This window comes from Dermacentor silvarum, chromosome 4 (genome assembly GCF_013339745.2).
Source record: "Dermacentor silvarum isolate Dsil-2018 chromosome 4, BIME_Dsil_1.4, whole genome shotgun sequence".
NCBI classification, from domain to species: Eukaryota; Metazoa; Arthropoda; class Arachnida; order Ixodida; family Ixodidae; genus Dermacentor; species Dermacentor silvarum.
Genome location: NC_051157.2, coordinates 7,242,960 through 7,298,075, shown reverse-complemented (window position 1 = coordinate 7,298,075; position 55,116 = coordinate 7,242,960). Strand labels below are relative to the sequence as shown.

The window sequence follows — 55,116 nt, the reverse complement described above, 5'->3', positions numbered from 1 at the left end:
GTCCTTTATAATCTGCATCACCACCCTGTAAACCACTGACGTCACTGTTATGGGACGGTAGTTGTTTATGTCGGCTTTGTCCCCCTTTCCCTTATATATCATGCTCATCCTGCTCAGTCTCCACCCGTCGGGGGCTTTACCGTCCATTATCATTTTGCTCACTGCCTCTCTTAATGCTTTCTTAGATTTTGGGCCCAATGTCTTTATCAACATAATTGGGATGCCATCAGGACCTGTCGACGTGCTACTAGGAACCCTCTTCTCTGCCCTTTCCCACTCGCTTTGTGCCAGTGGAGCCACTGCACTGACTAGTCCATCCTCACCTGATTGAGCACATGCTATGTTTCGTTCTTTAAATTTTTCTGTCATCATTGTTCTTATATGTTCCATTGCCTCATCTCCCTCTAGTCGAACACCTTGAGCTGTAACTATAAACCTCTGCTCTAGGCTAGTCTTATTACTCAAGGAGTTGAGATGTTGCCAAAATTTCTTCGCTGCTTTTCTATCCTTTTTGTTTACTTCTGACAACCATTGGCTCCCCTTTCTTCTGATCTTCTCATTGATCAAATTGGATGCTTCCCTTCTACAGCTTAAGAAGTTGTTCCATTTTCTGCCTACATCAGCTTCTGGTTCACCCCTCTGCTTTGAATATCTGTGTTCCCTGGATGCTTCCTGGCGTTTCTCTATGGCCTTCTTAACCTCCTTCGTACCACGGGCCCGGTACGGCAGCGCCGCGGCGCGGGAGTTCACACAAAAAGGTCCTCGCTCCTCCCATGTATTCGCGCGGCGCTTTGGACACTCTCCCATATTCTAGGTCACTCTACTACAGTGCAAGGCAACAGGGCTGATTTTTTCAAAGCATTGGGGTTTAGGGAGAGTGAAGGCAAAATAGACTTTAAGCGGGTAGAAATAACCAAACAGAGGTTATCTGATTGGTGGATAAAATCAAGGCAGGGGTGAAATTTCACCCACCACAAAGTACAAAATATGTTAATAGTCATGGCTAGGTGGCGTATGCCACCGCCCGGTTTAAAGGGTTCAGCCACATCCATCCATCCATCCAGGCGGACCGTCGCACGTACTCGGCGCCATGCTCGGCGCAGCAGAACAGCGGCTGTTCTAGAATAGGATTGCAGTGGCGTCAGCGCCGAAATATTGCTTCGGTAGACGGCCAGATCAACTGTTACGCGATTGTAATTTTAAACCGCATCGGCCTGGCCATACAAAGTTGGAAATGGACGACCTTCCAACAGATCATGATGTAATCGTCGTTGGAACAGGTGCGTGTGTTCTTTTTAAGACCCGAAACCACACAGAGTCTTGTTTTGCATGATCTTGATGTATTTACAAGAAGTCTCTGAGGGTATGTTTTATTTTATTAGACGATTAGTTGTAGGAAAGTTATCGGTTGCACATTGCATTAATAAGCCACATAGTCCTGCTGTTGCGAGGCAAAGCTGAAACAAAAATTTGACAAGCGCGTCTTCTGCTATAGATCTTCATTTCATTGAAATGTAATTCTTGCGGACATTTGCAAAGAATGCTCTTGATAACCAGCAAAGTTCTGCAGACCACTGCGCAGCGAAAGCGACATTTGAGAAACTTGCAATATTTCCTTTGTTACAAGTGTGTTCCTTAATTTGACTCTGCTAGCGTTTGTGATTCATTGCAGGTATGCCAGAATCCATTGTAGCCGCCGCAGTATCGAGAATTGGACAGAGGGTTCTACATTTGGATAAGTAAGCACGTAGATCTCTCTGTTCAGTATTATCTTCTTGTATCATATTGTGGCATCAGCTCATGCGAAAAACAATATAGTGCATGTGTGTGTTTCTTCTTTCATTTAAAACTACCTTTCCTCATTTAAGACACCTTGGCTGCATCTGGAAACGATAGCAAATTTTTTAGCTTGTGCTCCTCGACAACGCCATCGTTCCTGAGACGTGGCATCCTGCACTGGTCACACCTCTGCACAAGGGTTGTGGGAGGCCAGTTGATCATCCAAAACACCATCGCCCAATATCAAACACCACGATTGTTTGCCGCACATTTGAGCGGGTATTGAAAAGCCAGCTCCTTAACTTCTGCGAAGAGTCCAACTACCTCACCGAGAGTCAACATGATTTTCACTCCGGCTGCAGCAGCGAAACAGCATTAGCGACCATCACACACTTCTTGAGCAGCCTTATGGACAACCACACCCCGCTGGATCTGATTCAGCTTGATTTCAGCAATGCATTTGACGTGCTGGACATAGACCTGCTCACAAAAATGGAGCTTGGGGGACTGCTGCCCACCTGTGTATCCCGTTTCCTGCAGTACCGGAGCCAGTGGGTCTTTTATCGCGGTGCCTGCTCCACCTGGTTTGCTGTTTCATCAGGAGTCCTTCAGGGCTCGGTGCTCGGCCAAACATTATTTCCCATCTATGTCAATGGCATGTCAAACTCCCAATATTGCCTATTTGTGCAGTATGCGGACAACACAACAAATCTGGCTCCCCTGACTTCACCATCCGACAGTGCGAACCTACTGCTGTACATTGACGACATTCAGCGCTGGGCCCTGGCAAATCGTCTCACGCTAAACACTTCAAAAAATAGTGCTGCCCGCTTCACCACAAGCGAGTCGCGCACGAGCGATATCTTCAAGATAGCCAAGTCATAATTGACAGCCACCGGCAACGTCACCATCTTGGGTGTCACGCTCTCGTACAACTTGGACTTCTCATTGCACATTGCTGGCGTTGCCACTAAATCTTGGCGAACCTTTGGCTTCATATCTAATGCCGCAAAGCACTACGACGCTACAAGTCCTCTAAACCGCATTGGTCCTTCCCCTGCTTTAATACTGCTGCGCTCTCTGGTCCCCTCACCAACGCCATCTATCACTGACCGACTTGAGGGCATCCAGCGATGAGCTTTGCAAATTATCTGTGTTTGGGCTCACGGACAAGGCAGGAAGGCCACACCCTGCACCGCTGGCATTGTTGGGCTGGCAGCCACTGGATTAGTGTAGAAGGACATTCGGAGTTCGCATTCTCTGCAGACTCCTAGCTGGCTACCTCCGCGACTGCCAGCTGTCTACCTTAGTGCACGATGGCAAGAGATCCGGACAACCTGAGCTACTTCATAGCAGGGCAATCAGGCAACGCAAATCTCTGCTCTCTGCTTCATTAAATCTATCCCTGTTGCCCGCCACAACTGCAAAATCGTGGGAGCTTTCCAAGTCATTCACTCGTTTTTGTGTTTCACGACTGGTCATAACATTGCGCTTCACCTCCCCCCATCCTACTCCAGTCGTCTTTTCCTACGACTACGTCACGGCATCGCCGTTTCTTCTTGTGACTTCCAACCATTGTCATCTTCATCACATCTCGCTTCTGTACTTCCTTACATCATCCTTCTTTCTTTGCATTCCACTGTACTTCCATCTCATCCCATACTCGCCCACTCTTGTCATTATGTATTCATTTGTTCATTTGTTTATTTTTTCCCTGCATAATTATCGCAGGCCAATGGTTCATTTTTAAATGACAGGCTTTCTAAGCAAGCACAATCATTTAACGCTTGTGGTACCAGCCATAACTTTTCAAAATATTGACCTAGGATAACATTACTAATTGGCCTAATGGTCCATAGTTGAGATCTTTGCGCAACAACTGCGGCTCTTCTACAGAATAATTTGGAACAGTCCTCACTTGCTTTGATCCCTCGAGGCTTCTAAGGTTTGCTAAATCCCTTATGTTCAAATGGAACCATATATTCGACAATTTTGAATTGCAACTTCTCATATTGGATACAAATTGAACAGAAAAAACTGTTTTAATCATATTCAAAATTTTGAATATCTGCACCTATAATACTGTGGTAAAATTTACTCTTTAAATTAGATTTAAATGTCGCCAGTGCTTCAGGAGTCAATTCTCTTGTGCTGTGTCTCACCTTAAATTGATTTGTTTTATTTTACATTCCAGAGAAGCTCATTATGGCAGCCTTTGGGCTAGCTACAACTTGAGCAGCTTGCGGGAATGGATGTTCGCACAGGTGAGTCAGTGTGCTGGCCTTCTTGCCATGCAAAGCAGTGGAACTATCTCTGCAAAGCAGTGGAACTATCTCATTTTGCTTACATGGACTACACAAATTAAGTCGTGGAACAGTAATGTTTTGCAACTTATTTAAATTGAGATATGGCAAGGAAGGACAATATCCTGACAGGACCATATAAAGCCAACAGGAAATTAAGCCAAGGAAAGCATAAGGGTAATTAGCTGTTGTTTAAATTTATATGTAGAAAATAATTAGAAAAGAGAAATGAAAGTGGACGAAACAATAACTTGTCGCTGATGGAAACCAAACACACAACCCTCGCATTACGCGTGCAATGCGCTACCAATTGTGCTACAGCGACGGCCATCATTCTGTCCGGTAGCTTGGGTATTTATGTGTACTAGATTGAGCCTTGGGAGTGTTTTCCAGTGCCACTCTGAGCCATGGCGGGTGGATGTGGAACACCCTTTTTTTACCCGATGGCGTCGCATAACCCGTGAACTTCGTAGAGCAGGCATGTGGCTAATAAACTCTCATATGCTACCTAAGAGCATCAAGGCTACCAGAATTGAGACCCTCACTATTCGTCCACTTTCATTTATGTTTTCTTCATTATTTTGTACATTTAATTTTCAACCACAGATAATTACCCCTATGCTTTGCTTGACTTCATTGTCTGTTGGCTTTATATGGTCGTGATTAACAAAAATCGAGCCCCTCTGTTTCCCTTCTTGAATATTCTGACATGAGTTTAGGTGTGTCTGTTCATGATAGCATTTGCCATTTTCATTTGGCAAACACGTGCATTCACAGCTGTCTGCTTTCTATATTTGCAGAATGAATCACTGTCACCAGAGTCGCTGGCCCAGACTCCACTGGGGCCTGGTGAAAGATTAATGTTGACTGCTCAGAACCACCCTTCAGTTTTCAATGCAAAAGAGATTGTGAATGTGTAAGTCATTATTAAATACTCTATGTAGCATTCTTCAAACTGAGGACAATCTGTACACTGGTCAAACTGAGGATAATGGGAATGGGGTGGCAAGAACGCTAGTATTAAACTGCGTAATAGCTTCTACTACTCATTGTGTGGCCTGATTATAATATGAAAGTGACAAAGCATCTCGGGAGTTGAGCATGTGCTCTGCATCGAAGCAAGTGGAGGAAGAGTCATTGCTGGAGCAAATATGAGATGGTTTAGTGCAGATTTGGAAGGCTGAGCCATTAGCAAAAAGGAGGAGCACTGGTGGAGTGTCACTGTACTCAGAAGCATGCTTGGTGCAGAGGTTGAAAGCTTTCTCTTCATAATAGTGGTACAGGTGTGCTGTTGCTTGAGCCATACTGTAAGTCTTGAAAAAATGGAAGAGCTGCCTCATTGGCACATTTTCCATCCTTCGATATTGTTGGCAAAAGCTTGCATTCTTGCATTGTACTGGACATCTAAAGTGGTACTTATAATTAAGCAGCAAAGCTAATATAATGTGGAAGATGCCTGATTGTAATATGCACTTTCAGCGGCGCTGCATTTCAGAGATCATGAGCAGATAATAGGCCAAGAAGTCTGCTAAGCCTTTTCACTTTTAAATTTCACATTCAGGGAAGCACAGGTAATGCGACCATTATTTGGAGTCTGCTAAACCTTTTCACTTTTAAATTTCACATTCAGGGAAGCACAGGTAATGTGACCATTATTTGGAGTGGTAGTGTCAACAGAACCACTGTTTTTGCATAGGCCTGAAAAGCTTGCGGACTGCCCTCCACCTGGACCAGCGTTGGTGCAGTTGCAGACCAGCTCTGGAGAAAACTCTGCTGAAGAACCAGTGCACTCAGCATCGGCTGAGAGCGCCACAGATGATCTGGCTGCCAGCTGTCCATGCCCTTACTCTGCAGATAGCACAGAGCATTCCAGTGTAGCTGCTGATGTAGTGAATTCACATGGTAGTGACGAGCCTGTGGAGAGTGAGGATGTCAGTGCTGCCTACCACAGTGCAGGAAGCTCTGTTGATGCTACTTATGGCAGTGTGACACAGCACACGGAAAGCATATTGGATGGCCTGAATGAAGATGCTGGAGCAAGTGGAAACATCTCTGGGAGTGTGAGGGAGCCCGACAAGGTCAAGGAGTTATGGTCCATGGAGAAGCTGCTGAACGTCTCACGGAAATTTAACCTAGACCTGGCTCCCAAGGTGAGTTTCTCATTTCGATTTCTTGAAGTAGGATCTCTTCATAGACTGGGCCAAAGTACTGGGAAGTTTCTACGCACACAGTTGGTTTCATCTCCCATCGAAGCACCCAGTTCTTCTAACCTAGTGCATGACAGCAGAGACAGCCAGTGTAAGATATTTGGTGGCCGTCATTGGTGTCCAGCTTGGTACATGTCAGCATATAACATATAACATCACCCTATGTGTTCCATGAACAGTTCATTCTAAAACAGGAGGTTTGTATTTGTTTAGAAAATGTTTAAGGGGGCTGTGCTTACTTTTCATTAAATTGATACCTGTGAACACATGAGAAGTCCTTAACCCTTTAACCCCCAAATTAATTCCAGAAAAACATACAAAATTTCTCAAATTTTTTATGTAGTCATACTTTTTTCTGTCATTCTGATTCTGAGAATATATTACTTGATTGGTTTCTGGTCATAATTAAAACACAAAATTTGAAAAGAAAAAGAAAAGCTGCCGTAGAGGGCAGCTTTCCCTCAATGCCGACTGTAGCTCGTCTTTGGCAGTGGGAACAGCACAACATTGGGCAAAATGAGGTATCGTGACGCACTGCCTAGGTGTCTGTGCTTAGAAGGCTGTGTGTCCACCAGCTCAAGTCTAGTTTCGAACATCAGGTCCAGCGGCTTTTAAATGCCGGATTCCCTCATTTGGTTATAACCTCGGTGGTATAAACCTTGCTGCAGAAGCTCAAACAAAGCAATGGTCCTAAGGTGGGCGAGGGAGGTGAGCAGGATTTCTGAAGAAAGGCACAGGTGGTACCTTATTCAGGGGTGGGACTCCTGCGCCAATTGTGCATTTTTCACTACTATTCCTGCGCCAAACGCAGAAACTTGACCGAAATTGTGCCACGCTGCGCCAGAACGGCTTCGGCAGTGGCCGTGAACAGCGAGCGGATTCGTTCTTTGAAAAAGAGTGCAGTCATTCGCATTACGCACACCGCGTCACGGCACCTCCTGCAGAATTTCTCATAATTTTTGCGCTTATAACACTGACTTCTCAGCGCTTCCGGCAAGTGGCAGGCGCGACCGCAGCCACTGCCGGCTGTTCTCGCTGCTGTCGGAAAGGCTAGGGCGGCTGTGTTTAGCATAGAGTTACTATAACCAACTCTAGAGGAAAAGCTGCCCAAAGCGCCCATGTATTGAAAGCGGGGACCACAAGGGCGCTGCCATGTTGCTACCCTGTGCAGCCGCAGACAGCGAATGCGATTCAGACGAGGCATGCGATCAAGGCGTCCCCGAGGCTCCATCAGTATGGTAGCGCCATCTAGTTAAAGTGCCTGCAAATGCAACCTTTCGGACTCCTTAAATTTGACATCCAAATTTTCTAAATAGCCATCTGATCTTTCTGAAAAATGTACGGAATGAACTTCAAGCATTGTCCGTGCCTACTGGCTACGTGTAAGTGCTTGATTTTGCATAATATGTTGAATATTTTTAGTGCTACAAAAATGGAGTCGTAGCAACATGGCGCGGCCTTATGTGGTTCCCACTTTTTTCGACCAGCTTTTCTTCTAGAGTTAGTATACTAACTCTATGGTGTTTAAAGTGTACTAGAATACGGTTTACTGAGCCGAGCAACGCAGTACTCCCTAGCTGAGGTGCAAAGCAACAAAAAGTAGGCTGAGAGCGCTGTGAGCGAACTAGATATTTCGGAGGCACGCGCTGCAGCGGGAGAAGCGGGCGGGCATCTGTTTACCCAAGGCCGCTATAACACAAAACTATTCAATCTGTTTTTATGCCCATATGGGCGAGGCGCGAGCCATTTTGACCTATCACGAAGGGCTAATGGCGGATTTGGAATAAAGTGTCGCAGTATCGCCCGAAAGGCGAAGCATCGATTGCGATAGCAAATTAGTAGACGGCTATAAGAAGCAAGAATAGTAGTTTTATCGCCTGTATAAACTTGTAAACATGTGTTCACTCACTGAATTAACAAGCATGGTGTCACGCGTTCACAAGCAAACATGTACACATCTCACTCGATTACCCCAGAAACTCGCTGGGAAAACGCTGGAGTGAGCAAGCGCGGTGGCAGCAGCGAGCGAATTCACCTTTGTGCTGCCTCGCTTCAACGCAAATTAAGCGGCGAAAAACAGCACACGCGAAGCTATCAGCACTCGCATTATGTCCCTATCACAAATCGCTTTCAAGATAGGGCGCGCGTGGCCGTGCCATATGCAGCGGCTGCCGTAAACAACCCCTCTCCCCGGTGCCTTGCGCGCGATGGGAGACGGCGCGCTTCGTCCCCGCTTTCCTCTCTCGCGCGCTTGAGACTGAGCTGCCCTCGGTGGCTCATCCTCACGCTTTCACTCGCACATACAGTACATAGCGTGTGGCGATGATGTTATGGCTCCTGGACTTTGTATGGAACATCATGGCGATGCCAGAAATGTGCCTGGAGTGTCCGTATAATTGCTATCGCAACAAAAACAGATTTGAATAGTTTTACATTATACCAGCCCAGGGTTGATTGAGGCTCTTTTGGTCTGTGATGACATAAGGTGACACAAAAATTATGTTACAGCGTTGATCGGACCGCATAATTTGAGAACATTTTCCGCTATCGTCATGAGTGTAGGCACAGAAATATATAGGTTGATCGTTGTGCAACCGATGTTTCCGGCTTTACAGGAAAGCATGCGCTGAGCCGCCGCTCAACCCACTCTTCCATATTCTAGTACGCTATAGCTCCAAAGTGCGCTTCCACTACGAGCTTCGTGTTAATTTATTCTGCGTTTCATCGTGGTTTATAAGTGCGCTGCCGTATTCCATTATTCCACCAAAATTCAGATTTGCCTGCTCCAAACTACTTCAAATTGAAATTTTATCTGCTCCAAAATGAAATTTAGTCTGCTCCAAGCTGCTCTAAAACGCTATTTTGTCTGCTCCAAACTGCTCCAAAATGCATTTTGACCTGCTCCAGAAATTGTGCCAAAATGACTTTGGACAGTCCCACCCCTGCTTATTTCTGCAAGGTGAGCCACAAAGTCAAGAAGGTGGCGAACAGGTATGTGCTACCTGTTGTGTTTTCCGCCCCAAACAAACTGGCTCGCTTATGCCCCCGGAACATGGGATGGGCTCTGCAAATGTGCAAAGTCAAGCACGCAAAACACCACATGCAGTGTTCCACTGGAGTGGTCTACCAGGTACTGCTAAGTTGGGGAAAAACCTACGTCGGGGCAGACCAGCCGTAGTGTGAACTACCGAATGAGGGAACACGCCAACAATTAAAAAAATGATATGAGTGCACATCTTTCTGCGCATTGCAGATCATGCTGCTGTGAGCCACGTTTTCTGAGGTGAGGATCCTGAGTAGGAGTGGAGATAAAACCGCGCAGGAACTGCTAAAGGCTTATCTTATTCATGCTAGTGGTCAAGCTTGTGTTAGTCAAACACCTGTTTCGTTATATGATGCGGAAATGAAATTGCTAGGTTTGTCGCATACAAGATGACTTGTTTGCTTTTTGCCACCCCCTGGTGTGGAGAGTGTGTGCGCAATGTATGTGCAGCAAGCTTTGTGTTTAATGAACAGTTGCGAGTGTCTTTCTGCTGCTGTTGCTGTTAATCTTTCCAGTACTTTTGTGATACAATATCATGTCGTTCAGCAAACAGCCCTATATTTGCAGGAAATCTTCGTAAGTTCTGGATCGACTGGCAGTCCTTGCAGCTACACCAAAATGCTCTAACTGTATTTTGTGTCCATTAGGTGAAGAGCTACAATAGTGAGCGTGCCTTGTGGAAGAAGTGCCTAAACTAAGCAGAGGTAAAACATCAGACTGATTGTACAGGAAAAGCAAAAAAAATGGAGAGCAATTGCATGCATAATTTATTGTGAAAGCTGCAATTAAAGCTCGTACTCTGAACTTTGCCTACGCATTACTCATAATGTGCTCCTTAGTTTCGCTAAATGTAAACAATGTCCATTGTTTAGTTCATCGGTAACAGTGAAGCAACCAACTAGAAACCTCCATGATGCATGAAAATAGGGGGAAAACGAACATTCAGTAATTATTTGTTAAATTTATAAGTAAGCCAGGATAGTGGAAGTATTTTACACGTTGAACATAACAGTCCAGTTATGTTCATTGATTTTGAAGCTGGTATCTTGTACCGTTGTTTTAGAACTCTGAGAAATATTGCGAATAACGGCAGTATGACAGTTGCAAACACTTCATTAAGAACTTTATTGCAAAGGCAGTATTTGATCCACATGCACTTAAGTGCGCACAGGGCTTTTCCAGAGATTTCTCCTAATCCTTGCAAATTTAATCCTGGTGGCATTTGCAATTATGCCAGGGCTGCATGCTACATTTCACACTGCTTGGAAAACTGAATTACATATGCTTAGGAGCAATTTAATACATAATTTATTGCACAGGCCATAATTACCCCCCAAAACCTTGAGTTTTGCCTTCACCATAACATACCCATTATTTTTTACATATATGAACATTGTGTAATGTACTGTTCCCTTGGACCACTGAAAAACAAAGCAGCATTAAACAGCCAAACGATGCTTTCGAGCACTTGCTATGGAAAGCTTTACAAAGGCTATGTTCACTTCACATGAATTTAACTTTGCACACAAATTTGCCATCGCATTCTTCTCGTGCAAACTTTTTAAGCATTTCTTATAACGCCTCTAAACAGGCTGAGGAATTGTAATCATTTAGACTAGAGTTTTTCACTATTGCCAGTTCCAAAACTTAGCTTTGAACACTCTGAGCGTGCTTCAAATATCAGTATCCTGGGGGCATTTGACTGACGTGCCACCAGTGAGTGATCGCACTTGTTGCCTGCTAATAGGTGTTCAAGATGGCAACTCTGACTGAAGAGTTGGTGCCAATTGTAAGTGCTCTTAGATCTACTTTTTTTTTTCTTGTTGTAGTGATGGGGAATATCCTGTTTTATAGCTTTTTCTTCCAAAGTGATGCAACCAATAGCAAGCCCCTGCAGTTTTCGCCAGTCACTCTATCTGCATTGAGAAGTTTCACAACAGGTATGGTTGAAGAGCTCTGGTCCTGACAGCCAAAAAGTGGCTGATGGTGCATGCTTGTGGTGACATTGATTTTAGAATCTGCACAGGCATTCATGGGTCTGAATGTAGCTACATCAGGTAGCCTGTGTCTGGTTCACCTTGTTGTTGTTCATCTATCTGCACCTGACCTCATTGTGCATTCCAGCTTCTGTTCAGCCGTGGCCCACTTGTGGAGCTGCTCATCTCGTCAAACATCGCCCGCTATGCTGAGTTCAAGGCACTGACACGCATTCTGACCATGCACAATGGAAACCTGCAGCAGGTACCCTGCTCACGTGCTGACGTGTTCAGCTGCAAAAATGTGACGGTGGTGGAGAAGCGCATGCTTATGAAGTTTCTCACCTTCTGCAAGGAATTTGAGCAGCATCCCGACGAGTACAGAGGTGAGTTCCATACCATTTTTTGCTGAACAAAAGTCAACTTCAATGCTCCTGCCTTTCTTTAGTTGAAAAAAGAAAAAAACAAATGTCCTGCATTCATTGCCATTCACTGTGTTGCTTCTCATATTTCTTATTGCTTCAGAATACCCCTGCTGCATTGCATTCGAGTATTGTTCGCTTGCCTAAACAGACGTATTGGTTTAGTGAACTCAGTATCAATGGAAATATGAGCAGCCGAGCGCTTGGCTTTCTTGTGCAGCTTAGCGAAAAGCAATAGGCAAAAGGATGCACAACTGACTTTGACATATCACAAGTCACGTTCATGACACGTTGGAGCTAGTTGCGAGTCTCAGTGCCCATTGTCTTTTCTTAGGCTGCACAAAAACCACACACTTTGGTGTTAGCATTTCAATTTCTTACGATAGTACAACTAAAGATGTGTGGTATGAACATGTGTGCAATTCGGCATATGGTTATCTGTACCAATAACCACACAAATTTGCCAAGTCCAAGCAGGTTTCAATGGTTGAAGCAATCATCTTTCTGAACGCCACGTTTTTCCTGCTTATTTCCCGAGATACCTTGGATTATATATTTTGTTATCTTCTCGTTTTTCTTCCCCCCTCTCAAGGTTTTCTTGCTATATTTTTTAGTTTGGCTATTGCACTGATCAAAAGTGTTTTAATGCATCAGTGTTGTACATATCACACAACAAATCCAAAATTCAAGCTGTCAAGATGTTTTGAGATGAAACCTTTCCAGAGGCAGTGTCAGATAAGTGGGTCAGCCCATCCTGATACCAGTGTACAATGCAAGCCCTCACAAGGGTTTTAGTGCAAGCATTTTAGACAGATTAAAACTTTGCATTTTGAAACTTTGCATTTGGTGATGTATGTCGTCTGTGGAGCCTTCAGCAAGTTGAGAGCAGCAGAGCAGGGAAAGAAGAGCAGTGGAGTGATGTGATGTATAGAAGCTTGTGACAGCAGAAGTAGTGGTGGTTGCACAGGTGTGAAGTGCTCACAGGTGTGAAGTGCTTTCCTCCACATTGCTCTGTATGTAGGTGGTTCTAATAAAGCAGCATCAATGGATACTACTCGAATTACACAATGCCATAATGATAATACTTTACAGTTGCTCAAGTGTGGCATGAGGACCTGTGAGCGGGCGGTGCAGTTGGTGGTTAGAGGATTGTACAATACTATTGCTAGATTGCATCAGCTGACCCCGTGAGCATAAAGTTGTGGTGGTGCGATGGAAAAGTCATAGAAAGAAGCAGGAGTACCATCATCAAAACTGGAACCTCCCTATAATTCAGTGAATGTATGTATGTTGACTGATAGGGAGGCGCCAATGCTATCATGTTCCATTTGCTGAATTGTAGCATGAGGAGCTGTCTTTCTATAGTACGCTTGTTAGTCTTTGCAGAATCAAGCTACCATATAGACTTAGTAGGTTGGGTTTTGATAACAGCGGCAAGCACAAAATTCACTGACATACAGCTATGGTGGTGACAGGACATGCTAAGTGTGTGAGCGCTCATGCTCGTATTTTCATGCTATACCTGTCTTAGTAGTGGCTATCAAGGTGTCAACTATGTGGGGACAGCAAGGCTAGAGGCTCCCACCACACCAACCAGAGAAGATACTTTTTCTTTCACTTTTCTCTCCCAGGACTGAAAGAAAACGCTTTGCTGCATGAGCCAGCTCGATCGTGTCTGGTTGTGAAAAAAGCAATTATTTGTTATTGTTGGAGAAAAAAAAGAAAAAAAGAGGATTCTGCTGGCCACAACAGTGGCACCTGAACAACAGCCAAAAAAGAGGGCACAGTAGAGACTATTAGCGATATTAGAGTGCACTAGAATAAGGCTAAAAGTGGGCCAGATGGCGCTCTCCCGCTGAGGTGCTGTGGGACGAAAAATCGTGCCAGGGCACTGCGAGCGCACTGGATCGTATAGCATACCTGATTAATTCGGGCAGGCTAGGTGACTATATGGCACCGCCCTGTTTCAAAGGGGATGCCAATAAATTATTATTATCATCATCATTGGGGCGGAGATGTACTTCATGGCATATTCACCATACTTTCGCTGTGGGTGCCGAGACTGATTGCACATGTACACTCTGAGAATGGTGCTTTATTTCAACTGCAAACTTGTACTTCTAACGCTTTGCCGTGTATATATATTTGAGGCATCGATTATACAATGCGACATCTTCCATTTTGCTGTCATTGTGAAGTGCATCATCTGCTAGTGAGTGGGCATTCGTTGCGTGGACGCCCAGTTTTTGTTGTAGAAAGCTTGTACAGTATATTTTTTTAATTACTTTATTTGCTTTGGAGCGCTCTTGACTCTTGTTGGCCGGTACCAAGTGTAATTTTAGCCTGGTGAACTGCTGTCTTCAACATTGTTTTCTAAAAGTAGCACATATATTTATCACAGCAGCCACCTATCTGCAACATGAAGCTACATTAAATTATATTGGTATTGTGGTGTATTTCATGCCTGCTTCTTGTTGGTAGAATATTAAAGAGCGGCAACAATAATTGAAGAAAACATTATAGTGAAATAAACCAGCTTTTAACTGTGTGGTGCAAAGAGGAGAAGCGGATGATTAATTACTTCTTGATAAATCAAAGGGTACATAGACATTCACGACATATATATAATAGAAAAATGATCAGATACTTTAAATGCACTAATTTAAAAAGTGTAAGCTCTCGACCGGAATAAGCGTCTTTGCAGTAACAAACACAGCACCATTATACCTTTCGGCATGGTGGTGCCATGAAATCTGCCGCATCTACCGGAAAGCATAGAGGTTCCCGCAACTTTGCTGCTAGGTGCGCATCGATCGCTCTTTTGGAGGAGGTTTTTAACCGGAAACATGGTGTACGGTTTAAATCGTAGACATTGTACTGCTAGTACTGCTATAAGCTATCCGACACAGGTGCGCCTCAAAGCAGGCAAGGTTTAACTGTGACAGTAAGAAAGTAGGAGTGTGCAAACATTTGGGATTTCAAATAAAACAGCTTGCAGCTCACTGCTTCTTAAGAATAAGCACGTGTGGTAATTGAACCTGTACCTAAATATAAGTACATCAGTGTTTTTGCATTTCGCCTCCATCAAATTTTGCAGCCTGGATTGAACCCACGACTTCGAATTTAGCAGCGCAACACCATAGCCACTATAGCAAATAATTAAGCTACATGGTGGCTTTCCTTTTTTTTTTTTTAAAGACTGGAAAAAAATAGAATATGGGTTACGGGCCAGAGATTAGTATATGGAATGGGGGAAATAAAACTGCCTTCGGCGTCCGAGGTCTACCACAATAAAAGACCATGTACCAATTGCTCCATATTCTGTTATGCGAAGAAGGCTCAAACATAAACGGAATGTTGTGCTGCATTTTTTTCCTTCTGTAAGAGTGCTTCACGTAAATCTAAGAACAAGGTACGGGATGGTGCAGACATGTTTTATTTGTTTAAAGCAGCAACTGGCTAGGTTATGTATGTTTCTCCTCCTGTGTTTCACAAGACCTACTGATTGAAAACTACACGTGTGTATTTTATTGAAAAATGCACATGTGAAACACATGCTGTTCGGAAAATAAACAATATACTTGTTCTCAAAGGGAGCTACAATAGCATAGTAGAATGTAAGCCGACAGTGCGGCCGCAATGCACGTGCAATCACCACGCGGCATAAAAAAAAAGGCATTTATTTTTAAGACATAAATACACGTAATATGTAATTAGAAACACAATTTGAGCGGTTTGATCGCAAATACTAGCACTGCGAAGTACAGTATAGACCACTTATAACGTAACCGCTTATAGTGCAGGACCGGATATAGTGCGGTTCTTTCAGACTCCCATGAATTTCCCCATAGCACTCCATGTATACACGTATCGCTTATAGTGCAGTTGCGGGAAACGAAATACCGGTTACAGTGCGGCTGCCTGGGAGTACGGAAGTCAGCGGAGATGGCAAACGCTCCCCTCAAACGGGCGCCCCAAGGAGTGCTCGAGGAAGAAAGAGAGACAAAGTGGAGGAGAAGGGCACGTGGTGCGAACGAACAGCCAGTGAGGCTGAAACTAGATCTTGAGTGCGAGTCGTGAAATATCACAGCGCGCATAGCGAGTGAGCGCCACGAAACTGCCAACGCCAGCCAATGCTCGCTTCACGATAACGGCAGTAAACGAAACTTCAGGGAGCACGCGACGCCGCCACGGCACAGTGAAGGGCGCACGCGGAGACTGTGGAATGTGAGGGAGGAGGGCTGCAGGGAAGCGGATTTCGCCTCGGCAACACCACCGCTTCGGTGGCTCCCCTCGCCCTCCCTCGTAGCTCCCTCACTTTCGACTGTCACCATGCGCGCCTGCCACGGTGCAGGCGCCGCCGCTCCAGCCGGCCCGGCGCCAGCTCCCCGAAGTTTCGGAAGCGGGCGTTTGCCGGCGTGGGCAATTTCGTTGGGCGGCCTGGGACAGCGCCGCTGCTTCCCTCTGCGCCATAGCCGCAGCATGCAAGGTCAACACGTGACTAGAAAGTAGAGGAAGCATAAAAGAGAATGAAGGGTTCGCTGCCATTTTCTACACGTGGCTGAGACGTCGGCACGTACACGCATGTTCCGGCGGAACGCAGAATCGGCGACCTTGCCATTTGAGAGAGGGTGAAATTTCCGCCGCATTTTTTTTTCTTTCTTTATTTTTTTTTGTTTTGTTCGCGCGCGACATTGAGGGGTCTCTCCTAAGCTTTTACTCTATGGCGGTGCCGGAGCAATGCCGGTCGGAGGCGCCGCCACGTGATTTGGTTCGAATTAACGAGATTCGAGTGTAAATTGAATGCAAACGTTCTAGCCGCATTCCTCGACTGTCGCATACGCGTGGCGGCTCGGTGCACATGTTTTGCATATGTGCGGGCCTTGAAAATTGTTGCTTTGGTTATAGTGCGGTACCGCTTATAGTGCGGATATTCGCGACTCCAGCGACTTACGTTAAAAGCGGTCTACACTGTAGTATGACCGACCCCGCCGAGCAGTATCACCAGCGGTTTTTAACGGTGCAACCTTGATGCAGCCCAATTCAGTTTGATCACAGTGCTGCCACAGTATTTTTGTTGTCTGGCACTTCACTACAAAGCATGAGCCGTACTGGCCACTCATCCCACTCAATCTTATTCTAGTACACTCTAGCGATATTTACTCCTCCGCTCCGGACATTTGCAAGATACACCATGAGTGCATGCCAGCTAGCTGGTAGGATAGGTTATTGTGCCCATGGGCTATTATGGATAGTGAGATGTGCATGGTCCCAATCTTTTTTCATGGGCCAGTGTGGAGGCATTTCAAGGGAACACACAACTTGCCCCCACCTCCCCCAACCTCCCAGGGACGTATGCCAATATCTGGCATGTTAGGCATGTACAAATCTTGGCACTACTCACACGTCTGTTGTTTTGCCAGCTAAATGGGCATATTCCGAAAGACAAGCCCAGATCAAGGCGAATTCGTGGGCATGCGTGTGTGCAAGCCCAACCTCTCCGCTTCAGTTGCTCTAGCTGCATCTCGCTTTTTTCGGCAGCTTCTTTCTTTGCTCCCACATGGGACCAAGAAAATAGTGCCCCTCTTTTCCCCACCGAACATCTCTCTCTCTTCAATTCACGTGAAGTGATCAAGAGTAGTCTCTTGATGTCTCTCGAGCCAACATTTTGACAGTGGAACTTGTCTTCGGCCGCTCGCACAGCCGTCAAACTGCTTTCCTTCTTGCAACTTCTTCCACAACCACAATTGCAAAATCCAATAAGTTGGTGCATAGCATAGGATGATGGAAATGAAAAGTGTTCAAAAATGAGGGTGTTTAGTTGTAATAGCAAGGGAAGTGGGTTTGGGGTCCTTTAAATTTTTTGAAGGGTTAGCAAAAATGGAAATTAAGCTTTACATCTAAGCACATGTTGTCAATGCTGAGGACCTCATTTTCATAGAAAAAAAAATGTAAGGAAAGATAAGGTTTGGACAGCTTAAAAATGAAAGTTGCATCAATAGGCATTTATCATTTAGGCGTGTATTTGAACTACTTGCTTTCATTTCACCTTTTTACTGCTTATTTAATCTGTCACGATGGCTCAGTGTGGCTTAGCACAAGGCCACTGGTTTAAGGCGAAATGGAAAAACGCTTGTGTGTCATCCTTTTGGGTGCTGTTAAAATCTCCAGGTGGTCAAATTGAATCCGAAGTCTCCCACTACGGTGTGCCTTGTAATCAGATTGTGGTTTTAACACTTCAAACCCCTAAATTAAGTCATTTATAATTCAATATATTCTCTTTTGAATACCGGATCCTTGCGAAGCTTTGAGAAGATTGACGTTTTTGTATGTGCATCGTCTTCTAACATGTAGGGTGTATGCACCAAAGCTCGGCTACGATGTGGCACTTCAGTGCCTCGGCGCTGGTCATGATATTTGTGGTTGCCCCACAGTAGACGTGTTCTGCCTTGGTGTTGCTGTGCAAAGGTCTCTTGTTTTACAATTGCATATGGTTCCGTGTCTGCAAGAACACCAGTGTTAAATGTTTCACTCAGTGGGCTGCACGAATGTGCAATACAGTTAGCTCGGTGGTGTAGGTGTGAGCTTTGCCTAAACATGTCACTCGATCTCCGAGTATGCACTTCTGTGTCAGGACGTGCTCGCAGGTGAAGAAACAAGCACAACGATGTCAGCATTCGAGGGTGGGTTTTTAAGGATTGTCGATGTAGCTGAATATGTGAACTAAAGCCCCTCCGTACTACTACTACTGCTGCGTAAGCTGATGAAGGGACTTTAGTGTAAACGAGCATCTGCGATTGGGGGCTGTGCAGGTACTGTATGCTTACATTGAACTCCGTCGGGATTCAGCAACAGCCTGTTTGCCTCACAAAATCACGAAGGTACTCTTTACAGCAGGAGATGAACAGCTTATCTCTGCAGCATTCTACAGGCTGTTGTAAAAGCCTGCACACTTCAGCGATTTTGCTGCCGATTATGGTGATGTGCCAGTCTCAAACTGCACTTACTGCTATATGTTGCTTTGTCAGTCGCTCGATTCTAGCCAACTAGAAAAGGTTACTTGTAAAATGGTGTGCTAGTTGGGCTGACTAGACAGGGAGCTAAAACTTTTTTTCATTCACAGTAAAGGCTACCCTCATGCATTTACGAAGAAGTTGCTGTAGGCACACGGGCTGTTGCTGAAGCCCGACGTAGTTCAATGTAAGCGCATAGTAGCTGCACAGCTGGAATCACAGATGTTGTTCACAACATGCTGCTCAATCAAAATGTGCATTCTGCATTTTGAACGAACAGCTGTGGTTCACACATTCAGATACGTAGGCACGTTATAGAAACCCGCCCTCGAATGTTAACATCGTTGCGCTTATTTCTTGACCTGAACAAGCACTTGAACGACAACACCATGCACTGCTAATGCTTTCCAACTTGCAAGTGCATACTCGGAGATCAATTGACATATTTAGGCGAAGCTCACATTTACGCTACCAAGCTCACTATATTGCACATTCGCACAGCACATTCAGCAAAACATTTAACACCAGTTTTCTTGCAAAAACGGGACTATGTGCCATAAACAAGAGATAATTGCACAGCAAAACTGGGCCAAGCGTGTTGTCGTCTGCTACGGAGCAACCACATATATGACAACCAGCGCCGAGGCAGCACAGCGTTGCAGCTGAGTTTCAGTGCATACTCCCTACATATATGGCTGTGTGTGTGTTCGAGCGAGAGAGAAAAAAAAGAGGGGAGGAAAAGCTCGCTCGGCCCCCTCTTCCTCTCTGTGATGCCCGCATATATAGCAGCATAGCAGGTTTGAATACTGGGAACTGAGTCACCACATTAGGTTTGGGTGGCCGTAGAGGTTCACACAGCTACTCTGGTCACACAGGCCTTGTGAAGGGAAGCAGTTTCATTACTTACAAGTTGCGTCTAATATCCTCATGCATAGAAAGCCTGACTGTTGACTCTGCCACCTAAAGCTGCCTGGCAATGGCCTTCATTGGCTTTCTCGGGGTTGTCGCTCATGAAGGCTTCCACCTGCTGGAAAAACTCAGCCACCTGAATGATGTCGAATTACTGGCGGCTCTTCTTTCTCTTTGTCACAGATGACAATTGGCCATGTGCTCTTATCTCACCTCAAAAACAAAGAATTTTGCCACAGTGAAGAAGGTGGCAAATCTTCAAGTTGCTGTGGCCAATGTGTAAGGCGAATAACTATGATTACATGCAGTTTCATCTCCTGTGTCAAGACTCGAAGCTGCTCCCAATGATAAATGTGCTAGATAGATAACAAGGGGATTGGTAAAGATGAAATTAAGCATTTCGACAGGTATAACGAAAACATTTGTCTATGGTGATCTGAAGCTGTGTTTTCAAATACCTTGCATACACGTTGCATGAGCAAGGTGTAAAAAAAAAAAACACACACACACACACACACACACACACACACACACACACACACACACTTCCCCCTCTCCCCTTTGTTTGTTTACTTTCTTCATTGAAAGTTGGTGAAATGTCTGTAACACAAATCTACACAACAAACAAGCCTTATTTTGTAGTTCTTACGCTGCTGCTTGTATGCATTAATAGAGATTTCGTCCTGTACTTGGTATGCGCTGCGATGTGTTAGAAAGAGAGGTAAGCAAGCACTGCTCAGGTCATCGTGGCATGACTCCTGCTTGGAACATCCAACAAAATTGCAATACAGCATTATGGGATGTTGCAAGTCTTACTGCCATTTCTCAAGCTTGATTCAGAGTTGCATTGATGCATTCTTCCCCGAGCTTAAGTAATGCCCTGCACTAATGGTTATGGGAGTGTATGTTGCTTTCAATTAGAAGAATGCATTAATGCTATTGTGTCAAGGGCTGGTGTTTTGTAGCTACTACAAGCAAGAAAATGAAATGAGAGAGCCAGTTAGGGCACACAGAAATCAATGTGATAAAGATATTGAAATGCTTTTGGTAGCTTGCTGATTTGCAGTTACTTTAATTATTCTTTGTTGATGAGATGAAAATATGGAGGGGGGGTGGGGGACTCTACCAGGTTTTGAAGGTAGGCCCTTCCTGGAGTTTCTCGAGTCAAGGCAGCTGAGCAAGAATGTTGAGCACTATGTGCTGCATGCCATTGCCATGGTGGATGGAACAACACCAACACTGCAGGTAAGTTTCTGGCATGCAGTGTACTTGGTGCAACTGGCCAATCTGCAGCAGCATGTGATATGCAGCTACTTGACCAGCCTTCTTTTGCCAAGTTCTCTAATGCATGTAAGCCTGCTTCAATTCGATAAGGTTATCCAGCCTTACCACAAACATTCCAGTACAGTGGACTCTCTTTAAACGAAACCTCAAGGGACCAGGGGAATTTTTTTCGTTTATCAGGAGTTCCATTTACTAAAAGACAAAGCTTGAGCATTGCATGAATACAGAACCAACCAACCATGAGGCTGGTGTTCTATTTAGGCGGCAGTTCCGTTTAAGCGATTTCTGTTTACCGAGATTCCACTGTATCTCAAGTGTATTGTGTTCTCCTATGTTGAAAGAAAGCACAAACAGATACCTTAAGGCACCAAAGTGGTACTAAGAACTACAATATGTAATTATCTTTGTTTCTTCACTATGAAACCGAACACTGCATGGCTTGGCTGATTCGTTATTATGTCACAAATAGCTTACTTGGCATTATGTACTTGCCAGTAGCTGCCTACACTTTTATCACATAAGGCTGCCTACACTCACAGTAATCAATGGCATTAGTGCAAAGGAGTTAATGTGGTGCAAAAGCCAGTGTGCAAGCTTCTAAAAAGTTCAACCACAAGACAGGTTAGCAGCGCAGCAGGCCATGGTGCGAGTGTTCTGCCAAAGTTGTGGTTTCACTTACTAGCTGCTGCTCTATTTTGGTTGAATAAAGTGTTGAGAAATTAATTTGCACTGAACGGTTTCTTACATCACAGCTGTAGCTTGTTGAGACGCTAAGCTCCCTAGCATTCCCCGACATTTCTATACCCTGCATGACGTTTGCCTGCTTGCAAGAACCACTTCGTCATAGTTGTGGCAGCTACTCCAGAAGATGGCACTCTACTGGTGCTACTACAGGAAGGCATAGGCAATGTCTGTGTACAGATTTCGAGAGGTATACATTGAAAATACAGTTTGCGTTGAATGGGAAGGGATGAGGGGCGAGGAGCAAGTTGATATCAACAAGGGACTGATACAGGGGTACCTTCTATCCCCGCTGCTGTTTGTGATGTACATGGTAAGGATGGAAAGGGCGCTAGAGGGAAGCAATAACGGGTTTAATCGCTCACACAAACAAGCGGGTAGAGCAGCAGCTTCCAGGGGCACGATCGGAAATTTTTGTTAAACGGGAGGGAGAGAGCAGCCAATCAGCAAGCGGTGAACTCCCCGGACGTTGATTTCGTACTTTTTGGTGACGTCGAAATGACGACATGCTCCTGTCAATCATTTCGATTACGAGCACGTTGTCAGCTAGGAGCAGAACGAGACGAGAGATGTGAAGTTCGAACGATCATCCGCTCACTACGAGACCGGCTTCGCATGGCACGTCTGGTGGTTTAGATTGCATCCAAATGGCAGCAGTGGCTACGGAATGGTTCACCGCTTGCCGCCAATAGGCTGCTCTCTCCCTCCCATTCTAAATAAAATTTTGCATACTGCTACTTTGTGATGTTACAGCAACTGAACAGAACGTGTTTCGAACAAAGATCTCCGATCGCGCCCCAGGCTAGTTTTATGCGGACGACATTGTGTTGCTACCTAACAACCAAAGTGATATGCAACACCTGGCTAATATCTGTGGACAGGAAGGCAAGAATTTAGGTCTGAAATTTAGCATTAAAAAAATCAGGTGTTATGGTATTCAATGAAAACAGTGAACAGACAGTGTCCATACAGGGCCAGGAAATACCTCGGGTAAAAGAATATAAATACCTTCGTATATGGATAAAGGAAGGGAATAGATATATGGAAACACAGGAAAAGCAATAACAGCAAAGGGGAAGAGAAATGTGGCCATAATGACACACAGAGCGCTATAGGGATACAATATGTACGAGGTTCTCCGGGGTATGTGGAAAGGTGTAATAGTTCCAGGACTTACATTTGGAAATGCGGTTGTTTGCTTCAGTCAGGGGCACAATCAGGACTCGATGACAACCAAAGGTCAGTGGGACACCTTGCATTGGGCATTCACGAGAAGACTACAAATGAAGGTGTGCAGGGTGACATGGGCTGGACTTGTTTTTGAAGAAGTGAGGGAAGCGCAGAGTAAAATTGATTATGAACAACGGCTGTGGAATATGGAGGAAAGTGAATGGGCTGGGAGAATGTTCACATATTTGTACAGTAAGAACATTGATTCACAGTGTAGAAAAGAACTAGGGAGCTTACCAGCAAGTACGCGACCGGTATAGTAAGTAACATGGCAACAAAGAATGTCAAGCGCAAAGTCAGAGAGGCTGAGACAATCTCATGGGTGGCGGCAGTGGAAAAGAAACCTTCTATGAGTAACTACTCAACAGAAAGAAATGAAACCAGGAAAGAAACAATTTACGATAACCATAACTCAAAGGGAAGCTCTTTACTTTTCGAAGCGAGATCAGGATGCCTTAGAACGCGCACTTATAAAGTGAGGTGCAATAAAGAAAAAGAAGCATGTGCTTGCTGCATTAAAGCTAGGGAAACGACGGGGCATGTTCTTTTAGAATGTGAAGATATCTGCCCAGCGGTTGATTTAGGCACCTCTGGCCTCCTTGAAGCCCTTGGGTTCAGCGAGAGCAGGGGGAAAGTAAACATGTCCACAATAGAGATCAGTAAGAGTCGATTGGAAGTTAGGTGGAAGAAAAGTAGGGAAACGACAGACAACGTACCAAAACAAAGTTCCCAATAGAGGTTCAGAAAGTTTGGTGTTCAAAATTCTTCGTGTTTCCATCCATCCATATGTGGCACTGGTAGTGGTGCACTATCTCCTGCCTTTGTTGCCATAGCTCTGATGTAGCTCACTGGATGTACCAAGTTCCTCGTGGCACTGGCATTGTGCTGCACCATCAGGAAGGTGCTTCCTGCTCTTTGGGTTTTGGGACCTTGGTACGCATGGACGGTGCACGCCTCTCGTTGGTAAACTTCACTATCCCAGAGGAGATTTCGCACTTAGCTTTTTAAAGCATGACGTTGACATGGGCAGACACAATTGCTTTTATCCTCTTCAGTTTGTGGGACTGCACCTACACACAACTTAGGCCTCAGCCAACATTTGCTCAGAATCATTAGGTCGGCAAGTTGAACATCTTGAGTTCCTTAGCACAGTCTCTAGAGATTGCTAGCATTTTTCCACTGGCATTTTTTATATGAAAAACCGTAAACACCCTTTTTGTTCGCTCTAGTATTATCATGTCCATTGTTTCCTCAAGCACACAGCCCTCATGGGTGGCTCGTGCCCTAAGAGCACATACAGTCACGCAATAAAGGTTAACAATGTAAGACCACAGTTATGCATCATGCTCATAGTTTTCAAATCCACACAATGCTTGGGTCATAAAGCACAATCGCTCTACAATTCTGTATTTTTTTTTTTGGCATATACAAATCGAAGACGCTCAATGTTGTCTGCTCAGTCTGATCGCTCTAGTCCCATAAATCCACTGGCTGGATTTCTAATAACCTGATTGGCACAATGAGTGGTTGTGTACCATCAAATCACATTTGCCTTGGGCAAGGTAAACTAGCTGTACATCATAAAACAGCAAACCATTTCCATCAATGTTGGCATCTTTTAGTCTCGACGCTCATTAACGAACCATGATGATGCCACACGAGAGGAACACAAACAAATCTATTTCACTTGCACAACAGTTATGAAACCAAACAAAGCATGCTGTCAGTAAAATTCAGAGAAAAGCCTGAAAAAATGAGACAAGATGGTAGGTCTGATAGCTGCTGTGACAGGAGGCTAGGATGAGCACTGGAGCTCTTCTGAAAATGGCAGCGAGTGATGCACAGTACTTTGATGTCCAGCTTCTACCCAATTGAGAAGGCCACCCATCAGATTGAAGAACTAAGCGCCAGCATAAGAGAGATACCATGCAGCTGTTCTTGGACTGCTCGACACAACTGCTCAGGCAAATCAAATATGATGCAGTGCCTTGGGGAGTCCAGGTTGACAAATCGAAGATGCCTTTGAATGATTCTTAAGCTAAATTTTCACAATGAGGTGTTTTCAGTACCTTTACTCAAAAGACACTGGAGAGGAGAGGTGCTTCCCACCCATATTCTAATTGGTGGCTTTGGTGGAGTTGAGTAAAAGACCTTCACAAGGCACTTGTTTGTGATAGGAAAACTGCTTATTAAAATTTGTACTTTTCTTACATTTGTCCTGGAGCAGGCATTAAAATCTGTTCAGAAGTTTCTTGATTCACTGGGAAGATATGGCAACAGCCCATTCCTGGCTTCACTGTACGGAAGTGGAGAACTGCCCCAATGTTTCTGCAGGTAAGCCATTTCCCTGCAATAGTAGTAATAGAACTGAAAGCATGTTTATTCTGTGAGGCTTCCTTCAGGTTGAAGACTGAGGTTCGTGTAAATATAGCCGAAAAAAAAGAGTCATCATCTGCTCTATGCAAAAGAAACACAAGCATAATGCCTCCGAGAGGCCAGCAATGGGTCTCCTGTGATGGCCTATTGGCAGCTTAATGTGCGATACATGGAAAGGAAATGACCGTAAATAACATGCACTTTGCACTGTGGCTTGCTTATATGCAACTGTGCAATCAGTGTGATCACACGGGATTCACACGTTGCCTTGCCAGCTGTGATCCAGCGAAGCCAAGCTGCTGGCCAAAAATACTGCTGCTACAGCCGTCAGTCTAGTCCATAGGTGTGATCTTGCCAATTTCGCAGATAAGGACTATGGGTATAAATGTGTTGACAGCGAGATTACTTTTTGCCTGCTTGTCGCCAGCCACTACGCCTGTTGTAGAAAAATTTACATCACAGCTGTACTTTCTAGCCTAACCAGTGCCTCTTTGTTGGAAGTTGGCAAAGTTGCGGTTTGGTGTTGGGTCAATGTCACGGCATCTTTGTTTGCGGCTGCCTTGTTTGCAACAGTGCACATGCAGATCATGTCCAAAAAAATTGAGTGGTGCACCATCTGGGCATCTGAAATTGCAGGTGCCGTTATATTACATTGGTTCTAGGGGTAGTTGGCAGTGCCCCTAATAAATATGGATAATTGTATAGATCCAAAAAGCAAAGCAACTGAAAAAATTGGTCGACGGCTGTATGTGGCATTTTTACTACCAGAAAACATACTGAGTAATGAGCAAACAAAGAATTTGCATCGCTATAGCAGTGTCTGATCTTGCATTCTTGGTCTCATTATAGCAGGGGAACACTTCATTAAAATAAAACACGACCACATAAGATTAAAATAAAATGTGACCATTCAAATAAAACATGACTTTCTTATTAACTAGTTAACTGATTTCTCGTGCAATTAACGTCCACCTCTGAGTAATCCAGCTCAATGACAAGAATTATGCTATCTGCCACAGGCGATATTTAAAAATCGTGTGTGGTTAAAAAAAAAAGAATGCTCGGTATTTATGCTCTTAAATTTAGGTTTGACTGAACTGTGCTTTAAGATGAAAGAAATAGCAATAACGTGCAGAAGAGTATAGGGTAAGCTACTTATACGGGAGATTGAAATTCCAAGACAATGAGCAAAACGAGAACAAGAGCCAATGTTTACACAAGTGGACTTGTCTTTTTCAAGGCAAGTTCGCCTTGAAAAAGACACGTACACTTGTGTAAACGTTGGCTCCTGCTTTCATTTTGTTCTCATTTTGCTCATATGCAGCATGGTCACTCATCTCTGCTCTGGTTGTTGCATGCAACACAAGGTTTCATTACAGTTGCAATTTTAAAATACCAACAATTAGTTGCTAATTGCTGCTAATTATTGTATCGTCTAGATGCATGTCTAGTGTACCAGTCAGGCAGTATTTTGGCACCGGATTAGGTACAGTGGAATCTCGATGATACGAATCTCACGGGGTCACAAAAAATATTCGTATTAGCCGAAATTCGTATCATCGAAACACAATTAAAACTAGCTAAATTAAAGAGTCAGAGGTGAACTCACTCAGGCCCACATACGTAAAAAGCATTTACAGTATAGATCACTTATAACGTAACCGTTTATAGTGCAGAATTGGCTACAAGGCGGCCTTTACCGACTCCCGTTTACCCTCCCATAGAACTCCATGTATACACATACCGCTTACAGTGCAGCCGCGTGAGACGAAATACCGGTTATAATGCGGCTTCCACGGGAAAATCTCGCCAACAAGGGCGGTAGCAAGCACGCTTCTCAACGAGGTGCGCCCACCGATGGGAGAGGAGATCAACGAGGGCGATGCGGAGGAGGAGCATGAGACGTGGAGCATGAGTCTAAGGGTGATAAAATCGTCGCCGCGCGGGAGACGTGCGCCTTTGCGGAGAGCGAACGCACAGCGAACAGCAAACGCGACTACTGTCGCGCGAGAGGCCGTGGGGGTATGGAAGGGAGGGAGGGAGGGAGGGAGGGGTGGGGGGGGGGGCGACGCTGTGCTGCGGCACCAAATGCGTATCTTGCAACTGGGGGTAAGGGTAACTGGCGACGCAATCTCCCCACGCGAAAGGAGCAAAGCGGGAAGGCAGGGCGGGATGGAGGGAGGGCGGCTTTTACTCTGCCAACAAATGTGTTCTTGTACTTTGCGCCTGTGCCGGCTGTCGGTGTTGTCGCGCGCACCGTATCTTGAAAGCAATCTCCACACGGCACGGCTCTGACCTTTGTATGCGCTGTGCTTATGCCACTCAGTTTCCATTGAAGCGATAGACCGCACGAACCTTCGCTTGCTGCGGTGGGGAAAAGCACAAGCGCCTGCGTGGGGAAAAGCACAAAAGCGTCACCGCTTCAAACTCTTGGCGCCCAGACGCGGCCTCCGCGCTGGCCGGCGCCGCGTCTGCACCTCCGCGCCAAAAGAGAAAGGGAGAAAGCGCGTGACTGCGTGCTGTTTTCTTCCATGGCCGTCAGTGGGGCGGAGTTTATTTGTATCAACCGACGCGGGCTGGAAATCGATTCGTAACAACCGTTCTCTAGTACGTTGCAAAGTAATGGGACTCGGCCGGGACCACAGAAAAATTTGTATCATCCGGAAATTCGTATTAGCAGTGATCGTATCATCGAGATTCCACTGTAGTCACTATGTCCCAGTTAAACACACTACATGGGCTTTCACTGCTTTGTAGAGAAAGACCATCGCAGGGATTGTCAACATCCCTAGTCCCTATGCACTGTTCCTTCATTTATGGTCTTTCCCAGTACTAACCCAGTGTAGTGATGCTTGGCATGAAGCAGCCATCCTATTTATCACATATAAGTGCTGATGAGCTCGTGCGTCAGTTACTAGGAATCGGTGGGTTGCAAAGTTCGATTCCCAGAAATGTGGCAGCATTTTTTTGTTCGTTTGTTTGCACTGCTACCCAGGACTGGTCAGAGTAGTATTTGGTGAGGTGGTTTTATGAGATAGAGGCGAGGCTTTGCCTTATCTGTAAGAGTATACAAGATTGATGAGGAAAGTGACATAGAAAAAACTGCAGGGTTGATCTAAGAGTGTGGCCACTATCTACGGTGCATGCATGAATATTTTTGAGCATTCAGAGTTGTACTGTGAAGCCCCATAATTTATGGCCTTTCTTTCTCGAGGACTCGGGTTTACCTGACTGGTTGTTTTTTGTGGTTGAAGAGCAGAAAAAAAGCTTTTTTTTTTAAGGAAATGAAAATTTAAATAATGCATCTACTCAAAAGTATCACAGATGAATGGTTGAAAAGGTGACAATGTGAATTGTAAAATCATTATCGGCATAACCATTGCCTTTGATAGAGGTAGTGTATGTGTGGATATTGCCTATAGACAAGCAGCATGTCTATAAGCAAACAATCAGAGTACAGGAAAAAAAAAAAAAACAGATGATTATAGTGATGCTTTTCTTCTTTGCTGTTTGCCACTTCAAACAGTCCTTGCAGATTAACTTTTGAAAACTTGGTCACACATATTGATTTTGCTCACTTAGAGAATTCATGGCATTAAATTAGTCGAAAAACATTTTTTTTTTTCCCTGCACATAAAGTGATGGTAGCACTGTTGAATCTTTGCTGTGTCATGCTTTTCTGCTTAGTTATAGTAGTACAGTGTTATGTTAGTGTCTTGGAATATTGTGCTACCAAGTACCTCACATACGTAGATCCTTTACATCCTTAACCTGTGTAACTGAGCAAGAAAAATAAAGCACGTAACTCCATCTTCCAAAATTCCTTGCTCAAAGCTTTTGTGTGCCATTTTATTTTATAAAATCCTATGCATGGCCAAATAACAGGTTTTTCACAGCATTAACACAGTGACCTCAATCTCCCTATTTTTGAAACACTGTTGGCCACATTTATTAGTGTCATTGGATGTGAGCATTTGCATTAGGCCAGTCTGAGCATAGCACACTGACTTGTGTGTTGCAGGCTGTGTGCGGTCTATGGAGGCATCTATCACCTGCAGAGGGGGCCCAGTGCTCTCCTGGTCAGTGAAAACGGTACTTGCATAGGAATTGTGTCCAATGGCAGGCGGTTCAATTGCAGGTAAGTCTGTCATTAATGTATTGTGTTTATAAAATAAGGCATTCAGCCAGCATTAGCAGTAGCTTTTTTATTTATTGCAATATATCTTGTTATGGAATCAGTATTAAAAAAATGAGTATACTTTGTTTTGTGCGATCTTATATTTGACGGAGAAATACTGTATAACCTTGTGTAAGGGCCATGCCCCTAGATTTGGGAGTAAATAATTTGGGTAAACATTTCCCTTTTTTTCCACGTCAACTGTAGCCACACTACTGTATCTCAGCATGGTATTGTTGGATTGCATACATGCATGTTGGGGTCTCCTCTGGGGGAAGAAGCTCGTCGACTTAACTGCTGGCAACATCATGAAATTTGTTCGCACCTGTTGCTTGTGCCGTCACATTTTCTGTGCATGCGAGACTTGCAATGCTTCGTGTGTACGTCATTGCTCCTATGCGACCCAAAAGGTATGCAGGTGTTTGACATTTCTCCACACAGCCTTACGCATCGCACATTGTTCGAGGATAGCTTCACCTTTGAAAAGCACGCTATTGGTGTGGTGCATAGAGACATATCACATGGTGTCAGTCATCGACTAAGTGCCAGCAAAATTGTATGCTTGTGCTGTAGCACCGTGTGTTCGAGAAATGTGTGTGGCATCGCCCATAGGCTTCATGCGTACTGTATGCGTTTAAACAGTGAGATTTTGTCGCTGCTGCACCAGCTGGAACATACATAGACATTATCAATTGTAACTTTTTGTTAACATTTTGCATGAAAGTTCCGGCAGTTTTTTTTTTCATCATGCGACCTTAGATGCGGTGCAACATCCGAGGATGGCTTCACCTTGTAACAGCACACTGTCAGTGATCTAGATTATGACTAATGGGGCTGCAAACAAAGCTAAAATGAAGGCTTTGCAAGGTCATTTCACATGGCAGCAAGCGTGTTAGTTCTTTAAAGGAGATACAAATTTATTTACTTTTTACTTGTGTATGGGCCTTGTCCAAAAATTCGGGCCCAATTCAGACCCTTACACAAGAATAAATGGTATCTCATCATTACTGAACAGTTTTAACATATCTTAAAGGGACAGACAACCGCTTAAAACGTGAATCGAGATAACCCTGCTGATGGAAAGATTGCCTATCGTACTGGCTAAAGCAAGCCATGTTTTTCTCAAATGAATTTATATTTTTATTCTTTGCTAAAAGTTGCGAAAAATGACCTTAGGAGCCCCACACGGCTAAAACGAGAAGATGCATGAGAGGTCTACCACGTGACCTATTAATGTATGAAGTTCCTGGTGTTTTTATTAGTGCAGTAGATCGTCGCTGATACGTTTTTCAAGGGACCGTTAAAAAAAAAAAAAAAAAAAACGTAACAGCCAGGAATTGCAAGAGCCGGGAAACAGGAAACATTGAGAAATGGGAGTAGTGTTGAACTGCACACAATATTGTTTTAATTCTTACATGTGAAAAAAAGTCGTAGTTTCGCCCGACATCTGAAGTATCGATTGCGATAGCAAATTAGTAGACAGTTATACAAAGTAAGAATAGTAGTTTTATGGTCCGTATAAACTTGTAAACATTCGCTTATTAACTACAGTTAAACCTGCTTATAACAAACCTCCATATAACGAATTCCTCGATGTAACGAAGTTTTTCTATTCCCCGCCGTTACTCCATAGAAGCACAGTTATTTGAGACCTCTATGTAATGAAGTGGCAGCGGGAGACCCCCTCTAAATAACGAATTTTTCCTGCCAACAACCTAGAGATTTCGCCCCAAATTTTGTCATTTTTGCACGAGCAGCAACCGGAAGCACCTTCTCCGCCGCGACGGAATGTGAAGCGGCGGCGTTGCATTTGGCGCGCTCGAATTCACGGCGACTGCGAGGTGAGAGTGAGCGCACGTGTGCGTGCGTGCGAGTGTGCGCGAGGCGGGCCTGCATCCCTCGATCTGGCGATCTTGCCCCCATGGGCGTGACCTTTCTTTCCCCTCCCGTCATTCAAACCTGATCCCGCTGCTTGCTGCAGCTGGCCTAGCCCGCCAAGCTGGCACTCTCCTTTTCCAGCTGATGTTGCCAGAGAAAAAAAAAAAACATTCTTTTTTTTTTTTTCTCAGCGAGCGCACGCGCGCACTACGTCAGGTTGGCGAAAACGACCCCCTCTATAGTCGAGCGCACCGGCGCAGCCAACGTAACCGGCGGCTTCCAACGCGCCCCGATGGGCCCGGCGCCGAATTGGCTCCTGACCCATTCGCACGTTGGTCGCGCCGACTGCGCCGACCCAGAATGCCATTTCACGCGAAGAAATAAAGGCGCCCCCGCTGCTTCGACGATGGTCGCAGACAGCCGTTCAAAGCGGTGCGCGGGCTTGGGATCGTTCTGCGCATGCTCTGAAGATAACAGCCGTCGGAGTATAGAGGAGACGGCGTTTCGGCTGGCGCAGCACAACCAGTGTAGCGTGACTGGCCGCAAATGACGCTGGCCCGCGCGCCGATAACGTCGGACTATAAATGGGCCTTACACGATGCTACGACGCGATCAGTAAGCGGTAAGAATCGAGTAGATACGGTAAGCGTTTCTTTTTCGAATTTCGTGCTGAACCTGCATATAACGAAATCCTCTTTATGAATCCAACTAAGTTTCTCGGGAATTTGTCAATTTCGTTATATCCAGGTTTAACTGTATATTAACAAGCATGGTGTCAGCGCCCACAGGCAAACATGAACACATCACACTCGATGAGCGCGGACACGCGCTGTCAAATGCTGGCGTGAGGAATTTAAGCGCCACTGCAGAAGCGAGCGAAGTGACCTTCGTGCTGTTGTCTATCACTTCAACGCAAACTGAGCGCCGAGAACACACAGCACGTACGCACCTACACTGCGTAGACTCTGCCCCCAATGTAGATCGCTTTCAAGATACGGCTCGCGCGACCGCACGCCGCCCGCGCAGTACGCAATTGATGCCAGAGCACGACTGTGATTTTGTAGCAATGCCTTATGACTAGTCTTATCACCCACTGCTCACGGCCGGCTGATCCCGTTGATAACGCGAGCGGACCATCGCTCTGACCACTGACAAAGCGCGATAAGCGCGAAAAGGCATTATTACCGGAAAGGCATCGATACAAACTACCAGCCCACAACGCTGCCCGCTATCCCTCCCCCCTAGCTTTCTCGCCAGTGTCTTGAGCGCAACGGAAGAAGGCGCGCTCCCTCTCTGCTTTTCTTTCTTTCGCGCGCGAGATTTAGATGCGGTCGTCGGCTCCCCTCGCACATACAGCATACGGCGCGTGGCGACGGCGTTATCGCCCTTGGACTTTATACGGAACATCTATGAGCCAAAACCAATCTTAGGGCCACATCGTGTCATAGACACCATCTTTAGATAGCAAATACGGATCTCAAGGGCCATACTTTTGCTGGCAGAAACCGAAAATACGTCATAAGTGTCGCCCCCGGCACTTTGGGCGGCCAATGCCATCGTCAAGCAACCAAGCCAAGCGACATGAAAAGTCAAAATGGCCGCTCGGGCCGGCGCGGGGTTGCAGTTCGCAACGTATGATGCGGGAACGGTCCCACAGTTGCGAAGTAACAGAGGGGTTACCAATGCATTGAGTTCTATGGGAGCTGTGCTGGGACCGGCCGAAAACGACGTAACAGCCGGGAAAACGCAGCGCCCAAGAACGTAACAGTGGGGTTCTACTGTATTGAAATACAGTACACTTTTCTCTGTTATAAGTTTTTTCTAACTTACAATGTGCAGATAGGCCTTTGTTTATAGCCAGTAGAAAAGTGGTGCTGCCTTGATGAGTTGGCTTGGCTTGTCTATCAACAGAAAAAATGTCACAGTTTCGCCCTAAGGGCGAAGCAATGAATGCGATAGCAACACAGCAATGTCATACGAAGTAAGGTGAGCGGCTTTGGTAGCAATATTAGCAATATGAATTGTATAGTAAACATGAGCTGATTAAGTAAGCAGGTGTGCTGCGGCGTAAGTAGACCGACATGAAGAGAGACTCGATGACCACGAGAAGGCGCGTGTGAAACGGTGGTGTTGATGAGAAGCGCTTCCCGTGGGCAGCGCGTGCGAAGGGACACACCTGTAGCTCTGCACTGCCGACCCGGGCAGCATTGCATGTGTAGCGTGCGTTGGAAAATGTGGCCCGACTATTACTAACTGATTGAACAAGCGTGGTGTGAGCGCGCACAAACAAACATGAATAGATCACACTGAATGACTGCAGACAACGACTGTCAAAACGCTGGCAGCAAGCGTATACGACGCAGCAACGGGCGAAGGTACGTGCGGTCTATCGCTTCAACGGAAACTGCGCGGCGAATGCACGGCGCATAAAGGTCAGAGCCGTGTGGAGATAAGCGACGGTGCGAGTGAGCGACGAGCGCGGTTGTTGGCAGAGTAGAAGTGCCCCCCCCCCCCCGCTCCCTCCGGCGCTGGCTTCCCGCTTCCTTGCTTGCGCGTGGGAGATTGAGTGCGTTCGCTCTCCGTGATAGTGCGCGTCCCCGCACGCTTCTGCTCGGGCATACGGCGCGCGGCGAAGATTTTATCTATAGGGAACCTCACGCCGACGGCAGAAATCCGGTTGAAGTGTCCATATAATTGCTATCGCAATAATAGCGATGATGGGGGCCAGCCAGCCATGGCGTAGGTGTGTACTTGTGGAAAAACGCGGCACAAGTCTGTGAGGCAACGCAGACTTATTGTACCAGCTTTTTATTTTCAAGAGTGGTTGAAAAGGTCAAAATGCAGGTGGTTAACCACAGTTGCACTCACGTCTGTGAAAGCAGAACGATGGGCAGTTTTCACAATTTGTGAGGCAAGCTATCGACATTGCTCTCACTTCTCAGCGTTGCTGGAGGAGGGACTCATTTTTAGAGGCTGCTCAGGTTGAAAAATTCTGCTTACAAAATATCCTCGTGCTTTTTGAAGTAACCGCTGCAGGTGTAAACACTACCGAGGGTGAGCTTTTCGTTGCGCCATAAAAAACTAGGTCCTTAGAAATCTGTTGTCGGTCCCTTTAAACAGTAAACATTGCAGCGTTCTTTTGTTTGCTGGCATTGTTTCCAATGTGTCCAGTTTGCCTGTTTACTATGTGCATGTTCACACGTTCAGTGAAGTCATGCTGTGCTGCCTAGTCAGCTTTCCTTGATACTCTTGCTTCTTTGTCTTTACTTGAGCACCATGGATCTTCATGTAGACCTTATAAGCACCATATGTGTGCATATTGTATTACGTGTCTTGTGGTGTGCAGATGGGTTGTCATGGGAGCAAGCTATGCCCCACCTGAAATTTCATCGAGGGATACACGAAGGTAATTCCTCTGGCATGACAAAATGACACACGTATCTTTACATGCAACTCCCATTGCTTGCAGAGTTTCGCGAGCCATCGTTATCTCTGATGAGTCACTGCTCCCAGCAGAAAGAGAGCAGGTAAATATGACTCGATTGTCATGTTGACTGGTGTCAGATTGCCTTAAAGGTACAGAGTCTTAATCTTTAGCTCGACCCTGTGCTGCAACAAAAGAAAAAAAGAAAGGCATACTGTTTCGAGGGAAAAGTTTGGCTGTTTTCTTATTGCATCACCTAAACAAAATGTTAATAATCGTACACGTATAAAATGGGAAACTAGCCATAGAAATTACCTTTCTCACCACGTACCATTCCACTCCAAATGTATTTGCAGCGGTTCTTTCTCTTTGGGAATGCTAATTCCTGTTCTCAAGTACCTTGTGCACCCAGTGGGTAGTTGACATTGTGTGCATATCTAGATTCCACTTAAAAAATGAGATAATGTTGCATAAACGACTCTTATTACATTCATCAGCAATTCATTTTTACAGATTGCTGATAAATGTTAACTCAAATATTAATTAATTTTGCCACAGAATCTGAGGACATGTTTCTCGAAACTTGTGAAGTAGAGAATTTTTGCTAAATGAATATGCTTTAATTGCTGCTCAGCTTCAACGGTGCAATTTGGACATATACTCTAAGTAAATAATTGCAGCATTAATAAGTATAACTTGTAATTAGCTAACATTACCCAGCAGTTTGTAATGCAAGGAAATGTCTGCCTATTGTAATACAGCTGATGTGACAGAATTGGGCGCTATCTGCCACAGTTACCACCAAGTTTTTAGACACGCATGTCATTTGTGTGTGTAGAGAGGTATTCTTCTTGAATTTTGTGCTTCAAAAATATAGAATGAGCTAAGCCGCAATACTGTGTTGAATAGCAAACTTCACGATGGCGGAAGTCGCAAATTTGTGCAAGACCACCTGCACGTCATGATAACAGGTCACCCATTGCAGCATGTTAAGAGGCTCTTTGTCAAGCCCATGAATATGGCTGCATTACATGTGTATTGCATTAATGTTATAACATTCACTTTTTGGTCACTTTCTGAGTTCATGCAAACACAGTATCCTAATTGAAAACACTTTATTACCTTGTAGTAATTGGTGCTGGGAAATCAGTACATCTCTCACTGTAGCAACAAAACTGGGAGTGTATTTTTGATCAATCACTTTTGGTATCGTGAAATCGAGTGACAAGCATTCATCAACATCATGACATGCCCATAGGTGATCTGCTCAATGCACACTAAACTATATTTATTGAAATAAAATGTATCCAAATATATTGACATCTTGCATGGGTGTGCGAATATTTGAAATTTCGAGTATTGGTTCAATAGAAATAATATTCAGTTTCCAGATTCAAAACTGTTGAATATTCACTTTCGTTTGATCAGAATAACAACACTGACTGAATTTATAAAAAGAAAGACTGGGGGGGGGGGGGGGGGGGGGGAAGTGATGACTGCTACGAATAATTCTGTTGTTGGAAAGGCGCAGTTGCAGGGATGCATCACTTCTTAAGTTGTACAATAATTTCCTAGTCATTCAATAAGGATGCTTCACCTTTATGCAGCTTACGAATTTGTTGTCTGGATTTAGATTTATTATTTAGTCATTCTGACCACGTTTGCATTCCTTTAATACAGTATAGTGATGAAGTGTTACACTTAGCACCTTCAACAAACATACACAATGTGAATCTGGTGGCATACTTTTCTTTTGTATCATTACTGCCATTGTCATAGTGCACCAAGTTTGATCACTTTTCACTTGTTTCTTGTTTACAAGCTCCTTAGTATACTGGATGTCCAATTGTGAATGGCATTGCATACATTAAGTACCGTATTTTCCGGCGTATAAGTTGCTGTTTTTTTTTCCGAATTTTTCGATGATGCATCTTATAGAACGGTGCGACTTATATACGTTTTCTTTCAAAGTTGGATTGGATGCTATGGGCACACGAAGCGCACTGGGTTGACCTCCTCTGGCAGTTGCTACAGGTTGTGTGCGGGCTATGGAGGTACTGGGTTCTTGTGATCGAGTTGCCGAGCGCCGTGCGAGAAGGATGGAGCACCAATGCAAATGGTGGCAGGCCGACTGCGAGTCAACAGACCCCGAAGTTGTCGCATCTGCAGATTGCTTTCAAGATGCATCACACACCACTGTCCAAACTACGCAGTTGCTACCAAAGTACAAGTCACCCCCCCTCTCTCTCGCACTGCCTTCCCGCTTTCTTCCCTTGTGCACAATTCGGCTCGCCATCGCACATTTTCACTCGCACATACAGCATATGGTGCGCGGGGACAATGTTATTGACCACGACGGCAGAAATAGACCTGGAGTGTCCATATCATTGCTATCGCAATTATATAGGAATGGCACCCATATGCGTGCACGTGACCTGCATTCACGAATTGAAACGTCACTCTAATTTTTTAAATCACTTACTGAATGAACAGGTGCGTCTTATACACCGGTGTGACTTATATAGTACATTTCTTTTTTTAAAGAACTGCCATTCTGAGGGGGGTGCAACTTATAGACTGGAAAATACGGTAATGTGAATGGTTGGCTTTTTTTTTGTAAACCAAACGGACAAGATGTAACTTTCGCATTTCACTTTGTTTGGAAATAACAAAATATTCTGTTTGATTTGATATTTTATGGTTGATTTTCTCGAATATTCATATTCGATTTGGAAATACGCCCCTAGTATCTACTCAAAATGATGCTGCCAAAATGATTGATCAAAAATATGGCTCTGGATGGTAAAAGATGTTGTATGGATATGAAGTTGACAGTCAGTGTTGCAGCGTTCCTAAAGTGATCTCTCCAACTGCTTGCCTTGGCAGATCACACTACTCAGACTTCAACGAAGTGACCAGCTACCACATTCAGTTATGGTACAAGAGCAGGGGCCTGGCATGATGGTCTGTCCACCTGGACTTTGTGAGTGCTCAAGCTGTTATCAGAATGAGGGGAAAAGGCAACCATGCCGAGGCAGCGGCGGCACCTTTAGGCCTAGCTACCTAGTTAAGTAGGCTGCCCTGCCATTGTCCCTGAAACATCTTCAGACTTCTTTAAATATGTGTGCCAGCAGAAAGGTCCACCACCGTGAATCACCAAAGGTGATGAATTATACCGATGAAGGCATGAAAATATTCCAGTAAAGTTTGCATTAAAAATTATGTGACTATACACAAGTTTGCAAATCACATAGAACTTTTGAACTAACCGATATTGAATGATGGAGTGCATACTGGAACATGTTTCTGCAAGGCAGCAAACATCAAGTGCATGACATTGATGTCATCAGAAGAAATAGCTGTTGCATTCATGTTCTTTTAATATTTCACTCTGGGCACACTAATATTTGCGATAAAACAAAAAGCTGTGCCCCTCTTCCATCTTGTTACCCTTGTCTCTGTGCATGTTTGTTTACATACCAGAGGGAAAAAATGGCACTTCAGTGTTCTTTGAGTAAACGTAACTCTAGAAAATGGGAGAAGTGGCCAGTATAACGCAAATATTCTTGTTTCATTCTGTTTTTTTCTTATTGCCTAGTGGTCCTCGTGACAACATGTATTTTTTTTGTCTGCTGGAAAGAATTTTAGTGCAGGTGGACAGGGACAAGAACGAACATATTGACACCATGAACTTCAACAGATATTCTCTTGAAATTGACATGCCTGGGGGTGTAGGATCAAACCCCGGCTGTGGCAGCCACATATCAATGGGGTGAAATGCAAAAATGCCAGTGTACCATGCATTTAGTGCACATTAAAGAACCCTAGGCGGTCAAAACTAATCAGGAGCCCTCCACTACAGCGTGCCTCAAAATCGTATTGTGTTTTTGCTACATAAAACTCCGGAATTAAAAAAAAAAATTCACACACTTCTCTACTTGTGCTAAAATGCTTTCCAAGAGTGTTTATAAACATTCCCAACAAAAAGCTGTACTCTTGTCTCTAGTCACAAAATGGAGGAATGCAAATATTTTAACATCTAGACCTCCACCTGCAAGTAGTGAAGGTGAAAACATCGAGGCTATAAGTTGGCACTAGTCTTTCACTTTGCCAGTCCTAATGTTACAAATTGTCTAGCTTTTCTGTAATGCTTATGGACCGACACTTTGATACTGCTGGTTCATTGTTTCACATGCATAGAAACAGTTAAAGGGACAGTGCAACACATGTGCCTGCCTTAGTGTCTTGTGGTGACATTTTTACGCGTTGAATAACCCTTATATCTGTAGTGACTAATATGTAAACCATAACATTGAAGCTAAAATTGGAAACGGAAATAAAATAGTTTAGCCCAGCCCCAGTTTGCTGTTGACAACACGGTGTTTGGGGCAGAACCCCGCACCTTTAGTGAAGTCACACCTGAGTGACATTCATTCGCACAAGCTTGTGTTGTGAAAAGTTATGGAAAACACATTGCTTGCATTTCAATTTCTTTTGTTGCAGATATCGTTCACTTGACCTGCCCCAGTGTTCAGCAAACTGCCGAACAAGACTTGGAGCCCGCTGTGAAAATGCTTTTTGACACCACACAGTCACCTGAAGGTACGGGCCACCGATTCAGGCTGAAGGCACAATTGCAGAATTTCTTTGGCACTGCCCCCCCCCTCTGTTGTCCTATGGCATCTTTGGAGTACAGAAGTATTCTGGGTCCAGCACTGCACTTAGGTGGTTCCACGTTACAGTCCCCGCCAATGTCGGAGTAATGGACACTAGTTGGCCTTTGCATTGAAAGGATGAATGAACGAATGGTTCTGTGTTAGTGCCATGCCTTGCTCTTGGCATTAAAACAAGCTGGGAAGTGATATGCCAGCATTATATTGATACTAATATACTTGATAAATATACTTTGTAAATAGTCCCTAGTGCTTAATCCTTTGTTCGCGTAACAATATCTTTAATAAGGCAAAATTCTGAATGTACTACATCAGGTCTCTGCTTTTACAACAGTGCCATGATCTCGAAGCTGCGCTTTTAGCGCACTGTGATGCCACAGCTGAACCTCAGACAAGTGGAATGCAGTGTGCACAATCCTGAATGAGAGCTAGTCTTTTGTTCTACTGAATTGAATTTAGAGTGTCAAAGGCATGGATAGCAAAAGCCAACTGCAAAACACCTATTGTATTATCCTACGAAGGCAAGGGCAATGAAATGTCACATTTGTTTTGGATGCCACCTATACTTACGTGCACAGTATGTACTTTTAACATTACATCCTGTGTTTAAATAAAGGCTGGCAGTACTCCGTACAGCCTGTATGAATGCGGTATAGAAACCTCTCTTTGGTTGTACAGGTGAGGACAAGTCTAAGCCAAAGGCATTGTACATACTGTACTTCAATGTTGAAGACACAACGCAAGCACCCCTGAATGAAAACTGTCCACCTGGGCTGATACTTGTCTCATCTCCAGGCCCTCACTTGGACTATGAGCACCCAGTCAATGAGGTAGGCACCACATGCTGTTGTTTCATACCATTGTCAGCTAAATTTGTTTCCTCTTCAATTGGCAAGTTGTGCCTTTCATTGCTCACTTCTTAGCGTGCTTGCTATTACCATTGTGCACAGCACAGATTGCATCTGACAGATAAGTGGAGTGCTGACTCTGAAGAGTTTTGTCATCCTCTGTACCTTTTTGCGCATGAAGTGCCTGTGCCAACAGGATTTCAGCTATGCTGCCACAAGAGCCCTGCAAAGTTTATCCAAATATTTCTCATTGTCAGTCATCACACAGTAAAACAAAGCAAACTCCACAGCACTTGTGGGAATCAAACTTCTTCCCTCGACCTCCCAAGATTAGCTATGGGAGAACAGTTAACTGGGCAAGTTGGTAACAGCTTATAATTATGATAGCGGCAAAAAAAAAAAGTAGGCAAGAAAGAGAGAGGTGTGATAGGACTAGGTAATTAGTGACTAGCAATTGACATTTCTCCAAAGGAAATCTTTATGTACAACAGTATGCTTGTTCTTTTTGTAATGCCAGCGAAGAGCATGCAGAGTAAAGCATATTTTTAACTGTTTGCTTACTACGCCTATTGGAATTGATCAATTTGATTGATAGTTTTTCTACGTGCTGTTAAACATTTCTGTTGGAATTCTTCTACTGGAAATGTCATGCACTGTATGAAATGACTGCACTTTAATTATTTGTCAGATTTGACCATTTGTAGCAAATTGGAGAGTCCGGAAAAATAAAACTTCAACTAGAGGTATCGTTAAAGCTAGCCTCCAGTGCTCCTAGAACTTCCTCAGTAAAATGACGCAAAATTGGCACTTCGTCTGTAGCGGCGGCGCTCGGCGTCAGCTCCGCGAAGTTTCGTTTTCTGCCGTTATCGGGAAGCCGCGTTTGCCGGTGTGGGTAGTTTCGTTGGCCGGCCTGGGACAGCGCAGCTGCTTCCCTCTGCGCCATAGCCGCAGCGTGCAAGGTCAACACGTGACTAAAAAGTAGAGGAAGCATAAAGGAGAAGGAAGGGTTCACTGCCTTTTTCTACGCGTGGCTATGGTTGCGTGGCTGAGACGTCGGCGCGTACACGCATGTTCCGGCGGAACGCAGAATCGGCGACCTTGCCATTTGAGAGAGGGTGAAATTTCCGCCGCGTTTTTTCTTTCTTTCTTCTTTTTTTTTTTTGTTCGCGCGCGACATTGAGGGGTCTCTCCTAAGCTTTTACTCTATGGCGGTGCTGGAGCAATGCCGGTCGGAGGCGCCGCCGCGTGATTTGGTTCGAATTAACGAGATTCGACTGTAAATTGAATGCAAATGTTCTAGCCGCATTCCTCGACTGTCACATACGCGTGGCGGCTCGGTGCACATGTTTTGCATATGTGCGGGCCTTGAAAATTGTTGCTTTGGTTATAGTGCGGTACCGCTTATAATGCGGATATTCGCGACTCCGGCGACTTACGTTATAAGCGGTCTACACTGTATATCCGGTCCTGCACTATAAGCGGTCTATACTGTATGTCATATGTCCACTTTAGCCTATTTAACAGATGCCATTCATAGAGTTTTGATACTCATCCTGCACTATAAGCGGTCTATACTGTATGTCATATGTCCACTTTAGCCTATTTAACAGATGCCATTCATAGAGTTTTGATACTCATTTTTGGCGCAGAGTTAAACAGTTTGAGAGCTTGAGCTTAATTTTTTTTTCAGTGGTCACATATTTTCAGTTATTTCTTGTAAAATATTTTGGGTCTTCGATAAAAAATTCCACTTCGAACAGTTGATAAAATTTAGCCACCTGTTGCTACATGCCAGCCCTGCTGCTTTTCCTTTCAGGCCAGGGAAGTCTTTCACTGTATGTATCCGAATGAGGAGTTCCTTCCACGGGCACCCGATCCGGAGGAGATCCTCCTTGAGCATGAAAATAATCCCGGAGACCATGGGCCACCTACTGAGGAAAGGGATGGTGAACCGACTGCAACCAAGACTGAACTGGGCAAAGAGCAAATGGAGAAGAAGGGAGACGAGCCAGAAAGTGGTAAAGGCGATGACGTCAATGCCTCCAAACGTGTTCTGGCCACATCCAATCCTGGTGGCGCCACTTCATCTGGGGATTCATGAAGTTTGACATACTTCATCTGTGCTTACAGAGTTCCTCCTGTACATGTAAATGTGTTCTTTGAATTAAAATGGTGCTTAGTCTTTCTAAGCTGTTGGCCGCATTGTGGTTGGCATTATTAAATTAAGCAGTTAGCAAGTTTGGTTGAATGCATGAAGCCCAGGGCTCCACTGCATCTGGAAAAAGCAACTGGTAAGAATAATTACACGGGTATTTGAACTTCGCCTCTGGCAGTATTAAAAAAAAACAAAAAAAAAACAATGTATGAATTTGCTCTGCTGTTGGATTGCATATTTGCTATTCCAGAAGAATAACTTTCACTCTAGCTTGTCTTATAGATTGCCCTCAACTTTTTTCTTAATGGGCTATAAACAGCTTTCAACACATTGTTATGCATCTGGAAAAAGCAACTGGTAAGAATAATGACACAGGTATTTGAACTTCGCCTCTGGCAGTATTAAAAAAAAACAATGTGTGAATTTGCTCTGCTGTCGGATTGCATATTTGCTATTCCAAAAGAATAACTTTCATTCTAGCTTGCCTTATAGATTGCACTCAACTTTTTTCTTAATGGGCTATAAACAGCTTTCAACACATTGTTAAACATTACCCTGGGAACTCTTCACAAGCAATACTGTGCATTGTACCAACGCCTACTAAATAAACTGTGCCTGGAATGTCGCTCTTTTTCCCATAGAGAGCTCCCTGCCGCGTGTTATGACCAGGCGCCATGCGAGAGTGCTCGCCTCCGCACCACCTGGTCACGTGACACTATCGGCGTAGCCAATGGCGTAGCCGAGAGCAGCCGGCAGTGCGCTGTCCGCCGGCGTCCCTGAAAAAAAAAAAAAAAAAAAACCCCGCCGGCGTAGGTTTCAGCGCCGCTAACGCCGCGCGGAAATTTGCAACTCTGCAGCAAATTTTTGTACTAAAACAAACTGACCAGTGACAAAAAGCCCCGTAAGGTGACTCGCATGATCACACAACAGCAATAAAGAAACCACTTGAGTGTCTTCGTCTGCGTGTAGCAGCAGTGACAACGCGCGTCGGCAAGGTGTCGTCTGCTCGCGACAAGCCAGCCGCTCGGCTGCCGGCGGCCGCGCGCCAACATGTTTACAAGGATTGCTTATCAGAGGCGCTCACCTCCATACCGGTGGGGGAGAGAAAAATCCGAGGGTAGGGCAGCGAGATTGTGGCTCATGTTCCAGGCATAGTTTTTATAGGAGGCATTGATTGTACATAATGATGGCGATTTAGTTAGTGTAATTCGGGGAGTCTGGAAAAATAAAACTTCGAAATGAGGTATCGTCAAAACTGGCCTCCAGTGCTTCTTGCACTTCCCAAATCAAGAAACACAAAATGTGCACTTTGGTCAACTTGGCTCCATAATTTTTAAATGACAGTAGCAGTGAACACAAGAAGCTTTTGTCAGGTTGTCTGACTACAGTGAATAAAAATTTTACTTTGTTAAAAAAGTTTGAACAAGAAAGAATGAGGCACACATAAAATTTCATCATGCACCTAAAGTTTGCATCTCTACAAGTGTGCAATAATGCTTTCTGTGCATTTACCAACTCAGCTGCTTCGCTTTCATTCTCTATGGGTCTATCCCATTCTGCTTGGCTTGGTGTGTGCCTTATGCATTATCATCGTTATGACTGCAGTTTCAGCAATATGCAGTGCTATGTATGTATAGTTTCAAGCACTAATGCTCACAAACAATTTCGGGTGTCATTTTCACACTGTACTTTAAGGCTCAAATAATAATCACCTAGCATAAAGTTATGTGTTCACCATAGTCTTTCAATCGATATACTGTATTTTCACTGTAATATGTAAGACCATATTTCTGTATAGGTCACTGTCAAATGATTACTCATAAGCAGTTTGGTCAATCTCCAAACATATCGCGTGAGCACGCAAGTATATATAATATAGTCGTGTTCGATACTGAAGGCTAGCTACGGTTGCCAATCGATAATTTGGACTCGACGGGGACCGTCAAAACGTCCGAAGTACTTATTTGCCCAAAAATAAATGGCTTTATTCCACAAGTGGCCAGAAAAGATGTGCCATGTTCTTGGATTGTCACTTTCGGATATACTTTCAATTTTGCGTGACAAGTGTAAGACGCATCGGCGTCCGTGAGCGACGGCATTCTTGGCACAATGGCAAGCACGCTATCTTATCACTTTGTGGGAACGCTGCCGCCCGTCGAAGTGTCTGGTGCTGGCGCGAAATATCGCGAAAATGAGAGTCAAAAATCAAAGCCCCTTTCTTGAAGATGGTTGAATGCGAAGCTTTCGCCCATGCAAACTGAATCAAAGTCCAAAGACAAAGACCACGCAACGAACCCAAGTAATGCTGAGCGACCCGATGCAATGCATATGTGATTTGATTGCTTGTTTAGGATTGTATTTTTTCAATGTTCTTCTTTCTAGGGTTTTACGTGCCAAAACCAGTTCTGATTATGAGGCACGCCGTAGTGGAGGGCTCCGGGTTAATTTTGACCACCTGGGGTTCTTTAACGTGCACTACAACGCAAGCACATGGGCGTTTTTGCATTTCGCCTCCATCGAAATGTGGCCGCCGCGGCCGGGATTTGAGCTGACTGAGCCACCCCGGCGGTTGAAGTTGAATGAAGACTCATTTCGTTAAGTTGCATAGCCTTTATTTTAGATCATGTAGCCGTTGATTACAGGCAGACACTCACACTTTCACGCACTGCATGCCGTTGCCGATACACGGGATCGTGCACGATCGTGCTCGCGCTTACGTTCGCGTTTGGCAGGCTCTTCTGCCGTGTGCTGCACCCGTGGCCTACCCATGGTGACGGCCGGGATTGCATTGCGTGACGCGTGTAATGCAATGCAGATATATACAGTTCGTCTGGGTAGCGAGTTCCCATTGTTCTTATCGGTACAACTGGGGATGTAAACTGTAGTGTTCTATGATGGTGTGCGCAGATGCGCAGATAGTTCCATTGTGTAAGTTAGCTTTCCTGCAGTGCGTTTTCGGTGCTCACAGACGAATCCGGTGCTCACGGCCTAGACATTCCGTGGCCATCATTTTCTAGCAATGCCTTTCATGCTACCCCTTTTTACGCATTTTGCGCTTTGTCACTGGTCAGAGCGACGCTCCGCACGTGTTAGTAACGGTATCAGCCAGTCACGAATGGTAGATGATAACAGTGGCATAGAATCGAGTGAAACGTGTTGCTACAAAATTGCAGCCCGTATCTAGACCACTGTCACGCTGTCGCTACAGATAGGCTGAACGAAGCAGTGGTATAGCCAAAAATTTATTTCAGGGGGGTTCTCCGCCGACAATTACCACTGCTCCCCCTCCTTGACCTCTCTCTCTTTCTCTCTCTCTATATATATTGTAAGGCAGCAGCACAGCTGTTGTCGGCTGAGCCACGCGCTGAACGAAGAAGACACTCACAGTGATGATGATTATGTATAGGTGAAGAAGATGAAGGATGAATATTGTGTTGACACTAATTTCCCCCTCGCGCGTAAGCGGCCAACCTGGCTGCTGTTTATACCGGTGCAGTACGCCGTTGGAATGGTTTTAGGCACGAAACGTGTACGATTTCTGTGCCACGGTAGCGGCCATTGGAAGGCGGGACAGCAGGAGTGACGCGGTAGTTCACTAGCGAAGTTTGCTTGACAACGATGTAGGGCTCTATAAAACGTGACTGAAACTTTTCACACAGGCCAGGAACTCGAGTTGGTGTCCACAATAACACTTCATCTCCAGGGTGGAACAGAACGACGCGGTCAAATGCATCGTAGCGAGTCTTCCAATCCTGTTGACTTGCTTCGGTGTTGAGGCGGGCACGAAGGCGACACGCGGCAAGGCGAGATATTAACTGCTCACTCCTGAAGCCGACGAATTTACAGGGACATCAAAGAAAGAGACGTCGAGGAGAGAGAGAGGTTGACGCCTGTAAACTAGAAGGAACGGTGAGTAGCCAGTAGTGCGCTGTGCAGCGGTATTGTAGGCAAAAGTCACGAATGGGAGGATGGTATGCCATTTGGTGCGGTCAGCGTTGATGTACATGGATATCATGTCAGAGAGAGTTCGATGAAAGCGCTCTGTGAGGCCATTAGTCTGAGGATGGTAGCTGTGGTAGCCGTCTTATGGATGGTGTTACATGTGTGGAGGACGTCCTCGAGTAGCTTCGACAGAAACGTCTTGCCACGGTCACTCAAAAGGACGCGTGGTGCTCCATGTCGTAGAAAGATGGCTTCCAAGAAGAAATTCGCAATCTCCTCCGTGGATTCTGAAGATAGCGCAGCTGTTTCGGCGTACCTGGTCAAGTGGTCAACTGCAGTGACGATCCATCTCTTGCTGCTAGCTGATAATGGCAGCGGTCCGTAGAGGTCAATCTCGATGGGTGCGAATGGAGCATCAGGACAGAGAAGAGGTTGCAGCAGTCCAACCGAAGGTGAAGTGGGACGTTTGCAGCGCTGGCAGAGCGAGCAAGAAGCGACATATTTCGCCACGCAGGTGACAAGGCCAGGGCGCATCGAGTTCAGAATGCCGTCACGATTAACAATGCCTAACACTGCAGCGCCACAAAATAAAAAAAACAAAGCCATCCTACTCTCCTGGCCTTTACGGTATACCTAGCGGTTATCACGATGTCAGCAGAAAGCATCTGGTGATGTCAATAGTGGTTACGATTTCCATTGGTCGAACAAAGGCCTACGACTTCCGGTTTGTCTGCTAGCAGGTACGCGCGCTCCCTGCTCTTTCCCGTCAAGTTGCTCGGTTGTGCGCCCTTGCGAATCGGTAATTACAACCCGCAACGCAAGTGCCAAATCGCTCTCGTTCCATCCAACACAGTCATGCTTACCAGTCTGATTAGCTGCGCGAACAGAGTGCGACAGTGCTGGCCTTTCTAGACGTACGCGCAAGACAGGGTCCATAGCGGCACGCTTCGCTTGAGCACGGGCCGGCACGGCAGCCACAGCGGGTAGCACGTTACCGGCACGGTAACTCGCTGCACGCCGTTTGCCATTCGCGGGCCGCCGTTCGACAGCGGTTTTGCTCTCGAACGGCGACATTTCTTTGAGGATGAGACCGGGACTCATTTATGCGGCAGCCTCACCGCCGCTGATCGCTTGACGGCGCCGATATCGTCGCTAAGCCTTTTCCGGTTCCCTTCAAAGCTAAAGCGGACTGTGCTTCGAAATGAATTTCCGACGCTCACAAGCCGCAATATTTTCTTATTGTTGTTATCGCACTTCGCAATAATTATACACAAAGAAGAAAAATGGCCGATATTAGCGGCGCCGTCGACTGCGATGCGAACACACCTGAGCCGGTCGTCTCCCGTCGGTAGCCGTGTACTGCAGCTTAACTGCAGCCGATGTTTTGTCGCCGGTGGCGGAGGCGCGCGCAGCTTCGCGGTCGTCGATTGGCCCGTTGATCGTGTTGCGGGCGGTGCACCGGCCGAACTACTGTCTACTCTGGACACCTCTCGCGCGGCAGACATTCCATGACGTTCTACGGCACTGGGGGCTGGTTCGCCGTCAGTATATTTCCGGCTAGCGTGGACGTGCCTTAACCGGAAATGGACAACGCATTGGCGATGACGTATGTCACGTGACATTTGGAGGAGCACTCGGCGAGGAGGAGAGACCAGCTGATGAGAAGAGTAGCGAAGGAACGAGCGAGGGCCGTGTTTCGATCATCAAACGCGTGTAACTCCGCTATTACGGCACCATTCGGGTACGTGTTCATTGTAGACTCGTGCACAACTGCAGCACCACAACTAAATTTCGACCTCTGGGTGGTTTAGGGGCCTTTAATAGCCTTGCTGGCAAAGTGGCACTTTTTGGTATTCAGCTGAAGGCCAGCAGCAGAGAGACAAGTCAGAACTTCGTCTAGGCACTGCGAGTGTAGTTTGGAAGGTTGAAGAAAATATGACTATGTCGTCAAGGTAGCACAAGCAAGACTTCCACTTAAGGCCCCGCAGAACCGTGTCCATCATTTGTTCGAAGGTTGCTGGTGCATTGCAGAGGCCAAAAGGCATGACGTTAAATTCGTACAGTCCATCAGATGTTGCAAAGGCAGTTTTTTCCTTGTCGGCCTCGTGCATCGAAATTTGGCAATAACTTGAGCGTAAGTCAAGACTGGAAAAGTATTCCGCGCCTTGCAATGAATCTAAGGCGTCGTCAATGCGAGGCAAAGGATATACGTCATTTCGGGTTATTTTGTTCAAGGCATGGTAATGAACATAAAATCACATTGAGCCATCTTTCTTGCACACCAGCACGACGGGTGACGACCAAGGGCCTGCGGAGGGGCGGATGATATTTCGCTCCAGCATGTTGGCAACGTGCTTGTCGATGATCTCTCATTCGGCGGAAGAGACGCGATATGGTCTATGGCGGACAATACAACTTCCATTGACTTGTATGCGATGAGTTGCTGCTGAAGTCTGTGCCAAGAGAGGCGAGTGTACGTCGAAGGAAGATTTATGTTTCGACAAGAAGGCCAGTAGTTGATGTGCTTGCTGTGGAGTCAGATCCGTACCGATTGCGTTAGCGAGAGCAGTAGCAGGAGCAACATCTGCAGGTGGGCGTGGTTCTGCAACACCAGTACTCGAAACCATCACTGAGACAGGCTGTGCGTCCACACCGCAAACCATGACAGCACCTTTAGAAAGCAAAATCGGCTCATTTGTGACGTTGAGTACTATGAGAAGGGCCGTGCCATTGATGAATCAAACGATACTCGACGCTAGTGCAATTCCTTTGGATAGGAAACGGGCTGATGGGTGACTAGAACGTTGCCACTGTCAATTACGTCGGAAGCAATCACAAGAAGTTGCTCGTGGCCAGGTGGCACCACACAATCGGCTACTGTTCGCAGACGGTGGCGGGACTGAGACCCCTCGTTGGTGTCATCGGTCCCGTGCATGTGGACAAGGCGTTGTCAGCAAGAGATGAAAGCGGCAGCGCCAAAAAGAAAGTCCCAACCAAGAACGAGCATATAAGCGCAGGAAGTCAGCACTGTAAACGGAATATGGTGGCGGATCCCATCAATAAAAACTCGAATGGTGCACTGTGCCGATGGCCGTATCGTAAGGTTATTCGCGCTACGTAAAGGAGTGCCATGGTAAGGTGTAGTGACCTTGTGTAGACGAGAGCACAAATCGGCATGAATAACAGAAATAGCGACTCCCCTATCAACTAATGCTTGAACAGGCACACCTTCAGCATACACTAATAACAAATTGGCCGGGCTCTCTGGAGGTGCTGTTTGTCCGAGCGATGCAGCTTTCCCTCCAAAAACTGCACCACCTAGTTTTCGGAGCGGTAGTCAGAGTTGTGGGTGACTGGCAGCAGTGGCGATGTTGAGTGTCGGAGAGGGGAAGGAGAGCGGCGGCGTCCTTGACGGTAATTTCGAGGCGTGTCGGTGGAGCGGGTGGGGAGAAGGAACGTGTTGAAGGGCAGCGCTGGTATGGGCTCGGAAAGGACACCAGATCCCTCTCGTAAGCATCGTAGCCGCGGTGTTCGTCCTGCTGGCGCTTTCGACAAAACCGCGAGATGTGGCCTCGAATGCCACAATAATAACAGATTGGGCGGGACGAGCGCCAGGGGTACAGGTGCATGGGGTGTGATGCAGGTACAGGTGCACGGGGTGTAAAGGCTGCTACGTCGTTTTGAGGAACCGGAGGGGCATGGCAGCGACGGAGGGTTGCATGGCAGCAACTTGGGTGTACGTGGCTGGCAGATTTGGCAGCGTTGGAGGGTCAGGGCACACAGTGTAAACCAAGGAAGACAGCTCGTCTTGGATGATGTCTCGTAGCCCAGTGGACAAAGAGTGAGCTTGAAGCACAGCAGAGCACGACAGGCCTTGTGCTTGAAGCTCTTCGCAGATCAAAGCCCGAATTAACGTGCGCAAATCCGCATCCAAAGAAGGTCGCGTGTCACAGACGTCTGGCTGTAACCGGATAGCTTGTAGTGCATCCAGATGCTGGCAGGTCGCGATAACATCGTCCACGATTGTGGGGTTTTTAACTGCCAGTGCGTTCAACACACCGTGTCCAATTCCTTTTAAAATGTGTCGAACGCGATCGGGCTCACTCATTGCCGTGTCGACACAGCGGCAAAGAGAAAGGATGTCTTCAATGTACGAAGTGTACGTCTCCCCTGCTGGTTGTTGCATGCGCGCATCGAGCTTCCTCTTTGAAACTTCAGAACGGATGGTTGGTGTTCCGAAAATCTTCCGGACTTGGTGTTGGAAGGTGGTCCAATCGGGCAAGGCGCTCTCCATGGTTAAAGAACCACGTCTTCGCGACATCGGACAGGTAGAAGGCGACGTGGCGAAGTTTTTGAGGGTCGTCCCAGTGGTTGTACTCACTCACTCGGTCATAGTTCTCCAGCCAGTCCTCAACGTCGTCGCGCGGGAGACCAGAGAACACAGTGGGGTCACGCTGCTGGGCGGAATGGTCCATGCGGAGGCGGCTGTTTGGGGGGCAGAGGGGGTGATGCCGGAGGCTCCAGGTTGCGGTACTTGAGTCATGGCTGTGGCCAGGCGGAGCAAAAGGTGACCCGAACGACGCTCCAGTGGGACTCGACGTCATAGAGGTCTAGGGGATCGAAAGCAGCCTCTACCACTTTGCAAGGCAGCAGCACAGCTGTTGTCTTGACGCCTTTATTCGGCTGAGCCACACGCTGAACGAAGACGCGCACAGTGATGATGATTATGTACAGGTGAAGAAGATGAAGGATGAATATTGTGCTCACAATATATATACATATATTGTTACAAGCCACCTACCCTTCGGACGAAGAAGACGAAAAAAAAAACACTGGTGCATACCCACTATGTTGCATAGCAGACGACAAAGAGGGCGACCTGTGTCCCAGCCCGCCATCTTTGTTGTTGTGGTGCCACTTGCTGTCACTGTGTAAATATTGTATATAAGCCCTTTTTGTCTTCTACCCGTAACATGTTTGGTGGAGGTGCGGGGTAACTCTGAAGGACACCACGGAAATTCGCAGCGGACATCTCGTGGGACATACGACCACGTCGACTGAGAGGCCCGCTGACTCAGCCTCGGTTACCATGCATCGGTTGTCCTGGCCTAACTACGAGATCCTGGTACCTTCTCCGGTACTGACACTATGGACGTCGAAGGCTGGTTAACCGAATATGAGTGAGCCAGCCAGAACAACCGGTGGGACCCAACCATCATGCTGGCTAACGTTATCTACTGCCTCAAAGGAACGGCCCGTGTTTGGTTCCAAACACACGAGGAGGAACTGACTAGTTGGGACACCTGCAAGCAAAAACTAGAAGCTCTTCAGGAAGTCAGTCGGGCGCCAGCGAGCCGCCAAGAAGGAACTTTCGTCCCAGGCCCAAACATCAACTGAACCATATGTCATGTACATTCACGACGTGTTAGCTCTGTGTTGGCAGGTTGCGAAGTCAGCCACATACTTAAAGGCATCGCTGATGACGCCTTTAATTTACTATAGTATATAAGGACTGTTCTACCATCGACGACATCATAAAAGAGTGCCGACGCTTTGAAGAAGTGAAGAATTAACCACCCTGTCATGCAACAATTCGAGCGGCTACCAACACTGCCGCCACTTTAACGTGAGAGGGCATCCCGCTGCCTGGTACCGAAAGCTTGCTGCGTCTTGTGCGGCGTGAGATTGAGGCCGCGTCTCCATCTGTTCCCCAGGCCCGTTCTTACGACGAGCCATGCCCGGCAGTATCACTGATCCAAGCCATCATACACGAAGAGCTGGCGAACGCAACCGTTAACTTAATCGGTGCTGTAAGCCGCCCTGCGGTCAGCAATTTCTTTCGACCTCCCCACCCACAATCAACCCCCTACCCCGGTTACTGCGATCCAAACCAGTGGCGCACCCATGAGAACCGGCCAATATGCTTTAACTGCCATTCTCGCTATCACCGACCGTCGTCACAATGTCCCACGTACACTTACCGCCCGGTACACGTACACTTACCGTCACCAGGTCTTCGTTTCGTGCTCGCAATGACCCACCGCACCCTGATGCTCTTGCCCTTGACTCCACGCTACGGCCGCTCGCCATCCCCACAGAACCAGTGTTCTCGTTCTTCGCTGCCCCGTCGCTCGCCATCGCCAATCTTCGGAAAAGTGACCAGTGCAGCTCCCAGAGGTGATGCTGCATTGGCCAACCGACCCAGAAATCCACTGTTGACCCTGGCCACCCGACAAAACCTTTTAGATGTAGAAGTGGACAGTGTGCCTGTCTCGGCGCTCATAGACACTGGGGCGCAACTATCTGTGCTGAGCGCTCGCCTTTCATGTCGTCTCTGCAAGGTCCTTACACCGCCGACGGAGGTACACCTTGGGTCGTTGGCTTGTGCACTGCGCGTGTGAGCTTCGCTGGCCGCTAGACCTCAGTTCTATTTGCTATTCTACACCACTGTCCCCATGACTTCATCCTTGGCCATGACTTCCTGAGCACCCATTTTGCCCTCATTGACTGCTCATCTGGCCTTCTACAGTTGCAACTCCCTTCTGTGCCCGTCCTCCACGAGTCATCACCGTGTTTATGTGTCGAATTTGTTCGGCTGCGACTAGCTACTGCGACGTATGTCACATTGACCTCAGAGCCCCCTGTTTGTGACGGTGACTATGATTACGGCTTCTTTAGACAGTCTTTTGACATGGTGTGTTGCGCTCCCTCACTCTGTTGTGACTGTTGTGGAGACCTGGGCGTGTATACCTATTCAACTTTGGACGCACCCCACAATTTCTTCCTGAATAAAGCATCACGCTGGGCAGCATATCACCTTTAGACATACACAATCCTCTGGCCCTGACTGTGGATGCTCAACAGTCGTCACCTGGAAGCCCTGACACAAGTCCTACGCTGGACAACCCTCTTGACGGTATGATTACCCCTGACTTCTCCTCTTCTCAGTGCAAAGATCTCCACCACTTATTAGCATCTTACCGCAATGTTTTTGATTTGTCTTCGCCGCATCTTGACCAGACATCACTCATAACATATTGCATCGATACTGGGGATGCCAGACCCACCCATAGGCACCCTTACTGAGTGTCTGCTTCCGAATGCTGTGTCATTCAAACAGAAGTTGAGAAAATGCTGACTAAGGACATCACTGAGCCATCTGCGAGTCCTTGGGCATCCCCTGTGGTGCTTGTTAGAAAAAAAAAAAAACAACAACACCTGGCAGTTCTGTATCGGCTATCGACACCTAAACGAGATTTTAAAAAAAAGGATGTCTACCCTTTGCCACGAATAGATGATGGACTCGATTCTCTTCATGGCACGAGGTACTTTTCTTCCATAGATCTTCGGTCCGGCTACAGGCAAAGTGCTGTTGGCAAGCATGATCGCGAAAAGACCGCCTTCATTACACCCGATGGCCGTTTGGGTTGTGTAATGCTCCCGCAACATTTGAAAGAATGATTGATTCCCTCCTTCGCGGTTTCAAGTGGTCTACTTTCTTATGTTACTTTGACGACGTCGTTTTTTAGCCTGCATTCCACAGTCCTCTCTAACGACTATCGGCTATTTTGCAGCTATTTCGCAACGCTTGGCTTCAACTAACTCTTCCAAATGCCGTTTTGGCCGCCGAGAGATCACTGTGCTTGGCCATCTTGTTGATCTGGCCGGTATCTGACCTGACCCTGCCAAAGTATGCGCTGTTAGCAACTTTCCAATGCCACCTGCGAGCGCCTGCCCTTGTGGCTTTATCTTGAAAGCCATCTGCGGAGGGCCGAGTCCGCCCTCCCTGTGTTTTCCTGGCTAAGATCGTATTGATGCTCGCTGCTGCTGCTGCTGCTGCGCTGACTCACTCCAGCGTTTTGACAGCCAGTTTCGTGGTCATCGAGTGAGATGCATGCATGTTTGCTTTTGCGTGCGTGACACCTTGCTTGTTAATTTAGTTAGTATGCCTATGTTTACAAGTTTATACAGCTGATAAAACTATTATCCTTACTTCGTGTAACGTGTATCGATAACGTTTTCGTAAATCTTGAATAGTCCCCGGAAACATGTACTTCTTTATCTAAAAAAATTAAGGGGCAGACAGTATCCATCAATATAGGACGGTGATCACTATTTGTGGCGTCATCGACGACAGCCCAAGATGAGAATGATAAACTTGAACTAGCAAATGATAAGTCTAAGACAGAGTGCGACTGACATCAAACAAAAGCTGCAACTTTAGAACTTAAGTAATATTGCTTGAAGAAGCCCAATCCCATAAACGTTTCCCGAATGCATCAGTGTGGAAGCTCCACGCCACATGATGTGAATTGAAATCACCCGCGAACGACGTGTCCTTTTTGCAGTAGTCCACGGTGACCTCAAGTGTACGGACATCTTGTATGCCAGCAGGGAAGTAGGTATTAACTATAGATAGCGGTACGCAGCCTGGAAGTGTTATTTCTAATACTAAAATTTCACATTCAAGAGATATAGTATTATATGAAATTTTTGCTCTATGACAAATTTTAGATGAAATGAACAAGCCAATCCTCCACCTTGGAAAGGCCTATCCAATTGAAAGCAACGATAGTTTTTTTAAATGAAAATCTTCACCAGCTGTCAACCAAGTCTCTTGCAACAGTATAATATCGGGAGTATGTTGGTAAATTAGATATAAATCTGTAGTAGCTGAAAGTATTGACCGGCAATTCCATTGGAGTATCCTAAGGCACCCTATGTTGACGGAAGATG

General features: G+C 45.8%; 1 protein-coding gene across 1 annotated transcript; it reads left to right on the top strand.

Moving 5' to 3' along the window:
• Window positions 1-1,077: 1,077 nt before the first annotated feature.
• On the top strand, window positions 1,078-42,481 carry LOC119449377 (rab proteins geranylgeranyltransferase component A). The gene is made up of 15 exons (XM_037712547.2): window positions 1,078-1,280; window positions 1,673-1,739; window positions 3,974-4,043; window positions 4,883-4,998; window positions 5,779-6,232; window positions 11,457-11,694; window positions 20,782-20,897; window positions 25,135-25,241; window positions 29,305-29,421; window positions 34,685-34,744; window positions 34,808-34,865; window positions 37,649-37,745; window positions 39,266-39,364; window positions 40,114-40,265; window positions 42,100-42,481. Exons 1-15 carry the CDS (start codon window positions 1,235-1,237, stop codon window positions 42,382-42,384), a joined length of 2,082 nt encoding a protein of 693 aa, XP_037568475.1. The 5' UTR covers window positions 1,078-1,234; the 3' UTR covers window positions 42,385-42,481.
• Window positions 42,482-55,116: the final 12,635 nt, after the last annotated feature.

Bases quoted from the DNA above. Each gene is read 5' to 3' on its own strand.
- LOC119449377 (XM_037712547.2), top strand. From the start codon at position 1,235: ATGGACGACCTTCCAACAGATCATGATGTAATCGTCGTTGGAACAG. The intron at 4,044-4,882 runs GTGAGTCAGTGT...CTATATTTGCAG, and splicing joins GGGAATGGATGTTCGCACAG to AATGAATCACTGTCACCAGA. The intron at 37,746-39,265 runs GTGAGTGCTCAA...CTTTTGTTGCAG, and splicing joins GGTCTGTCCACCTGGACTTT to ATATCGTTCACTTGACCTGC.